The sequence below is a fragment of the Lycium barbarum genome, chromosome 1 (assembly GCF_019175385.1).
Source record: "Lycium barbarum isolate Lr01 chromosome 1, ASM1917538v2, whole genome shotgun sequence".
NCBI lineage: Eukaryota > Viridiplantae > Streptophyta > Magnoliopsida > Solanales > Solanaceae > Lycium > Lycium barbarum.
The window spans coordinates 145,625,264-145,697,352 of NC_083337.1; the positions used below are offsets into that span (position 1 = coordinate 145,625,264).

At 34.1% G+C, this 72,089-nt stretch overlaps 3 protein-coding genes, 1 long non-coding RNA gene and 1 other non-coding gene across 5 annotated transcripts; 2 read left to right on the forward strand and 3 right to left on the reverse strand.

Annotated features, from left to right (window-relative positions):
* Positions 1-4,235: 4,235 nt before the first annotated feature.
* Positions 4,236-6,961, forward strand: LOC132641919 (uncharacterized). Its single transcript, XR_009583019.1, has 2 exons — positions 4,236-4,601; positions 5,992-6,961. It is a non-coding gene; the product is annotated as an uncharacterized LOC132641919 (long non-coding RNA).
* A 13,466-nt stretch (positions 6,962-20,427) lies between these two features.
* Positions 20,428-20,524, forward strand: LOC132619311 (small nucleolar RNA Z221/R21b). Its single transcript, XR_009574673.1, has one exon. It is a non-coding gene; the product is annotated as a small nucleolar RNA Z221/R21b (small nucleolar RNA).
* Positions 20,525-29,902: 9,378 nt separating this feature from the next.
* Positions 29,903-31,203, reverse strand: LOC132612966 (ethylene-responsive transcription factor ERF017-like). Its single transcript, XM_060327050.1, has one exon. It carries the CDS (start codon positions 31,126-31,128, stop codon positions 30,391-30,393), a length of 738 nt encoding a protein of 245 aa, XP_060183033.1. The 5' UTR covers positions 31,129-31,203; the 3' UTR covers positions 29,903-30,390.
* Positions 31,204-33,752: 2,549 nt separating this feature from the next.
* LOC132613021 (uncharacterized) lies at positions 33,753-34,343 on the reverse strand. The gene is made up of 2 exons (XM_060327100.1): positions 34,221-34,343; positions 33,753-34,145 (listed from the first exon to the last, which is right to left on the reverse strand). The coding sequence occupies exons 1-2, from the start codon at positions 34,338-34,340 to the stop codon at positions 33,840-33,842; spliced, it is 426 nt and encodes a 141-aa protein (XP_060183083.1). The 5' UTR covers positions 34,341-34,343; the 3' UTR covers positions 33,753-33,839.
* Positions 34,344-59,754: 25,411 nt separating this feature from the next.
* On the reverse strand, positions 59,755-61,014 carry LOC132615726 (uncharacterized). The gene has a single exon (XM_060330338.1). The coding sequence runs from the start codon at positions 61,012-61,014 to the stop codon at positions 59,755-59,757; it is 1,260 nt and encodes a 419-aa protein (XP_060186321.1).
* Between the last annotated feature and the right edge of the window lie 11,075 nt (positions 61,015-72,089).

Sequence of the window (72,089 nt, forward strand, 5' to 3'; positions counted from 1 at the left end):
GCCTATAAGTTAACCAATCCTCACTATCAATATTATATTTGTTGTGAACTTGTTGTATGGGAATCCTATACTCATATGCTTGTTGTAGCATAATGTAAGTGTAGTTCCACCTAGTCTCAATTTCTACTTGAATTTTCCTAGGTCTAAGGTTATTTTCCACACAAGCATTCTTAAAATCTCTAATTCTTCCCCTATTAGCATTACAAAAAAGAAACGCAACAACATTTCTAACTTTTTGAACAGAATCATCAAAATGCATAAGACCATCTTTAACAATTAAATTTAAAATGTGACAACTACATCTTACATGAAAAATATTTCTTAGAGGAGGGTTTATTTCTCTTTTTAAAAGACCAATTGCCTTTGTATTATTAGAAGCATTATCTAAAGCAATACAAAGTGTTTTTCTATAAATGTTAAAAATTCTCATTATAGTAGACATTGAATCGGCTAAAAATTTTCCATCGTGACGACCTTTTCCTTCGTCGTATAAAAAAGCTATAATTCTTTTTTGCATAACCCAGTTGTCATCAACCCAATGACATGTAATAGCAAAGAAATCTAAATAGTTAATACTAAGACCCAAATCAGCGGTAAGACAAACATTACAATTTAAAGAATTAAATACATGGCGCAAATAAAATCTATATTTTTTAAACAAATCTATAACATCGGCTCTACAAGTACTTCTAGGAATACCCTCAAATAACGGGTTATAACAACGTTGAATGTAAGTAACAAACCCTAAACCCGAGGGAAAGGAAAATGGTAAACAATCATAAGCTACCATTTTAGCTACTTCTACGCGTTTTTTTTTCTTGTCATACTTAAAATTTCTACAGGTTCGTGGGTCTATCGTCATTTGAATCCCCCCCACATTTGAACCCGTTTGCTCTCCCCAAACATCCATATGTTTGGTTCTCATATGAGCATTTAGTGTACCCGTTCCACCATCCTTACCAGTTCCTTACTTAAAACTAAATACTTGTCCACATAGGGTACATGTAACTGATTGATTTTCCCTATCCTTAGTCATAAATTTCCAAACTTTAGATGTTGGGCTACGAGTTCTAGGCGGTTTGTCTTGTGTATGTGATTGTGCAGGACCTGTATCTCCTATAGAATTTTCGGGGGGTTGTGTTTCATCATCATCATCATCATCATCTAAGTCTTCATTAAAAGTGTCGGTAAAATGTTGTTGCATTGACTCATGACCTAAAAGTGAATTATTTCCACCAACATCAATACATAAATTAGGTGTTTCTTCCACAAATGTTTCCTCATTAAGCGCACCCCTAACAGTACGACTACTACTACCGGCACCACGTCTTAATCTCTTTGACATTATTAAATAGAAATAATTTAAATCACAATCAAATAAATCACAAGAAAATAAATTACAACAAATTAAATTGCGTAAATTAAATTTCAAAAAATAAATTGCTAGAATTAAATTGCGTAAATTAAATTTCGAAAAATAAATTGCTAGAATTAAATTGCAAAAATTAAAGATAGAGTTGGAACGAAGGTACCAAATTGCCGGAATAATTTCCAACAAAGCGAAGGCGGCTAGAATTGCAAATCCACCAAAGCTACTTCGGATTGTTGCAAAATCACCAACTCCACCAACAATATTATAATTGCAAAATTAATAATTGAAAGTTCAAACTATAATAAGACTTTGTGGCTAATTATTGCAAAGTAACTATAATTGAGAGATTGAGATTTGAGAGAAAGATGAAGAAGAGTGAATTGAAATGAAAATGAAGAAGGGTTTATATAGGGGTGGGGGAGGGGTTAAAGTGTTAAAAAATAAAATTGGGGGCCAAAAATTAAGAAAATGACTGTTTGGCAACGACCATTTTTGCAAATGGACCGTTGCCAACGGTCCATTACCGAGGCCCAAGTCCAACGGCTCTTTCCTTTTTTTTTTTATATTTTTTTTTAATTTTAACCGGTTTAACCGGTCCGGTTAAACCGGTTCCGGTTAAGAAAAATTTGAAACCGGACCGGTTAACTAATATCCGGTTAACCGGTTATACCGGTTCTGGTTCTGGTTCCGATTTAACCGGTCCGGTTACCGGTTAAAACCGGTTACACGTAACCGGTGGACACCTTTAGGTAGAAGTCGTAAATATTGACATTAATTCTTGAATGATGGGTCACTTAATTTTGAGGTTACAAATCTGACACAATAAAGTCCAAAATTAATTTGGGCCTCACGTCACGAGGTTGTAGGAGGAGGAAGGGGGGGGGGGGGGGTTCACAAAATTCATCACTTTTGGTTATAAAGTTCAATTCTCACGTCCGCAAGGCCCATTTTTTGTTTTACTTCATTTACTAATTCAATAACACACAATTCAATATAAGGAGAAATGAAAGACTTTTCACAATTTATGAGGGACATTTGCACTTCATATAAAAGAAAAAATAAATAAGAAAAAAAACTCACAAAAAAAGTTTGGCTTTACATTACTAACAACAAATTGACTGGAATAACAACACGTAATTCTCACTGGTGCAAGTAAATTTAATATCAAAACTCTGTTATATGTACTATGACTTTGGTCACTGTGCGTGGAAATGATTGCTAAGTACAAGAAGACATCAGTGGAAGAATGTGTTCAGATACGAGGAAGCACGCATGCTAATTAAGCTCAAAGATGCCTTGCAAATCCAGAAAACATGGCTGAAGGAAAGCTGCAAACTACTGTTCCCTCCATTTTATATGAAATCATTTGATTGAATACAATATTTGAAAAAGAAGGAAGACTTTTGAAACTTGTGATTCAAAATAAGGCTTGAAAATTTGTGTGGCTGTAAATCATTCATAAAGTGAATTTGTTTTCAAATTAAAAAAGAGGTCATTCTTTTTTACACGAAATAAAAAGAAAATAGATTCAAATAAATTAAAACAGAGAGAGTATAATTTATAAGGGGCAACATTATACTCCTCTATACCATATTAGTTATCCACATTACTATAAATATTCATCCCAAAATACTTATTTATTTATAAAATCAAGATAGAATTGATTAAGATTTTTCTACTTTGTCCTTAACTTTAATTGCTTTTTAAAATAATTAATATTAATTAGAGAGAGATAAGAGTAATATAGTAAAAATATATTTTTATTTATGAGTTCTCAAAGGACAAGTAAAATAAAAAGTGTTCAAGTAATATGAGATGGAGGGAGTAATTTACTTGATCCAAACCCAAACTGTTTCTGAGCCAAAAAGCGCCTATCCAACTTATTGCTTTTGACATTTTTGAGTCATGTGAGCTTAAAAGTATTTGGCTTAAAAATTATTATCTTGGCTCACTTACGCTTGTACTCCCCTTGTTCGTGATTTTTAGGCTTTTCATCTTATTTTAAAATAAATGGCGCTTTAGGATTTCAAGAATAAATTAATCTTATTCTTTTAAAATTATTCTTATTTATATGATCAAGAATTATTAAATTTTTTTTCTAGACATTTAATTAGAGGTAAGTTAGTAAAAACACGTCTAATATTTTAAAAGTGAGTACTTTCCTAAGGGGTGTGCATAAATTAAAAAACCGCTTATTATGAAAGGGAGGGTGTACAAAATAACTTCGCATCCCTTAAAAAATAATAAATAAAATGCATATTTTATTATAATACTAAATTAATTGGTGTATATTCTCAATGAATTTGAGAAATAATTTGGAAAATGAGTAGTTAGTTTTAAGGGTAAAACATAATATTTTTGTCTTTTTTTTATATATATTTTAAAATGGACAAGTAAATATAAAAATTTATTTTTAATATAGTGAATAAATAAAAATGAACGGAGAAAGTGGACTTGTTAATCTATACAATCACATAAATAAATTAGAAGTACTTTTAAATTGATTTGACAAGTTTCTAAGCTAATTCAAATACTCTCGTAGTGTGATATCTGATCCCTCTGTTTTAATCTATATGAACCTATTTTTTTTTTAATTTGTGTCAAAATAAATTATCTCTTTCCTAATTTGGAAACAAATTCACTTTATGAAATGATTTACAACTACACAAATATTCAAGATTTATTTTGAACCACAAGTTTCAAGTTTTCATTCTTTTTTAAATATCGTATCCAGTCAAATGAGTTCACATAAATCGAAACGGATGGAGTATGATTTCCTAAAAAGGACAAACTAGCACATAATACGATATGTTTATTGAATTTGGATTAGAAAATTATTTTCAGTTTGCTCCGTGAAGTAAAGTTGGAATGAGTTGATGCGTATAATTAGTCATATATAGAAGCCATTGGAGCTAAAAGATGGGTGGTTAAAACGTACACTTCTTCTTTTCTTATTTTGTAAACCTAACGCAACATATTAGGGTTTCACTCCAGAGCCGCTTCCTCACATCTCTTCGTAGTTTCTTGTCTCTGTATATAGTATCAGTCTATTAGAGAGTTGTGAAATTTGTAGGAAGTGGAAAGGGGATGAGTGTTTCCGGGAGCTTTTGGAGTGGGTGGCATGGCAAGATATCATATTTTATGCTGCATAAAAATTGAAATCTTGCCAATTCCCCCCATTCCGATGGCTCCCGATCAGCTCTCCCTTTCCTTTTTCTCCAGCGTAATGGTATGACATCTGAGCTCTAATTCCTGTTGAAAGTTTCTTTGTGTGCTTTTATGGAGATTTTAATTGGTGATTTGTTGATAAGAGTCTTTTTTTTATGTGTAAAGTTCTCTATTTCCAGCTTAAATAATGTAATTTTGGAAGTAAATTTGATTGGCTGTGAATATTTGCTGGATAGAGACAATGGATCTCTATGCTCAGAGATCTAGTTTTATTTCAGAATTTTCATGAACTGACCAACTAACTCTCCAACTCTATCTAACTGGACAATTATCTTCAACAAACAGAGGGAGTTGATTGTGCTTAAATTAAGAAAAGGTACCGAGATGTATATAATAAAAATTCACGTTTAGCATAATTACCTGGTACTATTCTGGTGACTACCTATGCAGTTGTGGAGATTTCATGTGTATATTTGCTGAAAAAGAGACGATGGGGTCAGCTGAGATTGTGTTGTGATCTGGTTTTGTTTGAGAATTTTGCAAACTGACCAAAAATGGTTATCTCTATCTTAATTGTTACTGTATTTTTCTGTCCATGATTTGATTGAGAATATAACATTAGCATGGGAGGAAAGATGAAAACTATTAGAAATTATAGAAGAATAGTATTTGCAGCAGCATATGTAGTAGCTGCGCAACTAACTCTCCAATTCTAAGAAACAGGACAATCATCACCTAATAGTTGGACTTGTTGTGCATAAATTAAGATCAAGGGACCTAAAAAGATGTAGTTAACTCGGAGAACAGGTAATACAATGGTTATTACATTATGTAAACTTGCCATCTTTTCGGATAAGGAATATGAACTAATAAAGACTCAATAATTGACTCTTTTCTGTGTTTGTAAGTGAAAAATTGTATTACATGTTTTAATTTGAATTTCATGTATTAGCCTATATCCAATACATAATTGAAATGTCCTCCATATCCTGGATTTAAGGATGCTTGGGCTTAGGGGGCGGAGGGAGGAAGGGCCAAGGGGGTTCATCCGATGCTTGGGCTTTGACTTCTTCGTGTGTTTACTTTTTCATATTTTGAACCCCTTTAGTGAAAGTCCTGACTCTCACACAGCTTGGGCTGTTAAAGTATATCATTTACTTTCTAAACTTTCAATCAAATGCCTCAGATAATTGGTAAACCTACAGAACCTGCAAACTAGTCTTGGTTGCTCTGTCCTATTATATGCAGAGTTAATTACCTCTCTTTTGCAGCTGAAGCCATTGATGTTGGCTAGCATTACTTAATTCCCCCCTATTTCTTGAACTTAAACTTTTTCTTGGTATTTGCTTCAGTCCTGATATGATAATAATCTATTTTGTGTTTCTGGCATACACTTACCTAGGAAGCTCAATTGCATACTGACAGTTTTATTGTTCTCGTGCTATTTGCAGTGTTTGGTCTACAACGTCAAATCTTTTCCTTTTATAGAATGCAGCATCCTTGTAGTTTATGTCAGACAGATGGTTAACCTTTTATTTTATTTTATGAAAAGGTAGAGATTCATTTAATGGTAGTACTAACCTGCTACTGTGAGATTCCATCCTTGGCTCAAACTTAAAACTGCTGTGCAGCTGTTGTTAAGAGTAAGGAGTTTATTTATGCGCTCCACTGATGTGATTCTTCATTTCACCAGGCTAATAATTATCGCTTTATATTATTTGTCAACCACGTTTACTTGTGTGTTCACAACGTTAAAACCATCACAAAAGTGAATGCTTATCACACTGTAGCTATAACATCCTCTTCTTTTGTCGTGATGCTATTTATCCATTTAGTTAAGGCATATACTCTTTGAATGTTACCCTGTTTGGACGAGCTTATTGCAAAGGTTATAGTACGGCTGAGAGATACAGAACCTTGTCTAAGCTCTTATTGGATTTTTCTGTCCTCTTGAAAACCATTAAAGATGAAGCTGCTGCACAGCTTCATATTTTTTGCTGTTTCTTATTAATTTTTGTGGCCTTTTTTATGGTCTTTTTTTTTTTTTTTAATCTCGTGAAGCCGAGGTAGTTATTTCTAATGGGCAGTCATGGTGGTGCGACGTATGTTTTTCCCGGCCATGATGCTTTACAAGCTTAAAGAAAGATATTCCAAAAATGGGGTTGTTGTATCAGATTTTGAAGGTTTTCATATCTTGAAACAAGAACAAAGATGATGTACTTGTTAGCAGCGGAAGTTTTGCACAAGATCACCACAAAAATTTCCCCAAATCTAACTTCGTCTCACTTGGAAACGGAGTATTTTTTCACGAACTAGATGTCTTTCACTTCTCTCTTTTCTTTACTGTGTGTTATTCTATTTTTGTGTATCACTGGAGAATGCTGGAGTATTTTTCATATATAGAAGAGGAGGTTATGTTTTTACGGTTGATAAAGTGAAAGAAATCAACACCAGCACATTCCCATAATCTTATCCCACTATCACGTTTCTTTTTTTTTTTTGTTGGTAACTTCTCAAGGACTTTTTACTGTGTTGGTAACTTCTCTAGGGAAGTTAATTTTCATCTTATCACTTCAGAATAAAAAACTGGGCCGGGTCAGTCCACATGGGCGACCCACGACCCATAACCAATATCCAACATCACCCACTTCGCACATGGACTGGACTCAAATCAGTACCATGTCAATAACACACATAATTCATACTAACAAATAGTTCGTGCGACCTGCGAGCTTCAAGAGCTATAGCATTCCAAACCTATTAAGGTTGTACAAGAGCTCCACATAGAAATCCAATCACATACGGAAGGGATTCACTACTAACACAAGGATCTTATTACTCGCAATACCCCAGACATCATTCGCTACTGCAGTAGCTAATTGTCTGATCCCTCGTCCTCTAAAGAGGTGAACTCGAGTTCATGTTTAACTTTATATCCACAATTACACTTGATACCGTATGGCAAGTGCAATGGCCGGCCTATGAATAGAAGTTAAATTAATAATTTTAATTGTCTTCCCTTTCTACTCGAATCTGTTTGTTTCAAATCAACTGCTTTCCTAGACATGCACTGCATTGCCAAATCACTTATGGCTATTAGTAACATGCTAAAGTAGCAACATTGATTGAAACTTCAAGAAACAGTCAAAGGTCAAAGGGTATTCCATTGAAAAGTTAATGTAACTTTTCGGGTCTCACACGATGAAGAAGCAGGGATCCATTCTCCATTAACCCATTGGTCGCTTAGCACACGTGGTATGAAACACGTGCTACGGTGTTCTCACCTTATATTGGCGCGTGTGTCTCATTACTTTACTCATTCAACATCGTACAAATCTTGATCTAGACATCTCCAAAATGTCTAACCCGAGTTTCTCTCTTCAATGATCCTCAAATCCATCTTCTTGGAGAAACTCATATCTGGCTTACAAAACAAGTCATAACATGTTGGTGGAACTTATCTCTTCACGTCACTCAAAGTAAGAGGCGATTGCTCGTGTGACAGAGCCAATCTCACGACTTGTTCGACACACTTCATCAATAAAATTACATCATCACATGCATATAAGATATGAACACAAATTCAAGAGTCAAATGTTGATGAAAATATTTTAACAACCAAGTCATTTTACAATACAAAAATATAATCATATCCTACGCAAACCTAGAGCCATAATATGTTTCTCAAATAGGTCTCTAGATATCGCCTTTGTAAAAAGATCAGCTATCATTTCTCGTGTAGGTATATATTGTAAAGTTACTTCTCCACTTGCTACTGTGTCTCTTACAAAGTTATACTTGATGTCAATGTGTTTGGTTTTGCTGTGATACTTAGGATCCTTTGTGTATGCAATAGCCGCTTGATTATCACAATGTAAAATCATTGATCCTTGAGAATTCTTTGCTACGTCCAAATGCTCAAAGAATATTTTTAACCAAATAGCTTCTTGTACTGCAGATGCACAAGCCACAAACTCAGCTTCCATAGTTGAAAGAGTCGTGCAAGTTTGTTTCTTACTTTTCCATGAAATAGCACCACCATTAAGTAAGAAAGCATAACCGGATGTCGATTTTCTATCGTTCCAGTCACCACCCCAATCAGCATCTGTGTATCCTTTCAAGTGTAAATCATTTTCACTATAACATAGTGAATAATCAACGGTTCCTTTCAGGTATCGGAAGATCCTCTTCACAGCTTTCCAATGATCTCTTCCAGGATTGGACTGATACCTGCTAACCAGACCTACGGCATAAAAAATGTTCGGACGAGTACACATCATAGCGTACATCAAGCTCCCGACAGCACTAGAATATGGAACTCGAGACATGTCTTCCTTTTCTTTTTCAGTCTCTGGACACATTTCAAGGCTTAAAGTTTTACCTCTTGCTATTGGAGTATCCATGGGTTTGCAACTATTCATTCGGAAGCGTTCCAAAATTTTCCTTATATAAGTTTCTTGAGACAGACTCAAAACCTTCTTGGAACGATCTCTTTGGATCTTAACACCCAATATATAGTCTGCTTCACCCATGTCTTTCATGTCGAATGACTTTGAAAGCCATGACTTGATAGTTTTCACATACTCCAAATTATTTCCGGCTAATAAAATATCATCCACGTAAAGGGAAAGAATTACAAACATTCCATTGGACTTCTTCACATAGATGCAATGGTCTTCATCGATCATGGTGAAATCATATGAAATCACCTCTTTGTGAAATCTCAAATACCACTGCCTTGAAGACTGCTTCAGGCCATAAATAGATCTTTTTAATTTGCAAACTTTCTTTTCTTGGCTTTAACGATGAAACCTATATGTTGTTCCATGTAGATTTCTTCGTTTAATTCTCCATTGAGAAAAGCTGTCTTCACGTCCATTTGGTGTAACTCTAGATCCAAACGTGCAACAATAGCCAAAAGTAACCGAATTGAGGTAAACTTCACAACTGGTGAAAAGGTTTCCTCATAATCTATTCCATCTTGTTGGGTAAAACCTTTTGCGACCAATCGTGCCTTGTATCTTTCTATTGATCCGTCCGCTTTACGTTTAACCTTGAGAACCCATTTGTTCTCAATGGCTCTACGCCCAGAAGGAAGGTCAACCAGATCCCAGACTTTGTTGGTTCTCATGAACTCCAATTCTTCTTTCATTGCTTTCATCCATTCATCTTTTCCAGGACTTGCCAAAGCCTCAGTCACAGAATTAGGCTCATCCAATTCTGTGGGAGACACCAGGAAAACGTAATCTTCAATCTCATAAGATCGTTTAGATACACTTTTTCTGGTACTCTTACGTTGTTGAAATTCAGATTCCTTTAAAGGATTTTGGGATTCAAAACTCCCACTTGGACCAGGAACCGATCCTTGATCTATTTGACTATTAAACATGTCCGAAGACATTGTTTGATCATCTGAATTTAACATTTCGTAAAGAGGCTCTCCTTCTTTTATTTCGCCCCTTTTTGGGAAAATCATTTTCTAAAAAAGTGATATCTCGTGATTCAATTTCAGTTATACTTCCATTTTCTAATTCACCAATGAACACATACCTTTTGGAGTGTTCTGAGTATCTTATGAAGATACATTTCTTCCCTTTTGGACTCAGTTTTCCAAACTTGCCAAAACGATTCTTTATGCAGCACAACCCCAAGATCGTAGATCATTCAAGTTCGGTTTATGACCAGTCCATAGCTCATAGGGAGTGGAAGTAACTGATTTAGAAGACACTTTATTTAGTATGTAGGCTGCAGTCAATAATGCATCTCCCTAGAAGGAGATAGGTAAATTTGCTTGCGCCATCATAGATCTTTTCATATCCAATAATGTTCTATTCCTCCTTTTGGCTACACCATTCTGTTGAGGTGTGTAAGGAGTAGTTAACTGTCTCGTAATGCCTTTTTCATTACATAATTCTTCAAACTGTTTTGATAAATATTCACGGCCTCTATCGGTTCTTAAAGTCTTTATACTTTTATCTAATTGATTCTCAACTTCATTCATATATTTTCTAAAGCATTCAAGTGCTTCAGATTTATGAGAAATCAAATAGACATAACCAAAGCACGTGAAATCATCAATAAATGTAATGAAATACAAAGCACAAGACCTTGCCCTCACATTCGTTGGACCACAGATATCAGAATGGATTAATTGCAACGGGGAATCTGCTCTCTTAGCCTTCCCAAATGGTTTACGCGTAATCTTTCCGGCAAGACAATTTTCACAAGTTGGCATTTCAATTTTGGAAAAAGGACCTAAATGCCCTTCCTTTGCCAATCTATTCATTCGGTCTTGCCCTATGTGACCTAATCTTGCATGCCATGTAATAACATCAACATCACTATTACTAGAATAACATGTCATTACACAATGGTCAACATAATAGTCATAAGTTGAAGGATTACAATCTAAAACAATAAAACCATCATAACGAAGTCCAAAACCATAAAAAACATTGTCTTGAGTGATTCTAACACCATTGCGACTAAACTTTAAATCGAAACCTAGATCTAGAAGAACAGACACAGATACCAAGTTACGTCGGATCTCTGGAGCATATAGGACATCATGCAACATCAAAGTTCGGCCACCACGCAAGTCCATTTTGCAAGTGCCTATCCCTTTGACTTCAAGCTTTGCATTATTTCCTACATATATCCACCTTGATCCAGGTGAGACTCGACGAAACTCCACAAACGCTTCTCGATCACGACTCACATGGTCGGTGGCCCCTGAGTCTACAATCCACACAGGATAAGATTCAGTTAGTAAAACAGTGCTAGAAACATATGTAGCACTTAGAGATGCGTTTTGAAATGCTACCTTTTTTGGCTCGGAACACTCACGAGCAAAATATCCTGGAACATGGCAGTTGTAGCATTTCATCTTACTCTTGTCTTTCTTCTTGAAAAACTGTTTTCCCTTCTTGGGATTTGGCTTGTTCCTTTTCTTGGATGGTCCTTCTCCGGTCTCCTTACCCTTTCCGTCATTTTTCCAATTCTTCTTGCGCTTGAAGCCAGAAGACTTTGTGCCACTTGATTCTGCCACATAGGCATTAGATACAGTTTTGGTAGCACCAAGACGCTCGTCTTCAAGCTCGACATGACGAGCAACATCAGAAAAATTTTTGATGTTATCATTATGGGTTAAGTTAACCTTCAAGTGTTCCCAACTATTGGGAAGAGACTGGATCACTGCCTGAACCTGCTTCTCATCAGAGAAAACATGACCAGCACTTTTGAGTTGAACAATCATGTTAGACATCACCCTAAGGTGTTGCTTGACATTATGATCATGACGCTTCTTGTAAGTGCCAAATTTGATAGTCAGCTGTCTAAGGCGGGTCACAGTGGTACCCCCATAAGTCTCTCGTAAGTGTGCCCACATAGCATGAGCAGTAGGGTATTCTTCACATTCGTGAATGAGATCATCAACGACAGAACTTACAATAATTCCAAGTGCAGTAGAATCTTTCTTTTTCCACGCATTGTAAGTTTCCAGATCTCTTCTGTGCTGAGCAGTGTTACCCTCTTCTGGGTGAACCAAAATATGGTTAATACCTTCTAGAGCATCTTGCTCTTCTAGTACATACCACATTTTACGACTCCATATGTCGTAATTCTCGCCATTCAGTTTTTCACCTTTGTTTAAGTCTGCAATGATACTCTTAGATGCCATATCTGTTGATTTAGACAATTAAGCAAGTTCTTATTCATCAATACTTACTTTAATAAATTTATGCATGTGATATTCACACTCAAGCAATTAATTTCCATAAATGACTTCACATTTAGTATAAAATCGAAAGGTCACAAAGTTTACAATCATCATCTACAGTCTAAATGTTTAATCAGAAATGGAAAAAAAATCTTAGCGTGAATTTTATTTAATAACTTTCAATTAAGTCTCATTCCATTTAAAAATAAATAAATAAACGGGATACATAAAAGAAAGTTAAACAACATAACCATATATTAAAAAAATTCACAATTTAAATTACAAGTTCATAATCTCCCACTCGAATTCAAGTTCTTGAACATACACCTCAAAAGGTTGACTTAGAAAGAAATCGTGATAGATATTAACTAAAATACCACTGCAAGGCTCTCGGAGGGAATCTACTAAAATTGCTAAAGCTTCCCAATCCGAGATTTCAATAAAATTAGCCAGTTCTTCTCGTTGCAACCGAAAAGTTCAATATGTTCAGGCACTGAAGTATTAGGAGACATCTTAAAAGCTTTAAACTCTTTAAATTTCTTCTCTCCTTCCCTTCGTATAGCCCTTTGATCCCTTAGTAGATTTTGGGTCGCCCTTGGAACATTATTCCTTATGACTTCACGTCCATGGAAATGTGTCCCACGACGACGTACTCTTCTACATTGTCTCCTTGCTCGATTTCGGGAACTCCCACTTGGAGTATTTCGAGCTTGTCCCTGTCCAGCCATGTCTAAAATGGAAACAATGAAACAATAAGAATGGACATAACATTCAATATGACAACACATGCCACATTACTCGTAGAAGACAAAAATACGTCAAGGATCATATACCAATAAAATGGCATGGCTATTAGGAGGTTAAAAAAAATTACTAAAACAGCAACCATTCTAGTCTTTAGCAACTTCATCGAATAAAGGAAATAATTTTATTATATTTGGGCAAGTTCTTTGCCCCTGATGTCACGTTAATGCCCGGTGATTTCTCAATCGTAGAAAAAACCTTTGCACTAATGTGTATTGAGAATATGACATGACTTTTCAAAAAAAAAAACTTGTCGTATCTTTTACACAATTAAAGAAATACATTAATCAAGTGGACCGCTAAGTCAAGAAAAGACATTACTATTAAAGTGTGTCTCTCCAAATAGTACTAGTACAATAAAGTACTTTTTTTTTTTTTCATGTCATACTCAATAGACATATAAGCCTTAGTAATTCAATGGTAACCACACGTAATTCAATGACAACTACACATTTTACTTTCTGAACACTCACCTTTTCCATAAAGTGCTGCAACTTCACTTTTTTACAAAGTAAAGACCACAATTTATTAAAGAGCAACACTTTTTTTTTCACACCCAAACAAACAAAAAAGAAACACGGGAACCAATTTTAAAGCAATTTCTCTCTCTCTCTCTTTGTTTGTAATAGATTAGCAAAAAAAAAAACAATGATTCTTTTCTTAGCAAATCTGTTGTAGCGTTCTATTATATCGAAAGAAGAAAAAAAATAACAACGCAGATATTTCAAGAGAGAAAAAAAAAACTCAGACTGTGAACAATTAACAGTGGCTCTGATGCCATTGAAGGTTTTCATATCTTGAAACAAGAACAAAGATGATGTACCTATTAGCAGCGGAAGTTTTGCACAAGATTGTCACACCCCATTTTTACCCCGGAGTTAAAATAAAAGTATGACGTATTGGAGATTCCTGTTTTTGTTTATGTTAAGGAGTCGCCACCTAATTATTTATGGTGAATTAGGACACCTAAAGTTTATTAAAGTTATGTTTAAAGTTAACTCTGTTTAAAGTCTGCGAAACTTAAGATTCTAGGTAAGGGTTCAATTAGTCTAAAGGGAAGGTATTAGGCACCCTTTAAGACCCATTAACAATGGTTAACCGACCGGACTCAAATTTAATTAGGCTAAGTGTAAGTGTAATACTATATAAAAGAAAATATTTTTATAAGTATTGCTAAAGTTACAGATAGATATATATAAGAATGCTATTTAAAATAGAACTTGTAGAAAATAACAAAAAGAACGCTTCCAACGCTATTCTAAAAATACGACTTATAAATGTTGTTAAAATGAAAGTATAATAGTTCTATCTAAACTAACGCTCGTAGAGGGGATTGAAGTTATGTTATAAAATAATGTATGATGTAAAGTTGACATAACTTAACGTTTAGAATGCACATTTGATTTTGAGGAAAGAATTTTAATTTTATGTACATATATTACCAGGATGTTTACATATGATACATTAACAAAGTTCTACAACTTATGATAGCTTAATAAAATTATATAAGTTGATAAAAAATAGTGAGAAATTTAACTGACAGTCTTTAAGCCTTCTCGTTTTTAAAATATTATGCAAGCCTTCCCTCATTCATATTTAAACCCTCAATGTAAGAAAATTGTTTTCTAACCTAAATTAAAGCTAAACAAGTTGGTTCGTTGTGTGCTAATCGTTTATTCTAGGTAGAGCAATTGTATTTATGTCTACAGGGACCATTTTGTACTTGTTTAAGCCTATATGAAATTAGACATGACGAGTGCATCTGCTAAATGTTAACCAACTCCAATATCAAAGTAAACGCGTAAACCTTCTCTAACAGCAAATATATAATTGAGAAATAAATAGTTAGTCATGCCAACGCAAGTAAGCAAAACAGGCGGAAATAAGCGGGATGGTCAACGGCCATGTTCAGCTTCGACGGGAGGACGAAATATCTTATATATCTCGTTGTTCCAGCGGTGCAAAGGCGAGGAAGAGTAAGAATATGCGGACTCTTTGCAATGGCGGCGTCGTCGAGTCTCAAAATAAAAACTCTTCAGCTCCGGTATACATGCCAAAATAAAGAAAAATAATAGCATAATTAGTACCGGAGATTAACTATCCTTATCAATGTTGAAAGGGAAAAGTAAGCAGCCATGAAAATCATAACGGTCCATGAGATGCATTAACATTTAGTCACGATCTAGATATTATAAGCATGGTTTATATACTAAACTCATGTACTTTGTTTTTTTTTTAAGAGTGTATGGTAGTGAATATACCCTGTATATTTGGTATATCACTGGACGGTCTTTAGAGAAACTCAAACAGTAAGGGCATAAACAGCCAGATGAATCATGCTAAGAAGGAGTTAACACTTGATGACCACATATAAACAGTACTAAAAACAGGGCACACCTACTGTGATGAAAACAAACAGGCTTAATTTGGGAGAGGACTGATCTTTCATGCAACATATATAGCAAACAGCCTAGACAGAAACCCATATTATTTCAAAAGTAATGGAAACTGGGTCTCGGAAACACTAATAGGATTCTGACCTCATGTGCATTAGACTTTGAGCAAGAAACTAACATCATTCTCAGAACAAAGATGACTAAATGAGACTGAGCCATACGATAACCATGCTAAGCAAATCAAGAATATCACACTAAGCAGATAATGCCATTAAACTAAACTTAAGCATGGTCACTAAACCGAACAGAATCTGGACAATAAACACATAACTGAGCTGATTTCTGAACTTTGAATAAGGAAATTATGCTACCCTTTTAAACAGATCCTGATGTTAAGCATAGCAAATAATTAGAACCAAACATTATCAAGAAGTCATCTAAACCTGAGCATATTGGTTAATAACGTGATTTTAAGACTATCATTACCAGTTGACATCTAATGCATTGAACCATACTTCAACAATAAGCGTGCCTGAAACTTTTGTTGGCGCAGTGAACGGGGCGTCGAGGTCGTCGAATCTACTTTCTCGTTATGAATCGATTCAAAACTCGACTAAAAAAAATGGTTCTCTCGTAGTTAAAGTTCTTTTGTCGAACAGCGAGGAAAGTTAATCGAGTTGTGAGACTTTAACCTTCCGTCACAAACCTCAGATTTCAACCAAAGTGTTTTTTTCGATTTGAAGGGTTTAAGACCAAATTAAAGAGAAGAGATTTTGTAAAAAAAATACTCGTGTCTTCTACATCCGTCCCTCAAATACTGAATAAAAATTCCCCCAAAATACTGAAAATCCCCTCAAATCCTCATAATCCCCTTTATACTCGACTCGAAATAAAAGAAAACAAACAGAAATAATGTTTTGGGATTTCAAACTGAGGTCAAGAAAAACGAAAAATGGTATTACCCCTTTTTCAAAACTAAAAAAAATCAGTAGAAATAGCACAAAGATAAGACTAAACCGTAGTGGAAAGGTGAAGAATCTTCCCCCCTTCGAACTATCATTCGTCCTAGATTTATAGGGCTTCGTTTGGTTTGAGAAAGAGAGGAGCGTGGACAGAGAATGGGGGACAACGACGAGGAGAAGCGGGAATGGAGGAGAAGAAGAAGGCGGAAAAGAAGGAGAAAAGGGAGAAAGAAAGATGGAGGCGGAAAGAAAGAAGAGAGAAAGAGAAGAAGGGAAAGAAGTAGGGTTAGGGAAAAAAGAATTGGGCCAGACCCGGGTCGGGTGAAAATAGAATTGGGCTAGTCCGTTTGGGCTGGCCCATTAATTTAAATGTGGGTTGAAAAATGTGGGTTGAGTATTAAGGATGTGGCCTAATTATTTGGGTATGAAAATGATATTGTATTTGTATTTTGGGGCCATTAATTTGGCTAAAAAATATTTGTCCTTCCTCCGCTATTTTAATTATCTCCGGGCTTCTAATTTAGTAACTAGTACAATATTTATTATGTGAAGATAAATAGTAATTAGTATATAGAAAGTAAGGATTTACAAAGTGTTGTCTTGTAATTAATTTAACGATTCCAAACCCGAAAGTGAAATGACGATGAACATTTAAAATTTGTGATAAATTAATACTTGTAATGTTAAAATAAAAGTAGTGAATATAAATAGCAGTGAAAATAAAGTATCTAGCTCGTCAATAAATTTAGACGTCCGAATGAATAGAATTAAATAAAGGAGGGACAAAATTGGGTGTCAACAAAGATCACCACAAAAATTGCCCCAAATCTGACTTCGTCTCACTTGGAAACAGAGTACTTTTTCACGAACTAGATGTCTTTCACTTCTCTCTTTTCTTTACTGTGTGTTATTCTATTTTTGTGTATCACTGGAGAATGTTGGAGTATTTTTCATATATAGAAGAGGAGGTTATGTTTTTATGGTTGATAAAGTGAAAGAAACCAACACCAGCACATTCCCATAATCTTATCCCACTATCACGTTTCTTTTTTTTGTTGGTAACTTCTCAAGGACTTTTTACTGTGTTGGTAACTTCTCATGGGAAGTTAATTTTCATCTTATCACTTTAGAATAAAAAACCGGACCGGGTCAGTCCACATGGGCGACCCGCGAACCATAACCAATATCCCGACAGATTATGCAGCTGTGAATACCAAAAAACACCGTTAACTAGGATTTATCTTAAAGCATTCTGAAAATGTATATTCCCCAAGTGGATGAGTATAATAGACTGCATCTTTTAAAGCTTTAGAATACATGTTTTGATCATCCGGTTGGGTTTGTCCGTATTAAGTACTTGAATCTTCATGGTATAAATAAGAGTTGGAACGAGGGTACATAACAACATAAGTGCCGAGAAGGAATCAAAATCATGATAGTTTTGTAGGCATAATTTTCTGTCCCAACATTTACATATTATTCCTGTACTTCGTTTCACTAATTATGAAAATGAAAATGCACATAATATCCATCACAACTTACAGTACGTAATTAAATCTAGAGTTATAAAGTTTGAGAAAATATCAAAATCACCTGATCAAGCCTAATACTATAAATTAAAGATGAAACACTTGAGACCCGTTTGGCCATAAGAATTATTCACTTTTTTTCCAGAATTAGCGTTTGACCATGAAAATTTCAAATACAACTTGAAGTTGTATTTGGAATTTGAAAAACAAGAAGTACATTTCAACAAAAAAATACATTTTCAAAAATTATGGTCAAATATAACTTCAACTTTAACTCCAAAATTCCAAAAAAAGTGATTTTTTTTTATTTCTATGGCCAAACGTCTACTTAATAATTCAAAATCTTTCTAAAAATATATAAGTTAACATAATTGATGATTCAAAATCATTTTAAACACTTGCAAACAAATTGGATTATAATAGACATGGACTGGCAATAATCCAAGTGTTTCAATATCTTCCGCATTTGTCCAAAGTGACGAATGGCCGTGTCTTGTCCTTTCATGCGAATGATTTCCATCCACAATTTTCTAATAAAATGCGATTCCTTCCTCTCTCTTTTTTTCAAATTAATTTTAGTTCTTTGATTTGGACTGCTTGTGCTTATCTAACTTTTTTCGTTGTGATTTCTCTTGAGCCGAGGGTTTTTCGGAAACAGCCTCCCTGTCTTCCGAGATAGGGGTATGGTCTGCGTACACTTTGCCCTCCCCAGACCTCACATTGTGGGATTTCACTGGATATATTGTTGATGTTATAATTTGGACTGACAAGTGTCTTTCCAATAACCATCAGGATTAAAAAAATTATTTTCATATTGCTTCAAAGGGTAGAGTCGGAAGTGAGTTGATTAGAAAGCATTGTTAAAAATTCTGATGAACATATAAGTAATTCAGAATTAGTTATACTTACTACAGTTTTGGATATTTTAAAAGCATATTTGCTTAATTTCGCATACTTTAGAAGTATATTTGAATTTTTTGCTCATTAATTTATTTATTAGGTTAAGTTGAAATCTCAGTTAAATTAAGGGCATATTCAGACGAACTATTGTATGGTAAGAATATAGAGATAAGGGTTAAAAACACACCCTAACTATCATTTTTTTTTAGTTTCATACCTAAAGTTGAGAAAACTATCTAAACTATCACTATCTAGTTTAAAAAACACAGCTGAGCTAAATGTGTGAACTCACTCTTCATAAGGCAAGTGAAGCCGAATTTTTCTCAAAAAATTTGTCCAATGGCATAATTAATTCTATGGTGGTACCTACATGAAAATTAAAAAAATAGTATTTTTTTTTTATAAAAAAATGTATATTTTTTTTAAAAACTGCATTATTTTTTAAAAACAAATCTGGATTTAAAAAAAAAATCTGAAAAAATTATTTTTGTAAAAAAATATCAAAAAATTTAGAAAATAAAAAAAAATGGAAAAGTTGATTTTTTTAATGTGAAAACTAAATAATCAGTTTTCTTATTTTTTTAAAAAATAACTTTTCCATTTTTTAAACTATTTTTTATTTTCTATAATTTTTGATTTTTTTTTTTACAAAAATTATTATTTTTTAATTTATTTTTTAAAACAAATACTAGTTTTTTTAAAAAAATTCCCATGTAGGTGCCATTGTGATATTATTTATCAACGTGGACAACACTTGACAACATTTTTATATAAATTAGAGAGTGCAGATCACATTTCATTCAAGAATAATTTAAGATGTGTTTTGCAAACTAAATAGTGATAATTTAGGTATGAAACTCAAAAAATAATGATAGTTGAAGTATGTTTTGACCCTTATTCTCTAAAAATATATGTGAGCTAAACTATTAACATTACAATTTCACATACTTTTAAAGCATATTTGAAACCTTTTCACTTATTAATCCATTAATTGATGGCTTCGGTAAAATTAGGGGCATATTTAAATGAATTATTGAACGTTAAGGAACATACGTGAGCTAAATTACTGGCGCATAGCCTATCTATTAAATTGCAAATACTTAAAAAGAGCATATTTGCTCATTTTTCCTGTATTTTATAATGTGACGAACGAGGGTATACTTTTTCCTAATTTTGTAATTATGGTAAAGTTAGAAGGATACGATGGTAAAACTAAACCTAATTAGGGTTTCAATCCTAGCCGCAAACTTTTCTTAAGCTCCAGTCTATATATAAACAGCATTGCCTATTTTCAGATCTACAAACATACATAAAGTCTTTTCCTCCTCTTATTCATGTAAAACCTGGAGAATTATAGGAATTGGGAAAGGGATGAAGTGTTTTGGGAAGCTGTTGGTGTGAGTGGTGTGGAAAGATATATCATATTTATGATTATTTCATGATAATAATTGAAATCTTTCCTACACCGCCCATACCCATAGCTTCCAATTATTTCTCCCTTTCCTACAATTCCTTGTTAGATATAAGGGATTCTTGTTTCTTTATTTTTTCTCTATAAGTTGTAATTCATTTTCTTTAAGAGCTGTGATGAGATCTAGAGAAAGTCATGCACCACTCTTACAAATTTTTAATTTGAGTGATGATAAATTTCTCATACCCATTTTACAACTGAGCTCTTATATGTGTATATTTTTTTTTTCTATTTTACTCTTAATTTTTTTTTAACCAATTATCTATTAAGGGAGCCGCATGATGCGATCTTTTTTTAGAAAGATCAAACCATGATGCGGACCGTACCATAGCCTAAAGCTTCTGGGGATGAACTTTTGGTTTCTGAAGGCTCCTATAATTTCATATGTTATTTTTCTTAAATTTTACTTCAATATATTTTATTTTCATTTATTTTCTAAATGTCTTTTTTTTCTTTTTATAAAAAAAAATTACTTCTTGACCTCCCACCCCCGTGGCCCAAACCCCTGAAGAGAGAATTTTGTAGGAAGTGGAAAGGGAGGAGAGGGATTTGGGGAGCTTTTGGGGTGGGTGGGGTGGAAAAATAACATAATTTATTTTTTCCCAAAAGGAAAAGATAAGAAATGGGATTTTTCCTATTCCACCCATGCCAATGGCTTCCAATCATTTACTCCTTTTCCTGATACTCCTTCACTTGCAAGATCAATGGCACAATTTTCATTGTAATGGGTGGTGATTACTGATTAGTGCCTAATTTGTATCATCAATATGAAAAACAAATGTTGGATTGATAGGGAAAAAGTGGTCCACCGACTTTATTTCTTGTTTACATGTAGTGATTAACATATTTTGATTTGGGCGACTGCTGAATACACAAATTGTTATAACAAATCTGTTGATTTAATTTGATTTTGTATGTTATAGTTTGAGTTATCAGTTTATAGACATGGAAACCATTACGGAATCGTTAAGATAATTAATTGGTTTTTGCGTTATAGGGTTTTAACCTTATCGGCGCTTTATTAATTAAATAACACAAAGTTGTAGGAGTAATTTATTTTTATCAAATGTGAAGCCCTCAGATCAGTACATATCAGTTAAACATATGTTGCAATGTTAGACTTGAAAAACAAGATCAGTTTTACATGCTCGATCTGTCACCACAAGGGCAAATTTCAATACATGAACTTCAAGAAATAAACACCAGCAAAAATCAAACAATTGGACCAGATTAAGTGAAAAGCCCATCTATATTGACGAAGACAATTGCCATTTTCATGTAGATAACAGAAAGAGTCCTCGCTGAAACCTCTGCTAAACTACAGATTAACTAGACGTCTAGGCCCAATTCCCCCAACATCACAACTTATAAACTAGAAAAATCTTAACTGTTACCAGACCAATAACCCATTAATAAAAATCTTAAATTTTAACAAAACCATCACTACCGTTCGGGCATTTAATTCATGATTTCAAATTGGCTTTTGTTTATGTAATTTCTACAAAATTTCAACTTCAACGTGATTTCAAATCACCAATTCTCTAAAAAATGTATGATTTGGATTTATGATTTCAAATTTTTTTAAATGTAAAGCTTGATTCAGAAGTTTATATATTTTGTGAAATAAATTTCATAAGTTGATAGCATATTTATAATAACATATTTTCACAAACTATTTATCAATTGCATATTTGCATGTACTTATACAACTTATGTTTATTTTTTATTTTATTGAATTAAAGTTTGATCACTTGATGTTATATTTTTCTTTGAAGATCTCTAGTAACGTATTACTTTTATTATGAATTATGATTTGCTCATTTGATAAGGTTTTATAAAAATTGAGAAAGTTTTTATGATTTTCATAACTTGTGAGATTTTTATGTGTATAAAAAAAATATAACTTAAAACATTTAAAGTGTATATCCAAACAAAACTTAAACTTCAAATCTATCGTGACTTTAAATCACTAATTTCATATCATTATTTCAAATCATTTTCAAACGGCTCCCAAAGAGATCCTTTGAAGTGTACGTTAGTTTATTTTGTAAGAATGTGACAATAACTTTGGGTGGTAAAATGCCTTTGATTGCTGCCACACGTTTTTATGCTGAATAGACCAATTTATCGAATTCCCCAAACTACCCTGTTATTAAAATTATATCCAATCCGTTCATTTAAAATAGGCTGAAGTTGCTAAAATCTCCTAAACTTGGTGTGAATTGCAATTTTAGTCCCCAAACTATGTCTAGACTTCAAGACACTCCTAAACTTGGCTAAGTAGATTTTAATACATTCCTATCTCATGACCCTTAGAGAGTGTAGTCACTCGCGGGTTCAGCTGGAATAAAATTTTGACGTAGCCTCCACGTGTATAATATTAATGCCAAATCATTGAATAGCATATATTTGTGTTCCACGATAAACATCAAATTAAGTAGCACACTAGTACATAGATAAATCTTCAATGTTCTCGACCACTTCAACTCTTGCTCATATTTGTTGTTCTTCTTCAACAAAACCCAAATAATAGTATTCGCTTGCTCTGGAAATGATGGTTCATACCACTCAAAAATTTACAAGAACATCAACCTCTCACTTATAAAAAGTGAAGGAAAATTAGTGACAAACCTAGAAAATTTAGATGCAAATCAGTGACTAAATAGAACAAATCCAGCAAAATTATACTAAAATTGAGATATTAAAAACAAAAATTACATACCTTGTAGTTTTGACAACCCCAAAATCTTCTTTCCGGTTGTCGTCGGACCATGAAATCCTCACCACCGCTAGAAATCCACATCTACAAAATCTAGTCATGAATTCAATTGAGAGAGAAACTTTAGCAATTAGAAAAGATTAGAAAAGAAGAAGAAGAAAAAGCTTGAATTTAAATTGTGGTGTATTTTAACGGAGGAAGGTTTAAATAAGGAGAAGGGGGATGATTTTAGCAGTTGGGATAGCAAAAAATAGGCAGAAAAATGTTTAAATAAAAAGGGATTTTTTACCGTTTGACTGTTGATCTGGCAGTTCTCACATGCCTGGAGGTGTTTCACAACACTTGCGGTGCCATGTGGCAGCTCGGGGGTGTATTAAAATCTACTTAGTCAAGTTTAGGGTGTCTTGAAGTCTAGCAATAGTTTAGGGTCTAAAGTTGTAATTCGCGCTAAGTTTAGGTGTGTTTTAACCATTTCAGCCTTTAAAATACGGATATAGATTGGGCAAATAGATTTGAGTTGAGTTAAATAGATTTGATGAGTTAAATAAGTTTATTATTTTAAAAAATAGAATTTTATGTGACATGACATGCCATCAGGAAAGAAGGAGATTTTTGTGTGTTTAGTATATTTTAAGAAAAATAATGATACTTGGGTGATATTTCAATCTTAAAAAGACAAAGGTAATATTTATAGACAATTCTCAATATATGGATGACTTTTTTAGGGAATTTATTCGAGAGAAAGTGAGAGAAGAGAAGAACTTCATTTCATGAAATGTGGAAAGTGAATTGGTAACCGTCCACAATGGACCAGCTGTTATATACAATTGGGCCTAACCCGGAAATAAGAATTGGGCCTCAACTAATAGAACTTACTACATGTTCTATCTATTACAATTTTGGCTACACAAAATACATATATGGATGAATACAAAATAAATACATCAAGAAAACAATGAGATGTTCATGTAGGATCCACAATAGCTGATTGTATATTTGATACTCCAACATCATCACCATTGAAAAGAGCTAGCATTTGAGCCAAATGATAGAGCCCGTGTCAGAATATGCACTAACATTAGAGCGATGGAGGTTTTGAATAGCAGTCAACAGGAAATGGGATGCTTGGCATTAAATGGTAGAAATTTCATTATAAATAGTGAAGGATTTGGTGGAAGACGGAGATGCAAAATCAATGATGAATATTAAGGGAATAAATTAAATTAAATGCAATGCAATGCTATTTTTAGGTAGATGAAAACGGATCTAGCCTCTATTTTTCTCTTTTTTTTCTTTTTTCTTTTCTTCGTTTGAGAATAAAACTCATGTAGAAAGATCATTTTGTTCAGCATTTCTTATCTTATTTCATAATAGATATTTTAAATCCTTGTCCCCAAACTCGCGATGGAAAAGCAGATATTAATAATCCTTTTCTCTGCTTTCTCGTCTTTGGTTGCTTCTTGCTTTTTCGTAAATACAGTTTTTATTCTTAACAAACCATATTAAAAGTTTTTCTATATGAAAAATAATTTTGTCCTCTAAGTTTTCTCATCAAGTTGGGACCTTGTTTAATTGCATTGACCGATAATTCTCAATGTGGTCTCAGCAGTCTCTTAATATATATATATATATATATATATATATATGTCGTACTACTTTTTCATTTTTTAAGTTGTTTGCCAATTTTTTTGTTAGTATAGACATCTTGTACTTATTTCAAGCTATAAATATAAATAATACTACTTTAAACAAATGCATATCAAGTAAGTATCAACTTTACAAGTAGCTGACACAATTAACTTTAGTTCAAAATTTTGTACACCACATAAAACTGAAATTTAATATGCTGGTTGCTCTTTCATTCCATAATATTAAACAAGCAGACATTTGGGAAAAAAAAAAAGAGAAGAAGAAGACAAAGAAACTTTGCAAATCAGAATCAGATACGACAATTAACTCAGCTTTGAATTGCTGGGTTCAGCAGAAACGGGTAGTGGGTTTATTTAAGAAAACGCCTACATGGTATGAAAATCTAAGTGGTATAATTAAATGGAATCATGTTACTTATAGATGAAAATTGATGTTCAGGCTATATTATTTTGTAACAGACAATCCAAAAGTTGGATGGTTTAATTGTTACAAAAAAAAAAAAAAAAAGAAAAAAAGCAAAAAAGCAAAAAGAAAGACATGTAAGTAATCTGGTGATCAAATGGAATGATCATAAAATTAACTCCAATATTGATTAATTCTCCTCTTCTTTAGCTAAATTTGTCCCTAATTCTACTTACTTCCTTGTAATTACTTGCTCGATTTGACTTTCTTGACAAGCTTTTTCACCTTAAACCATACAATAAGATGTAGTGACATTTTTCTCTGTCAATGTGATGGGTAACAAACTTCTTTACCTATACTCACAAACTTCTTTACCTAAACTTATCCACAGTGTAAAAACCCATACTTGCACTCCCTAAGATTCATGTGGCTATGTTTTGGTATTTATCGGGTAAAACACCACATTGTGGCCCCGAACTTCACTGATATGCAGGTGAATTCGTCAAGGATATAGTACTACTTTAGATATACCATTCTTAAGGGGATAAAACATGAGTACCCTGAGCTATATTCGAAGTTCCAAGGATACATTTTATCTTTACAGGGGTCTTATTACATTCCTAAATTATTTTAAAATGTAATAAGTAAATCCTTTGATGTTGAAGTGACATAAAGAGTGTGCTCACTCTCTAGGAGGTATGTAAGAGACGAAAAATGAGCTAAATTTCTGAATAATATGGACACATGTCATTTTTTAATTGTAGACGTTTCCAATTAATTAGTATATATAACTAGTTAACATTACAAAATGTTGATTTACAAAAACTTAAAAGAGAAGGCAATGTTCTTCATCTTTTTCATTTTTGGATCTCAAAATTCAACAAAAACCCAATCAAATCCGCACCAATCAAGTTTAAATTTTAACTACAACTTCGCAACAACATCATCACCAAACACCAGCAATCAATTTGACAAACAACCAAGAATATTGACAAACCCATTTTTTGTTCTTCAAGCTTTTTCAAGGTTCAACAATGTTGGGTTCGAAATTCTACCTCCATTTTCGAATCTCAACAGCAACTAAGGATCTTGAATCTCAACTTTAAAACTTCAACAACCTTTGAATATGTTAAGCACCTCCAATTCATTTTTAAGTTCACACTAGAACAATACAATAACAATTGTCCTTTTCATTTTCTAAATATAAAGTGGTATTTCCATTATATTTTGGAATTAAAAAGTAAACAATAAGGAAAAAAAATGAAATAGATTTTTTTTAAAAATGCGAAAATAGACTTGGCATCGTGTGTATTTCACTGCCCACCAAGAGTTTGGTTCTCTATGTCACGTCAGCACTTGGGGTTGCATTTATTACACTTTAAAATAGTTCAGGGGGTAATAGGACTCTTATAAAGATAAAATGTGTCCCTGGATTTCGGGTATAGTTCGGGGTTACTGATGTCTTATATTATATCTTCTTAAGGACTATGAATTCATTAAAATTATAACCAATCCTCTCAACTAATAGCAATCAAGCGCTAGCTTTTAGCTTCAGTATTATATATCGATGGTAATTATCCATATGAACCTCTTTCATAGAATCTCCAATCACATACTACTTGTCTAGGAGAGTGCTTTGGAGTAATTAACAATATTAATTAGCAGGTCTGATAGTTTTTAAAACCTAAAGATTAATAGGAGTAATATCATTATTAATATTAGTTGGAGCAGTGATATGAAATGAAGAATGAAGTAATTTCCGTTCAAGACTGAGGAAAATCATTTCTCCCATTTAATAAAAGAATAACGTTTCCTTGAAAGAAATAGTTTACGTCAAGCAAACATTCTAAGCTTGACAAAAATTATTTTCCCATTGTGATTCCTAATTTCCTAAAATGAAGTCATCAGTTGTATAATATGAGATGAGATGTTTAACAATCCGTACTGGGAGCAGATGTACGCATGTATAAGTCTATGTCGTGATCAGTTGACCAGCCTGGACCTGGGTTCGTGGCCAACCAGAGTTGTGCTAATTCACGTTTGTGTGTCATTCCAAGTAAGAGAAAACTTTTCTAAAGAAAAATCTATGACGAAACAATAAATTAGAATCTAGAAGTAACTTGCATGGACTTTATTCAGGTGATGAGAGTGATTACGTGGGCATAAACGCACAGTGTCTGAATACCATATTTGACTAAACACAAAGTTTAAAAATAAAAGATGAATTTTGAAATTTACAATTTACAATTTAAAATCAAATGAGTCATAGATTTTTGTGTGGCTAGAAAATCGTCTCATTAAAAATAATATGGGAAATTCAAAGTTAAATTATTAAGTACTACATATAAAAAATGTCATTTTCTTGGACTGATTAAAAAAGAAAATGTGTCATGGAGATAGTACTTTTTCCACTACAATTAAAAATACAATTTTTTATATTTAAAAATAAGTAATTTAAACTTTTTATTTATCTTTATTGATATATTTTTTTTTATAACCATACGATTGTTCTACATATTTTAGACATTTTAAAATTCTTATAGCTATATACAAATATTATTTTCACTTGTCCTTATTTAAGTGTTTCAGCCTTTAATGTCCAAAATAAGTGTCATTCTCAAAATCAAGGAAATACTATTTCTTTTTTCCCAACTTAGTCTTGCTATAATAAATTACTCCTATGTGAACAATTTTCTCAAAGATCCTTCAGCTATATTTTACATTTACAAGGAGTGTAGGAAGCTGCATATTAAAGAGGGAGCATATTGACCAAAAAAAAAAGAGGGAGCAGATTATAGGTCAGGGTTTACCTAACACCCGCCACAATGGTGGGAGTATTTTCTATTAAAAAAATGTTGTAAATATATATTTTTTTTTAATGGTTTGTATAGACACATCATAATATATGAATTGAAAGAGACAAAGTACTTACACATACGTTCTTTAGCTAGCTGACGTGTACAAGGTCCAAATTGATTGTTTGCCATTCAGTTTTTATCTGTAGTTGTTGAAGGTCAACGTTTTTCCTTTGGCCAGGCGCGGAAGAGAGTGTTTAAATTAGTGGTCAATTCTACAACATTTCAAAGTCCCTTTTGCTTATTATGGTTAAGAGGACACGTTTACTTGCTATTTATAAACATGTGTCGCTTTGGTCGGAATTCTTTGATCTAGAAAATTAGAGCTCGTGAGGGATTAATTCTGCCCGTTTGATAATTTTTTTCACAATACATTAAGTTCTACTCCCGCTCCCAATTTATGTGGCACTTTTCACTTTTCGAGGGTTAATTTGACTGAACTTTGAAGCTAAATTAGATTAGATTAACTCAATATTTTAATAATAAAATTTATATATTTGAAAACTACATGAAAAGTACTATAAATTGCAACTTTTCTAATACGAATTTGATGAAAAAATACATCTTAAAATGATGGCAAAAGTTCATACAGTTTGAATCTTTGGAAGCGAAAAGTACCACATAAATTGGGACAGAGGGAGTACTAATTTATGCTAGACCACAATTCTTATTGACTCTTTCTAAAGGTACGTTAAATTTAATCCCTTCATATGATTAGCCACGAAATTAGAATTTAAATAATGACTTTTGACTTCCGTGGTCTCAAACTAAAAGTGTGTGGGATATACCAACTATACCATTTGCATCTTGTGGTCTTAAACGTAAATGTCATTTTGTTCTTATTAAGGCTAAAACGAAGATACCGGAATTAAATTTGTAAAATATAGATATGTGACATTCTTTTCTAAATAGATTAAAAGGTAAAGTAAGATGCAAATTAAAAGCGAAGTAGATAGTTTTGAGTAACAAAAAATAATTCAAAGATAGCTAGGTGTGCAGTGAGAGATCCAGGATTTTGAGGAGTATTCAAAATATAAGGAAATAAGCAAATCAAAAAGCGAAGGGGTTCAATATCTACTATATATATATATAAACAAATAATTGTGATCTTCTATATACAATGTCTTGGCTCCGCCCCTGAGAAAGTAACCAGATGTTGTCCAAAAATTCGCCTTAGTAAATAATTTACACACCCACATAAAAAAAGAAAAAAAAAAGAATCATTTCCTAAATCTAGTTTCACAAAAACTAAATCAAAATAAGAGATGATCAAGGAGAGGTTTTTTTTTTAGTAGGGATCTAGTAGCTTAGTTGGTTGACTACCTGAACTTTCACCTTGTTGGTGAAGGTTCGAATCCTCACGTTGTAAACTCCTCTCCCATTTTCCCTTCCCCTACCCCTTATGTAATTAAAAAAAAAAAAAAAACCGAGAGGGTTTTTTGTTGCAGTTGCCTGCAAAATTCTGCTGGGTGTAGTGATCTTAGATATTCTTGGTTAAAGGAAATCCACACTTATTATCTTAGCCCTTAGGTCCAACATCTCTTTAACGCATACCACAAAAAAGATAATAATCGACGGTTGATCAATTAGTTTGTTACACAGAAACAGTTCAAATTAATTTAATCAGAAACTGTTTATATTGATAAATTAATGAAGTGTACTCTCATAGTTAATTTATTGCAGAAACTTTATTACTTACGTTAGCTCCATGTAGCGAGTAACTTGACCTAGACATAATTATAAGCAACAATTTTCTTTACTATAATTTGTCTTTTCTTGAAGCACGACGATATAAACCATCCAACAAGAATACGTACGTAGTTCCTCACATGTCGACGTGAACAATCACAAAGACATAGATTTAATAATAACTTACATGCACGTACAGGAGCAACTTGAGAAGCATCAAATTAAATTTGGAGTACCATGCAACGAAGATAATAAATTACACTCCTTGTATATATAAACAACAGAAAAATACACTAGACAAAGAGAAAAAATAACTAACATGCATTCAGTAGTTATATTTTGGCAATCAACCAGTCTGTTGAAACCTGACAGTATGCTGACACCTGCTTAAGATAAAATGGTGATTAATACCGACTCCTCACAATTTCTTTCTTATACATGTAAAATCCCTTGGAAAAACAACAATTTATTCATTATATCTAAGACAGATACTGATACATGCATGCTTATTGCTGGCAAAGGCAACGAAGCAAAATACATCGATCCCAGAATCTATAAACCGAGGCTTATATATCTTTTCCAGCAAAAAAATTACTATAAGACAACCGGAAAAGATCATTACGAATACCCCCTTAATATATATAGCCACCCATCACTTAGCATTGGATAAAAATCAGCAAGCATAACAATTACTAATATTTGCTATCTATGGTGCTGCTTAACCAATAACTAGTAGTAGGACTTGTATATTTTTAGTTAAAAGTTCCAGAGGAAGGATTGTTGAGAGTAATGTTCATCTCCACCATTGCCCGTATCATCATCATGGCCATGTTCATCATAATTAGGAGTTGTTCTTTGTGGGAAATGTGGTGGTGAGTAGAGATTACTTGACAGTCCTCCAGGATAATATCCATAATCAAAACCAGTCCCAGAATATGGACCACAAAAAAGATCATATGTAGGCCCATCAGGCCCACTAGTATGATGTGGATAATCCTCCAACATATCAAAAAAGGCCCAGTCCATATCAGCTGGATTAATAGTGGCATCCATTTGGACCACTGGCGGTACATCACAACAAGTAGTCGATGATAGTGACGTTTCATCCTTCTCCATATTAATCACGTGCGTATTAGTATTTGCCATAATATTGCCCTCATGATGCGCTGGTAGTGGTACGTCCTGTACTACTGACTGCGAGTGCACATAATTATTCGCAAACCTAGCTGCGACAGCCGGTATCTCCGAGGGCCGAAGCCTTTGCCCGCCCAATATATTCGGCGGGCTATCTGGGAAGTTAAACTTCGCGTTCGGCCCTCGGAGGCAGAACTGCGCAGCATCAAAAGCCCTTGCAGCTTTCTCAGCCGTATCGAACGAGCCTAACCATATCCTCTCACGGCTATTAGGCAATCTCACTTCAGAAACCCATTTTCCCCATTTTCTCAACCTGACTCCTTTGTATTTCTGCTCATTTTTCTGACTTGGACCTTCCATAGATGCTTACGAGGTATATTACAGTGGACCCAGATCAAGAAAGAGATTTTAGCTGGAGAGACCATTGGAGGGAAAATGATTAAAAACATTTTATATATATATGTGAAGGAATGAAAGTATTAGGGTTGACTTTTATGTCAAATTTTCAAGAATGGTCCAGAGAGAAGCGTGTGGACATTTGAAATTAAGCTTGAAGTCCAAATGAGCGTAAAGAGTGTGTGCATATGTGTTTCATGGCTCGGTGGAAGAAATTCAAATTCAAATTAAAATTAAAATGGTGAGATATTTAATGACGTCACATCCCTCAGCTTACACGGGGGTTTTGGTTTAGTCAATTAATTTTCGGATTAATTAAGCTTCTAAGGTTCTCGTGCGTATTAACTTTTTAACAAATATAAAATAGTAGACTCGATTTAGTCGAAATTATAAACTAATTAATTAACCAGGCTAACAGCACGTGGATATTATATTTATCCTCTGACCCTTTTCTAAAAGTAATTTTAAGCCAATAAGTCAAGAATTATGTTAATCCTACCCTAGCATAGATAACAAATTTAGTAGGCGTTTGGACATGCAATTTCATCTCTGATTTCATCTCATAAGATGAAATCCCAAATCATCTAAAAAGGCATGATTTGGGATTTGAAATCATGATTTCAAAAAATATAAATGTAAAATTTAACTCATATGTTTATATTTTGTAAAAAAAGACCCATAAATTGATAGATATATTTACCAATCATGTTTACCAACCGGGAAATGCATGCTCGGCGTGAAGAGATTGTTCGTACCATGTGGGAGGATTATATTAAAAAATAGTTACATTACTATTCATGTTAAATTTTTCTTTTTATTGAACTAAAGTTTGATCAATTGATGTTGTATTTTTTAGAAAGGCCTTCTAGTAGCGTATTAATTTTATTATGAACTATGATTTACTCATTTGGTAAGATTGTATAAGAATTGGAAAATTTTTGATGGTTTTCACAACTTGTGGGGTTTTTATGTTTATAAAAAAAAATTGCACCTTAAGAAATCCAAATTGCATGTCCAGACATGATTTCATCTCCAAACGGGCCTTAGGTGGCAAAAAGTTCTTGAAATTAAACATATGATAGAATATTTTATACTAGAATTTCTGCATGGTTATTTGATCGAATCGGAAGAAAAAGATTTTTCACCCCTTATAATAGTAAGCGAGATAACTGAAGATTGAAATATTTTTAAATTTCTATTACCTATATTTGGGGAGGGGAAAGAGATGTCATTACTTTACTTTACTACTATTATAGAAGAGCCAGTTGAGCTGCCTGCTCTCGATATGACTGCTTCTTTGACATTAGATCCGAATTGTGAGCAAAGGTCTTTCTAGTCTTTTGCTTATCTATTATCTCTCCCACCCAATAACTTTCCGTATGCAAGCTTGTGCTTTTTCCCGTGAACCCCAAGTTTGTGCTTTTGCCAGATGCCTTTTCCCTTTCGGAAAAGGGCCATATATACCCTCTATTATGGGATATTGTTGAAATCCACCATCCGTTATACTTTTTAGTCATTCGTGTCCCTGCCGTCTGGGTAACTTTTAAATATACCCCTTGTTTGATGGAGGGGACATGTGGAGAGCTTTGAGAGGCTGACCCATGTTATTTAATTTTATACCTGGTAAAAAGTTTTTGACCCACTACCCGAATTAACCACCACCCCTCCCCCCCCCCCCCCCCCCCAAAAAAAAAAAAATTAAAACCCCATCCACTCAGATTCAGAACCCCACCCCCGTACACTCTCTCCATAGCTCAACCTCCATAGCTGCTCCGTTGCTTCTTCTTCATCTCAAAAAACGCGAATTGTAAGCATAAAAAAGGAATTTTTTTCACTAAATTCAATTTCTTTAACTGAATTGAGCCCTCTTAAATTCTAATTTTAGGGTTAATATAAGTTTGTGAATCCATAGCTCCACCTCCATAGCTGCTCCATAGCTTCTTCTTCATCTCAAAAAAACGTGACCGGTAAGTATTAAAAAGGTAATTTTGTTCACTAAATTCAATTTCTTTGACTGAGTTAAGCCTCTTAAATTCTAATATTTAGGGTTAATATAAGTTGCGTTTTCAAGTCTGTGATGTTGAGAATCGCCTAACCTTCATTGTTCATATGAAGGAGGATATCATAGACATAAATTAGGTCTACTTGTGCCTTTTTCTATTTAAGAAATTGATGTATGGTTTGGTTTGCTTAATCTATTGAAGATGTTTTAGTAGTTAAATTGCCTTTATTTTTGATCAATTATTGTGCATTATTACTATTGTATGTATTCTGTCTTAGTATCCATTTTAGTAAAGTGTCCTAATTTCTTCTCAAAACTGTCCAGCTATAGAGTCAAATTTCTAGGCATAAAATGTCCAGTTTGCACGCAAAAAATTTGGGCAGTTTGGACTATATTTCTGAGCAGTTTGACACTAATATACTCCAACAATATGCACCAATATACTCCAAAAACTACACAACCATATACAACTACACAACCTCATATAGTTAAACGAATTGCACAACAATATAGTCCAAGTTAATATGCACGAGTAACTTGACATTAAAGATCAATGAATTTCATTCAACACTATCAAAGATGCACATTACACATTCAAAACTAAACTTCAATTTAGTCACACTAAACATTATTAATATACCTTCAAACTAAAATATAAACACAATAATGAGCTTCATTTTGTCATCACCGCAAATGCAAATCCAACAATTAACGCACATAACATTATAATACACATCTTTATCTTCAACACCTTCTCTTCCAACTTCATAGCTTTATTAACTTCAATGTTTTTCATGGCCTCCCAAGCTTCCACTTTATCCTTCAAACCATCCCTTTTGATCTTCACTTGATCCAACGTCATAAACAAAACATTGATCGATCCTTTTGCCGCTTCCAATTCTAACTGTAGTTGGTTAATTGCAATAACCGCACCATCGGGAAAATCTTCATCATCCCATTTCCAATAACCGCATGATTTCTACCAATAATAAATGAAATTAATTAATGTTTAAACATACATTTCAACATCTATCCACCGAAAAAAACAACTTACATCACGATTAGCAGACTTATTAAATTTCCTTCCGGGATTTGCAGGAGGGTTTGAAGTGAATTGTCGAGGAATCAGCCCGCAATGGCAAGTCCTCGCAGACGAAACATTAACCTTCAACATTTCCTAAACCCTTAAAATTGAAGAAAGACGTTAAAATTCACAAACTTATATTAACCCTAAATATTAGAATTTAAGAGGGCTCAACTCATTTAAAGAAATTGAATTTAGTGAACAAAATTACCTTTTTAATGCTTACCAGTCAAGTTTTTTGAGATGAAGAAGAAGATATAATGCAGCTATGGAGGTGGAGCTATGGATTCACAAACTTATATTAACCCTAAATATTAATATTTAAGAGCGCTGAAATCAGTTAAAGAAATTCAACTTAGTGAACAAAATCACCTTTTTTGTGCTTACAATTCACGTTTTTTGAGATGAAGAAGAAGCAATGGAGCAGCTATGGAGGTTGAGCTATGGAGAGTGTTTAGGGGGGTGGGGCTTTTAATCAAGTGGGTGGGTTTTAATTGGGGTAGTGGGTCAAACACGTTTTACCGAGTATAAAATTAAAGAACATGGGTTAGCCTCCCAAAGCTCTCCACGTGTCCCCTCCGTCAAACAAGGGGTATATTTAAAAGTTACCCAGACGGCAGGGGCACGAATGGCTAAAAAGTATAACGGAGGGTGGATTTCAACAATATCCCATAGCATAGGGGTATATATGGCCTTTTTCCGTTTCCCTTTTCGTAGTATTAATTTTATGAACTTAAAAATAATTTAAAATACAATTAACCAAAAATTGTGTAAATCAATTAATGTTTTCTTGTATTAGTGAATTTTTTCATTTGTCAAAAGTACCAAAAATAGCCAGATCAAAATCTCAATCATGTAAAATAAGATTTTATGATATTAAGAGTTTATTCAAGATCTTAATAATTAAAGCCTAATCAAATTAAATAAATGCTTAAATCTTATTGTAAATAAATGAACTTAATGGCCTAAGTGTAAGCCATTCAGAATAAGACTTCCATTAAGTGCAAATAAATGGGGACTAAGAAAAAATTGACAAGGATCACCTTATTCAATTTAGATGATCATTTTCTGGAGCAAATAAGAATTCGATCCACTTTTAAATGACCCGATAGAAAAAATTTCATTAACAATAAAATAGCCTACAAACTTAAAGCCTTATATACTGTACAACGTATATATCTTATCTGAAATCTAGACATACTTTTATTCGACAATTTGTGAAAAAATGTAATGAATTAGGCCCATAATACTAATATGAAATATTGAAATGGTTAGTAGCATTTTCAATATTTGGGATGAAAAAAAATACAATGTGATTCTTGTGCAAATTAATGTATTTGTTATTGGCATGGACCTTTTTTACAACGATAGGATACATATATATGAATTCTATTATGATATTTTTTTTAATTTATAATAGATAAATTCCTTAATAATATGTAAAAAAAGAGATGACTTTTTTTAAGACAGTTAAATCCTAATAATAAGTTGATAAAGTAGTAAGCTACGCTTAGTGAAACTTTACAGAAGAAAAATTAGGAGAAAATAAGGATTTAGAGTTATTAGACGAGGCTTAGAGGGAATAATTAGTGAGGCTTCTCATTCCTGCAAATACAATGTACAGCCATATATATAATACAAGTAAGAGGAGGAGTTCTAGGTGAAATCAACTCCTAGAAAGTAGTTACAAAGGAGTCCTAACTACAACAGGTTGCTGTTGATCCCTTATCATATAGGGTAGGTCCAATACCCCCCTTGGAAACCAAAGGTGGGTCTGTCACTTTGAGTTTGTCCCGTAGAAATTGGAATCTAGCAGTAGACAGCGGTTTCGTGAGTATATCAACTACCTGATCTTTAGAGGAAAGAAACTGAATCAGTAAGTCACGTCTGGCAACTTTGTTGCGGACAAAATGAAAGTCGATCTCGACATGCTTGGTGCGAGAGTGAAAAATCGGATTAATAGATAGATATGCAGCACCAATGTTATCGCACCAGAGAATAGGAGCACGAGGCAGTTGATGACCAAGCTCAAACATCAGTGATTGAGTCCATGTTAATTCAGCAGCAGCATCTGCCAATGCTTTGTACTCAGACTCTGTTGATGAACGTGCCACCGTCCGTTGTTTCCTTGAGGACCACGAGATTAAATTTGGACCGAAGTATATTGCATAGCCTCCCGTGGACTTCCGATCATCAATGCTACCAGCCCAGTCGGAGTCAGTGAAAGCCTGCAACTGAAGAGTGGAAGCTTTCGAAATAAAAAATGCCATAGACTTGGTGTGTTGAAGATACCGAAGGATTCGTTTCACTGCAACCCACTGATTTATGGAAGGATTATGCATGAACTGACACACTTTTTTCACTACAAAGGAGATGTCCGGTCTCGTAAGTGTGAGATATTGAAGAGCACCAACAATTTGTCTATAAAGACTCGGATCGTCAAAGTCGGGGCTATCACCCTTATGAATCTTCACAGTAGTTGCCATAGGAGAGCTCAGTGGTTTGCAATTAAGCATACCAGCTCTAGTGAGAATACCAAGAATATATTGTAATTGAGAGAGCCAGAGACCATGGCTGTTACGTTGCACCTGAACAGCAAGAAATATTGAAGCGGACCGAGATCTCGTATGGAAAAGGCACTGCCAAGTGATCGAGTAAACGAGTCAAGAAATGAAGTGCTATTCCCTGTGAGTACAATATCATCTACATAGACCAATAGATAAGCGATAACATTCCCATGAGAGTAGATAAATAAAGAGATATCAGTTTTAGATGTTGTAAAACCAACGGTGATGAGAAATTGATGAAGCTTGTTGTACCATGCTCTTGGGTCTTGTTTAAGACCATAAAGAGATTTGTGAAGCTTGCAAACGTGAGTAGGAAATTGAGGATGAACAAAACCTGGAGGTTGAGCCATGTAAACATCTTCTTGAAGCTCACCATGTAGGAAGGCATTTTGAACATCCAATTGGCGCAACGACCAGCCATGGGTAATCGCCAATGATAGAATGATGCGGATGGTGGTAGGTTTAACAACCGGACTGAATGTTTCATGATAATCTTGGCCCTCAACCTGATGAAATCCTTTGGCAACTAAACGAGCTTTATAGCGCTCAATGGCACCAACAGAATTCCTCTTTATGCGAAAAATCCATTTGCACCCTAATAAGTTCATGGAGGAATTAAAGGGAACCAACGACCATGTTTGATTTTTGAACAAGGCTGTCATCTCGGATGACATAGCATCACGCCATTCTTTGAACCTAGAGGCCTCTGTGAAGGTGGTAGGCTCAGTGGAAGGAGGAGAAGATGTAGTAGTGGCAGCTGTGCAAGCAAAACGAGAGGAAGGCTTGCGTTTGAACACAGGACGTAGCTGCATAGTGTGAGATCGTTGAGGTGGTTTGGCAAATTTTGGGTTACTTTTGGTCATAAGGTGCGGAGTTGTAGGGGAAGGTTGTGTGAGAGTTGTAGAGGAATCTATAAGTGCAGGACTCAAATTATCAATAGGAGAGGTGGAGGGAGAGAAAGGTGAGCTTATGGGCACTAGGGAGTTACCAGACGACAGGCGAGGAGTAGGAACCTTAGGCTGTAAACATTGTGAAGGCGGTAAAGTGACCGGAGCTGAAGCCCAGGGATGCATAGTGGTATGCGGAGGTGGTCCAAGAATAGACTTGTTGGCAAAGGGAAAGTGAGATTCGTCGAAACGAACATGTCGTGCAATATATAATCTGCCTGTGGCTATGTCAAGACATCGATAACCATGATGTGATGGACTATACCCTAAAAACACACAAGGTTGACTCCTAAAATCCATTTTGTGACAATTGTAAGGACGGAGGTATGGGAAACAAAGACATCCAAACACTTTAAGAAAATAGTAATCTGGTGGAGTGTGAAACACAACTTCAAAGGGTGATTTCCCATTATTAGTGGGCGTGGGAAGTCGATTAATCAAATAAACGGCAGTATCAAAATCAAAGTGCCAATACTTTGAGGGGGTGGAGCTATGTGCCTTGAGACTTAATCCAGTTTCAACAATGTGTCTATGTTTGCGTTCAACCTTGCCTTGTTGTTCATGAGTGTGAGGGCATGAAAGACGATGAATTATGCCTAACTTTGCACAAAGATTCGATAAAGGACGGAACTCACCACCCCAATCGGTTTGAATGGCCATAAGTTTTGTGTTAAATTGCCTTTCAACAAGAACATGAAATTGAGAGAAAATGGGCAAGACATCAGATTTTCTAAAAAGTGGATAGCACCAAGTATAACTAGAGAAATCATCAACAAATATGAGAAGAAAACGATGACCTTGAGACGATAGTGTTACACTCCATAATAATTTGTGCTACTTGTATTAAAACAAGAAAGAATGAGTTAAGAAGGTTCAAGGAAAGTTAATCGAGTTAGTAAGAATATCGTTATATATACATGGTTTCCTTAAGTATCCCAAGGCGACACGGTTACCTAAAGGGTGTAGAATCGCGCTATGAGTATGTATATGAAGTAATGTGAGTGACCTTTTAAAGTATTTGAGATTATTAGTAATGATATAGAGGGTGGACAAAAGATATGAATATACTTTTGCGATTGGAGTTTCGTCAAAGCTTTGTGAGTTCTCTAGTTATGTTTAAGGTTATTGTGAGTCTCTGGACCCTTCGAGATGTGTATATGGATTTTTATTGATGTATATAAGTGTGTATATGTATGCATAAGAGGTTACATAAGGTTGGAAGAGGATTAGAAGTTAAACGAAATGAATCGGAACAACTTCAGTAAAATTTCGGACCCGATTTTAGTCTATATTGTAGGAGGCATATCTCCTTGAATATGAGGAGTTTTAAGGTTTTTCAAAAGCCTAAAATGAAGTTCATCGAGTCTAGTTTGTAATGCAACAAACCGATCGTCAAAATGATATCGGGATAAGGAGATATGGACGATGCAAGTTGGGCTGGCAGGGCAGCAAGTTTGGACCCGACCCAAACACTCACATTTCGGCCCATGAGGCCCATTAAACTCAATAGATAAGTCACCACTTTGCCCTATATCATTTCACACGACCTAAAACAGATCCAAAACCCTTATTTTCTCTCCCAAACCCCCTTTTCTAATTGAGCCATCATATAAGCTAAATCCTAGACCCTTGACATGATATTAGTTAAAGAGAAGTTGTAGCTTAAGTTTTTTTTTGTGTTGTTAAGCAAGCAGCTGGAAAGAGGAACAAGATTCTTGAAGATTCTGATTGCAAAAGGTAATTTCAACCTCCTACTCATGTTATCAATTTGGATTAAAGGTTTAATATGGTGTATACGTGAAGGAAACGTTGATATACAAGCTAGAGAGAGAGAGAGAGCATAAGCCATGGCATTCGGCCATGGCTAGCAAAATTGGAGCTCAAATTTGTTGATCCAAAAATCAGATTTTCTAGGTATTTCAGCCCTTAGGAAGGTGATAATAACGTGGAGAATTCATTTGGAGCAACAAGAACAAGTATTAGTTCATTTCACAAATTCTAGCTAAGTGGAAAAAGCCAACTTGTTAAGGTAAGAGTTGATCATTTTTCTATGTGTTTGATGATGAAGTTGGACGTGTGGGGAATATGCAAATGTAAATTGTATGTGTGAAATTATGTATCTTGATGTTGAAGCATAGTTGTAACTTGGTAACATGAATTGCACGAATGTTGGAATGTTGTTGAAATGTTGTTGAATGCCGTAGGGGCTGTTTTTAATTGAAATTTGATGGACTAATTTGAATTAATATTTTGGTTGTTGTAATCATAGATTATGTGATGAGAATGAAGGAATTTAATGGTTAGAGTTGGAGTTAAAATTGTTGTGGGTTGTTGTAAGGATTATAGAGATAATAATGTGATTTACTTGCATATGAATAGATGATGTGGTGTCGTGTGGCTGCTGTTGTATTTCCCTGAAATTTACTGAAAAGATGGCATGAAATAAGGCGTAAGAAGTGTATATGGGCTGCTTGGTGTGTTGTAAGTGTTCGTTAGAATTTCGGGCATCGTTATGTTATAGTTTAAGGGCTGTTTTCGGCCCAATTTGGAGAAATTGTTGGATCGTTGGAAATATTATGTGAATTGTTTAGAATGTTCTTGAATGTTGTTAGTATGGGTTTGGGTTAGTATTTGAATGTATAGGCGTTGATGTTGGCTTGAAGGTAAGTCGTTGAATTGAATATTTGGAAAGTTGTCGAATGATGAAAAAGAGAGTATTAATGTAATATTGTCTTTCGGATTGGTTATTGGAGTTGCTAGGTTGGTTATTGTGGTTGTTGCTGTTGATTTTGAGCGAGTTAAATTCTCGGGTTGGCCTATTTACAGGGGAAATGCTGCCGAATTTTCTGTAGAATTTAATGTTAGTTTGGAATGAATGGCTTAAGTGCCTATGTTTAATATTGGATATTCGTTGGCATATTTGTAGACCTTGGGGAGCCCGAGGCGTAGATTGGGATTTACTTTAGATTGACTATCTTGGAGTGCGTACGAGGTATGTAAAGCGCAACCCTTCTTTCTTTTGGCATGCCTTAGTTTTCAATAGGCTACATTACGAGCCTCGAGGAAATTCTAAATTCGAAATCCGAGTACGTTATGATCCTTATATATATTCCTTGGCACTCTTATGTATGATTTGATGAAATATGAACCATTATGTCTTTGAAATAATCGCTTTCCGAACTTTGCATAAAAAAAGGTTTCACTTTAAAGAATTTCGTAATTTGTGAACGCCATATCTTTCACCGAAAGGCTCGGATTGCTTCAATATTTTTGTAGAAGTTTATATGGCATATAATGAGTATATTTTCCATAGGCGGGCCCGATTCGGGTCAATACCCATCCGTGGGTCCCGCGACTTTCCTTTATGTAATTCGGACGACTTTTGAAAGAATTTGATATGATTATCATTTCGAATTTCAAGTATGGTCATTTACTTATATTTGAGTCTATGATAATGATTTTATGCATATGGTTACTCATGACTCTGCTCGTGCGTTCTGTTATATCTTTCGCCGGTTCCCGGGCCGGTTCTGTTATCGTGCGCACTTTGATATACTCCGGTGTTATGCTGTGTTTATGGTTCTCCGAGCTACTCGCTAATGAGGGTCGGGTTCCACTTATATTTGGTGTTATGCTGTGTATGGAGTTATGCTGTGTTGTGATATGTGACGGGGATACGGAGATTTGAAACCTTCTGGTGTTATGCTGTGTTATGGCGCCATTAACGGGCGGGCGAACATATTCTTCTGTGCCTTATGCATGACTTATATTTTGAAAGTAAACATTTTGATATGTTGGGTTTTTACTTATGTCCTGTACTACTATTTCGTTTATGCCTCAGATTTGCTTTCTGTATATTCTGCTTTGCATACTCAGTACATATTTCGTACTGACCCCCTTTTCTTCGGGGGGCTGCGTTTCATGCCCGCAGGTACAGACGCACAGTTTGGTGATCTATCCATTTAGGACACCCTCTTCTGCTGTTTGGAGTGCTCTTCTCATTTCAGAGCACACATTTTGGTATATATTCGTTCGCTATGTATATATGTATTTGTTCAGGGGCACGGCGGGGCCCTGTCCCGCCATATGATTCTGTTTGTCTGTTTAGAGGTCTGTAGACATATTTGTGGGTGTGTGTGCCTACTTCCGTTCAGATGTGTTTATATGACCTTATTCGCTATGGCAGCCTTGTCGGCGTGCATTTGCATATGTTTTGGGCCGTGGTGCCATTTGATAGCCTTGTCGGCTTTTGATACATTTGATAGTCTTGTCGGCTTTTGATACATTTGATAGCCTTGTCGGCTTTTGATACATTTGATAGCCTTGCCGGCTTTTTGATATATGTATATGTGTAAGGTTGCGCTGAAATGTGTTTGAAACAGTTTGATATAATTTAAGACAGCGTACGATAATTGTGCCAGTATATGCCATTTGTATATTATTCGATTTGGATAAGTGTGTTACGATTTGATATGTTTGTCTGTCTGGGTGTCCAAGTAGGGCACCAGTCGCGGCCCACGGGCCTGGGTCGTGACAGATAGAAAAGGGGAAGGTCCCCAAACATCCGCAAAAATAAGTTGCAAAAATGAAGTACTTTTATTAATACGAGACGGAAGAGACAGTTTATGGGACTTGCCATGTTGGCAAGACGTACATAAATTACGTAATCTAAAACTAGAACTAGAAAGCTTGTGCATGGACAGCACTTGACTAAGAACTTTCTGATGCGGATGGCCCAATCGAAGATGCCAACAAGAGGATGAGACTTTTGCAGTTGTGAGAGCTTTAGGATGACTTGAGGACGGTGGCTTGATAGACATAGTGTAAAGTCCGCTATCACTCTGACCGGAAAGAAGAGGAGTCCTGGTGTCCCGATCCTTAACAAGAAAATGAGCAGGGTGAAATTCAAAGAAAGCGTTATTCTCTTTAGCAAACCTTTGAACTGAGAGAAGAGGCTTAGTTATAGAAGAAACACGAAGAATCTGATTTAAGAAAAAATTACGATTTGAAAGATTTGAAAAAGAAGCACTACCAGTACTTTGGATCGGCAAACCTTGTCCGTTACCAACATGTAGTTGATCCGGACCTTTGTATTCCTCAACATGAGTAAAGCTTGATAGATCAGGTGCAACATGATGAGTGGCGCCAGTATCGGGGAACCGGTTTTGTGTCAACGGAATTGGTGCCTGATGAGTGAGATGAGCCGAAGGATTTATAGTGTGATTGTAGCGTTGGAAACAAGTCGCAGCTTGGTGATTTGTACCATTACATATTTGACACCTGACTCGTCCATCATTGTTGGTATTCCAAGATTGACCCATGGGAGAATAGTTATTGCCATAATTAGTTCGTTGATATTGATTTCGGCCAACACGACCCCCTCGTCCCCTATGCGATCTGCCGCGACCTCTTTGAGAGTAATTATTAGTGTGTCCAGGGTGTTGTCTATCACCATTGAAGGAGCGTTGAGCAACATGGGTTGCTGGAGTATGGGATGTATCAGTAGAAGCAAGTGATAGGGAGGACATGGAGGAGCCGTGGATAAACTCATGGTTCAATAGTAGGCTATGGAGCTCGGAGTATGAAAATGGATCAGGTCGCGCAGATAATGCAGTGACAATATCCTTGAAATCAGAGTGCAACCCTTTAAACACATAAATATTGAAATCAGAAGCAGTCAACTGTCTCCCTGCGGCCGCTAACTCATCGGACAGAAGTTTTGCCTTTTGTAGAAATTGTAAGACAGTGAGGTCATCTTGTTTGAGGTTTTGCAACTGCATATGGAGGTTAAGGACTCTAGTGTTAGAAGGAGAAGACAAGGCTGCTTCTAATGCATCCCAAATATCTTTGGATGTATTCAAGCCAATGATGATGGGTATGGTTTCTTCGGAAAGAGAAGAGATGAGGAGACTCATGATTATTTGATCTTGTTGGATCCAAGTGTTATATTCTGGATTGTTTGTAACAGTGGTCGAGCCTTCAATTGTAAGAGAAGAAGGTGGGCATGGCTTGGATCCATCAATTTAGCCATGAAGGTTTTGACCTCGCAAGAACGGCAACAATTGTGTTTTCCAGAACAAGTAATTGTTGGAAGTGAGTTTAATGGAGATAAAGTGGTGTGCATGATTAAGAGGATTGGAAGAGGGAGAAGAGGACATGACAGGAACTGTTGAAGAGGGTGAAGCGCCGGAAACAGAGGACGTCGAAGAAGAGTCCAAAACGGCTTCTGATACCATATTAGACGAGGCTTAGAGGGAATAATTAGTGAGAAGCCTCACTAATTATTCCCTCTAAACCTCGTCTAATAAGAGTGAACGAAAAAAAAAACAGTAATGAAGTTATAAAAGTCAAAAGCATTAAAAGAGTTAAAACCTATAGATTTAGCTAAGAATGAAAATGCATTAATTTTAGACGCAAACTCCTCAAACAAATACTGAGGAATAACATTAAAAAGACAAAGCATATGCGCTAGGGAGTCAGACTATGCGACATTATCATTTATGTTTGCAACGATTAAGATATGTATAAGTTAGTCTATACTTGAAAAGAAATACAAGGCAACAACAAATGCTAACACATGAAAGCAATTTTCAACATCGTCAGATATAAAGAGGTGATAACATGAAATTTGATGGGAGAAAATATTTCAAATCTTTCCACCGGAGAACCAACCCATGAAAGTCATAGAAGGGAGAGGGTAAATAATATACTGATAATTTGGATTAATTGAATTATTATTATCTTTATGTAATTAAAATTTACTAAAAATATACTCAATTTTTGTTGGGTCCGTGCTAGTGTTATATCCCGTAATTTTAAACGTCGGATTATTTGTAAGCTGAGGTGGGGCCCACACGTTAAGATTTTTTTTGAACATGTGACAAGTCATATGAATCACATATGTGAAGTTAAACACAACTCAAGAAGGACCCTTGGGCCAAATCAAAGTGGAAGTCCTCCAAACGAATATTTTTAAGAAAACGTTTTCGGGTGATCTGACTTCTAGGGGCAAAAACGGTATTATAAGTTTGGAATTTGGAAAATTACCAAGAAATAGAAGTTGTAGATAATTGCATTAGCTTTCCAACCATAGGTCGTGGGTTCCAAGGTGACATCGGTACAAGGACATATGAACGTTTTAAGGTCGAAAGGTCAGTGGGCTAGGCCCAACTCGGGACCAACCGGGTTGGCCCAAAAAAATGAAGAGAAAAATCAGGCCCAACTGTGATGGGGTGGCCGGCCATGTATGTCCAAGCCCACTTGATTTAATTAATTCTCCATGTGCTAAATTAATATAAAGAGGTCATAATCCTTAGAAGGTTCAAGAAAATAAGAGAGCAAGAAAAACAAGAGAAAGAAGAGCAAAAATAAGAAGGCCATTTTCGGCCAAGCTCAAGACCAAAAAAAAAAAAAAAAAAATTTCAAAAATCATTTTCTACCAATTAAAGGGTCCTTAGCAAGGTGGAGTAGTCATTGGAGCAAGAAACCACATATTTTTGTGAGTTACAAGTCCTAGCCAAGAAGGAAGAAAAGAGAGAAAGGTAAGAATTAATTCCTTTTTATTATGTTATGAAGGTTGGTTTATGTTGTAGTATGTAGAAATGAGTAGAATTTATGGAATTATGGAAGTTTACAAAGTGGGTGTGCATATATGTAAGGGGACATATATGTATATTGTTGTATAAATAATATGAGTTGAATTTTATGTTGTATTCTAGTTGTGGTTATGGTGAAATTTATATTGGAAATAAAAGTTGAATAAATTTGGTGGAAGTTAGAAATATGGAATGTAGAAGATTATGTCACTTTGGAATGATTTTGTGATATTATGGAAATGAAGTTGTTAAGATGTGAATTATGATTATGGTTGATGAAATTGGAAGATGGAAATATGTTATGAATATGTAGATTGAAGATTAGAAGTTTTGGATGGATTATGGTTTTGGTGGAAAGTTTGTATATTTTGTATATCTTGTGAATATTTGGTAGAAATGATATGAAATGCTTCCGAATTATATTGTAATGATCTTGATTAGTAACGAATGTAAAAACATTGAGATTGGTTTGGAAATGTGAAGTTGAACTGAAAGCTATTGCATTATGTTGGAAAGAAGACTAGTTGTGTTATATTGTGTTTTGTAGTCATGGTTGTTGTCATTGTGTTGATAGTTTGGCCGGGTTGAATTCCCGGTTTGTTGTTGATTAAAAATTGGCTAAGTTGAATTTTGGGGATGGTGTATTTATAGGGGAGATGCTGCCCAAATTTTTGTAGACAAGTATGTTAAGATTGAAATCTTAAAGCCTTACAATTAACATTTGGTAATTGTGACCAAATTGTAGATTTTGGCGAACTTGAAACTTGATTTTGGAGACGTGTATGAAGCGGAAAAGGTATGTAAGGCTTCACCCTTCCTTCTATGGCATGTCTTAGACGTAATAAGTTGGGTACGAGCCTCGGGGACAATTCTATTCCCCGGAATCCGCACCTAAAGTTTTCCCTTTTTCATTCAGTAGAATTGAACTAGAAAGTGTGCGAAATGTTGGAAAAACCTCCTAAACCCCTAGAACTTGCATAAATGGGACCCGACTACCCTAAAACCCTCACAAGTAACGCTATGACATGTAACATATGCAAATCGTATACGCTACCTCATTCGGCCCGAGGTGGGCCCCGTTGCTCCCGGATTATCCTTATGGTTCCGTTTGACTTAATTTGAGGTTGAATCCAAAGGAAACCTTTGATCCTGATTCTGTTACCAAATGACAAGTACTATAACTACTCTAACGAGAATATTTCTATGACGATAATGATAACGACGATGTTAGAAAAGAGAATATGCCCATGACAAATATGACCAGAATGATTCCATGACTAAGATTTTTAAGCTAAGGATTCAATGTGAACTTGAGGGTGATAAACTAGTTCTTGAACCTTATTTCTATTTCCTAGCTGTGACACTATTTCCTAAGGATTCCAAAGCCTATGAGTTGACGTCTATGATGCCCATGATTTCATTCTATGTTTACTTCTAATGCTATTCTCCGTTGGTAGTCTCGCCTTAAAATACTTGTTCCTTCAAGGAGAGACAAAGCGATCACGATTGTTCCATAATGTAATCGGAGTTCACCGACCTTACGTCACTCCGATGGCTACATGATTTTTCTTTGGGCTCTCTTGCATACCTATATGATATGTGTATATAAGTTATGTAAATGTATATAAAATATGTATATGTATATAAGATATGTATATGAACATGGGATGGGGGGAAGGGATACATGGGGGAATGGGAAGGGAAACATGTTTCATTGCCACCTGGTCAGCTGGCTTATCATGCCCGGACGCGGGATATATGGGCGAGCCGGTATTTCGGCGCTATGTGGGCGAGCCGACATTGTTCGGTGCTATGCTATGACATGACCTGATATGCTATGACATGATACGCTATGACACGCTATGCTATGACATGATACGCTATGACATAATATACTATGATATGATATGCTACGGCATGATATGATACGACACGCTATGAGATGATAGGATATAATATGATAAAACACGACATGATATAAACCTTATTTTCTATGCCTATGAAAAAGGAACGTTTTAAAAAGGGAAAGACAAGCATGCACGGTATCCGGCCTGAAAGGGGCGTTCCTACGTACATGTCACTTTCTAGCCTCATTATATGTCCTACGACCTCATGATATTGTTAATCGTACTCTATGTTCCTGCTTGTATTATCTTTTATGCCTTACATACTCGGTACACTATTCGTACTGACGTCCCTTCTTGTGGACGCTGCGTTTCATGCCGCGCAGGTCAGCAGACAGGCGGATTTGGTTCCTAGGAGCTCTATCAGCAGTATTTGACAGCGCTCCAGTTGTTCCGGAGCCTCAGTCCCTTGGTACTATTTTTGTGTATATACTCGGGCACGGCAGTACTCGGCCCTTTCTGTGTATATGTGTACTATGTTTAGAGGCTCGTAGACAGCTATGTACAGTTAGATGTGTTGTATTTTGGAATGTTCACGTCGTCGTATAACGTGATAGAAAAGTTTACTAGTCTATGTTTACGATGATGCTACTAATGTTAATGTTCAGTAACGAAAAAAAAATATATGGCACAGTTCCTACGGCCCGCTGAGAAGTAAAGGTAAAACGATAGATAAGGGGTGCTCGGTACAAGTATCGGGTACTCGTCACGGCCCCTAATTGGGTCGTGACAGCTAGCACGGGCTTTCGTCATCTAGTGCTACTAATGAATTCGAACCCTCCACCTACAACACGATAAATATTTGTTGCATCAAAGTTAGAGGTTCAATTGAACTCCCTCTTACTATGCTAGATACGCCCCTGACCAAACTAAATAATTTAACATCAACAATTAATTAAAAGCAAAGTAAGCATCCACACCACTTAAACATGGTTAAGTAATAAATATGTGCAAGGACATATGTCTTGCACTAAACATATGGTACGGATAAGTTTTAAACGAGCTCACCAAGTGAACTAACTCTCAATTCCAAGATAAGTCATTTAATTTGGATATGAATTATTCAAGCATGATATAGCTTTTATTACATTTACTATAAAAGTATATCCATTAAATAATTTTATTATTATTTAATTCCAGTATTATAATTTTTGCTTTATAACTCGGTATAACTTGTTGACGAACCAAATAATATTAAGGTAAGAAAAATAGTCCTTGGATAGAATGTGGGGTTTTCTTAATCCCATGTTTGGTTTAATCTTTGTTTCCGGTATAAGAAACCTTGAGATTAGTTAAATGTACGATTTTGATATTATTTTGATGCCACATTCAAAGTGGAATAACAATCTGCGAATTGGATATCATTAAATAATCTCGTATGATTTACTCCTCGTGTCATAATTTCCACATTAAAATCTCAGTATAATTCCCACACATTAATACTCATGTGATAGAGAGAAAATATAAATGGCCTAAAGAGTAAAAAATTACCTAAAATTGGTGTTTAAACTTTTTGTTTGACTATCCACTGAAAACGTGCTTCGGTCGTATATCTCATGTTAATTACTATTAATATTACGAAAATTTATGTCAGAAGATAATAAATTTTACTTGCAAACATATTTTAGCTGAATTACAAGCTAAATTTATTCAGACTCGTATTCTGGTTGTTGTCTTCGATTAGATTGGATATGCTTTCAATTTACTACATTAAAAGTTGGTCAGAAGACATTCAACTGGTACTAATATTAGATATTAGAATTCCATCTGCTAATTGACAGTACTTTACTGTTTTAAGAAGGGAGAAATTGTAAGGAAAACACAGAAGGATAGATATATAGAGCAACTAGATAGTAATGATGGACCATGAACTCTTGAATGACTGACTTTAAAGGACATCCGAACCTGATGTACTTTAAAGGATATAAGGTTCGAATGAATTCGCCCTCGGTCTGTGCTAAAATTTAGGGGTGGAATTACGGGCACAAAGGGTTCATCAACTCTCTTTTCGCATATGTCATTTGATAATTACTTTTAAAGAAAGAATATTTTTAATCGTAGCGGGTAATTAGGATTCAATAGGTGAAAGGAGGGATATTTTTGGGATCCAATAAGTGAAAGGGGGAAATTTTTAAACTATTTTCAATATGCTATGGGATTTCCGTTAGTTCTTTTGGTTGAAATTGGTGATGGATGGCATTATTATAGCACCAATAGCAGAAGTACAAAGTTCTTGATTGGCCGTTGTTTTTCTAGTTAAGCTTTTCTCTCCTTCTACCCCATCCCATCCCTCTCTTATTTACTTTTTACTTTATGATAAACTGTCTTAATTCTTGCCGTTAGTTGCTTAATAGGGATTGCTACAACTTTGTTTGATTTAGGACCCGTTTGGCCATAAGAACTATTCACTCTTTTGAGAATTTTTTTTTACTTTTTTTAAAAATTAGTGTTTGATCATGAAAATTTTAAATGCAACTTGAAGTTGTATTTAGAATTTGAAAAACAAGAAAAACTTGTTTTTTAAATTTTTACTTTTTTTCACAACCAAAACAAGTACATTTCAATAAAAATTATGACCAAACACAATTTTAACTCCAAAATTTCAAAAAAAGTGAAAAAGATTTTTATTTCTATGGCCAATTACTTAATAATGCATAAGTTACCCCCACAAAATGTAAGATCGTACCTCCTACATCATGATCTCCGTCCTTGTCTGTCTCAGCTGGTATGCTTTTGTTTCTATTATATAATGCTTATTCCATACCCTTGACCTCATTGGTTATCCATTCCTGAGCTGAGAATGAGACATTCATTTCAATTAGGCAAAATATCTAAATTTAAAATCAGCGCTCTGACTCTCGTTTTTTTTTCTTTTTCCGTTTAGTCACCTTAACCGGATAAAATGAGTACTAATAAACACCTCCGACTGAGAGTATTTGTCAATCATCATGGTCATTGATGGTAAGCTCATATATAAAAAATAAAAAGTCAATCACCATAATATGAGTGACACTTCAAAACTAGGGCTCTCTATTACTGAACACGTGTAAATATCTGAATATATCACTTTTTGTAAACCTTCTTACTATCCATTTTTTCGCTCTCCAACTCATAAAGAAATTCCACCTTCACCTGAAACGACACATAAAGTCTTACCTCCGCCTTTTTTAACTACATAGAACAACCCCATTCACTTCAAGTGTATTTGGGATGAGGGTGGGGTGGGGAGACCGGGGGGGGGGGGGCGGTTTGGGGAATCGAGGGTGCCAGGGTGGGGGATGTTAGGGGTGAGGGGTTGGGGATTGCAGGGTGAGTGGGGTGCGGGGGTTGGGGATTAGGGGAGTGTTGGTAGGAGAGATACAATTAATATGAAAAGGAATTTTTTTTCGAAAGTCATTTTCGAACTTTTAAGAAATTTGTGTTTTTTTAAAATGTTATTCAAAATATTTTGAAAAATCAAACATGAAAAAATCGAGATATATTTTCTGAAAAAAATATTTTGCTCCACACCAAACATGTGTAACTCCACAATTTTCCACCTTTACACCATGGCACCACGAATCTTAATCACCATTTTCCGGCACCCTACTCCGGCCTGAGATCACCATCTTTTCCTCTTCTTCATAATATTTCTCCACCTTCATCCTTCCCTCTAATCGGTCTCCTTCCTCCAATGGGGTGGCTTTTCCTTTTTTATTTTTTTATTTTTTACTTTTTCTTGTCACTTCAATCTTTTTTTCATTTTAGTATTTTTCTAAAATCAAATATATTATCCACGCACTTTATTTACATAATTAGTAGGGGTGTACAAAGAAAACCGACAAACTGCACAAAATCGATAAACCGAGAAAAAAACCCGACTAGTGGTTTGGTTTGACTTGATTTGGTGTTGAAAAAAAAAACCGACCATAATTGGTTTGATTTGGCTTTAGGTAATAAAAATCAAACTGAACCAAACCAACCCGACATTACATGTATTCAATTTTTAAAATATCGTATACATTAAAATATTTATTTATAATGTAATTTATACATATTTCGTGATTTTTTGTCTTTTATCATATTATTTCAAGTTTGAACTTAGAATTTTGAATGTCAATAAGTTTTATATCCCATGGATGTTAATAACAGAAATAAAGTCCAAACCAGAACCAACTCAACACTAATGCTAACAAAAGAAATTCAATTCGACCACTAGGAATGACAATAATGATGGATATATGTTCTTTAGTTTTGCACAATTGGTTTAGAGAGTGAAAATACATAACTTAATTTTTTTCTTTGTCATGTAATTAATACTTATTAGCCGTACTTATTTTAGCATGACTAGTATTTTTAGATTATGGTCATTTCCTTTATGGATTATTAATTAGCAATATTTATTTTAACCAATTTTATTATCTTTTTTGTTGAATATTTTAATACAATGTCATCACTCATCTCACATTTGTGTTATTTTCTTAAGAAACGCCTTAACTATATAGTTGTATCTTACTAGGACTAAAGAAATATTTGAAGTAAAAGTTATATGTTTTGTATGAAGACTTTTCAGGAAAAAAAATCCAAAAAATCCGAGAAAACCCGAGGTTGAAAAACCTAAATTTTATTGGTTTGGTTTGGTTTATAAATTTAAAATCCCGACGCAATTGATTTGATTTGGTATTTACAAAATTTGAACCAACCCGATTCATGTACACTCCTAATAATTAGTGTGTGCTTTAGCCCCATCAATTGAGCCAATGTCACATAAGCATGGTTGTTGGATATAAAAAATATACATATATTATATACTTAAAACTATACTCTTTTAAGTAAAGAAGTTATATAATACTTCAATTTCTATGTGTTTTTTAACAATATTTTGCAGGAAATAAGAAAGTCATGAATATAGCTAAAGATGAAAAAAAAGAGGAATTTGCAACACATCTACTTCACAATGCAAGAAGTGAAGTTACATCTTCCTCAAGGATATATTTCTCTCAAAATATATCTGGTCAAGATACATCTTCCTCACACTATATTTTCTTATTTAATTAAGAAATTCACTTCTATAAATAGAAGGCAAATCTTTGTATAGAGGACATCGAGAGTAGTAGGAAAATAATCATTTTTCTCTCTAGCTTTGTTCCTGCTCTTTCTTTTTATTTTTATTTTATTTTTATTTTTATCTTTTAGTAGATCTTTGGTTTATATACTCCTTAATGAAGTAATATCTTTTATGGGAATAGTTGATGAAGCTTGGTATGTTATTATATTATTTATCTTTATTTTAATTACTCCTTGTCCTAAAGTTCTTTATCTCTATATTTACTTTGTGTCGGAGTTTTAGACATTTCCTAAATATTATCGCTACTCTATTATACTTTATGTTGTGGTTATTCTTGTGTTAATTTTATAATCTCACGAATGAAAATTAATACTTTATAATTATTACATAAAATATTAGAGTAATAATAATTTTTAGTTATATATTATTTCAAATCTTTGATCTTGCTTCTTTCAAATCTAATTCGCAAGAAGGAACTGACTCAAGAAAGTGTATAGATTTAAGGATATCTTTGTCTTATTTCTTTTAATTCTAATCCTCAAGAGGAATTGATTCAAATAAGTTTATTGATATAAAGACTAATCTCAAGAGGTCTTTACACCTTATGACACAATTTAGGCAAGGAAATTATTTCATTTTAATTTTCATTAGTTGTAACTCAATTAATATGCATAGCCTCAAGGAATGTTATTAGTGGTTATTTCCAAGTGAGAAAATGTAATTGTATTAGAAATAAGAAATTATTCTTTAGTGCAATATATTACATTAAGATTATATTATAATAATATTATCAAGTGACTTCAATTATTCCCAACTCTTTCGTGAAATTGTTTGTTTTGTTTAAGTAATTTACAAATTTAAGACACTGCCCTCTTTTCATCAATTTGATTCTCCCAAATAGTAATCGGGATAATATAAATCTGTAGCCTAGGTGGTTTCAATCTCTGTGGGACGATATCTTAAACTATACTATAATTTGATAGAGTACGAGCAGAAACATCCTATATGCCCAAAGCTCGTCAAATTTTTGGCGCTGTTGCCGGGGATTGGTAAACATCTACTTCAGATTAATTATTTTATTACTACTTTGAGATTATTTTTTTTACTATATATACAAGTATTTAATTTCCTAGTACCTGACAAGTGCTAGGGGACTAAATGTTGAAGCTATTATTATATTATTATTGTTATTTTAATATTAATATTATTATATTATTATTAGTATTATATTATATTATTATTTTTTATATTTTTATATTTTTATATTTTTACTCTATATATTATCATTATTTAACTATCTTCAATTTTTTTTTCTAACACATAACAAGTGTTAGGGAGCAAGACTTGAAAGAAAAAAAAATCTTGAAAGAGAACTCATTTTATGCACCTTCAAAATGAATCTTAATCAACCACGTAGAAATCTTGTTGAAAGTTATTGTCAAGTGATTATCACTTGTAATCTTTGTGGTGGGAACCATCAGACATTGAATTGCCCATCAATTATTTATGAATATGAAGATGATTGCGAACTCTTTGACGAGTTCTCATATGGTGATTCTGAGAAATCAAAAAACATTGAAAAATTACCAATTAGAATCAACCAGAGGTTAGCTCCCTGTAAATATTGTGGTGGAAGTCACCTCAATCATGAATGTTAATCAAGTAACACTTTCTCATTCGATAATTCTAAAAAATTGAAAGATGTTGAAGAATTAGTCAAGCAAAGGAGAATTAAAGACACTGAGGAATTAATCAACCAAAGATGTGTTACTTGTGAATATTATGGTGGAAATCACCTCTACAATGAATGTCAAGCAGGTAATCATATCTTCTTTGATTCATTTTATGAACAATCTCACGATGTTTCTAGTTTCTACAGGTATGATGATTCATGTGGGTGTGAATACAATTCAAAATGTCATCAACACCCAAAATTTTGTATGGAGTCAAAATAAGACTAGCCAACCATCACAAGAGGAGAATGTGAAACTGAAAGAGACTGTGTATAATTTCATAAAACACACAGATGAAAACTATGCACAAAATCATAAAGCCATTGCAAATCTAACAATGCAATTAAATCAATTAGTAAGTATGGTGGTGGTGAACTCTAAATGAAACTACGTCTTATAGGAAGGACCAATTGATAAAACAAATGAGTCTTATGAAAAAGAATCTACCACTCATGGTGAAAGGTTTGGTCCAGTGGAGAAGGCGGATAATAAAGGTTTGGTTGAATTTAATTCAACAAGTGATGAGTGCATACCCATTTTTCTTATCCACATAAATTGTTTAATTTAGAAGAAAAAGAGAATGAAGAGATCACAAGCACAAATGAAATATCCTTTGACCAATATTCTTCAATTTCTTTTGATCGTTATGACTTTGTGGATTTTGTTGACTTTGTTGATTTTTCGAAAAATGTGTGGAACGATCCTCGTGAAAAATGTAACATGAAATTAAGGTTCATCATGCACAATTGTTTGTATGCTCAAAACAAAGCCAAGAAAGCGCGAGATATACGAAAAGAGAAAATATTTTGTAATGTTCTTGGGCAAATGAGCTCTGAGATGAACCCCAAGGAGCGAAAAAGAAAAATTGATGCACAATGGGGGTGGAGTTCACAAGCTCACGGAGAAAAAAAAAAAAGAGGGGGGGGGGGGGGGGGAGTCCCTTTACCTCCTCTTGCTTTTAAATTATTTGTCATGGGGACATGACAATATTTAAGTGTGGGGTAAAGGAATATATATATATATATATATATATATATATATATTCATTTTGTAACATAATTTCGTTTCTACACTTTCATGGATTTTTTTGTTCAATTATTTGCCATGATTGTAATATTTTGAATTGGACACTTTTTTAGAATATATAATAATAAGTAAGTCGGCAAAAATTTGATTTTCTTAAGATGAGATTTGAAAAAACAGATTTGATTGAGTGTAATTCGTGGGTTTCCAACCTCATATTTGTTTACTGGTGATTAAAATTATAATGTTTATTGATCCCAAGTGTATTGCGTTGTGAGGTTATATTGTCCAGTTCTCCTAGTTATTCGAAAATCTAGAACTTGCCTTAAATGTGGTTTGAGACGAAATTCTAGTTAGATTTTTGAGTTAGGAAATAAAAGTAGGCCTTCCTTGTTGAATCATGACCTAAATTGACCTACCTTAATTATTTTTATCTTAGTCAACCCCCTTGAGCCTAAATGAATTATCCCTTATTTTCTTGATAAGCCAAACATCAAGCTTAGCTAATCTTCGTTATCACATCTATTTATTCGCTCTATTCCCTTTTTGCCGCTTTAAAAAATAATTATGCAAAATGCACGTGTGAAGGAGTATTTGTGAAACAAAGAAGAAAAATGATGATATTGAGCTTATTGATCTTTTAAGAATGTTGTTATTTTAAAAAAAAAAACAAAAAAAAAAAAAAACAAACAACAACAACAACTACTACTACAAGGAATTTTTTTGACAGCTACTTCTGGTTAAAAATAAAAATAAAAATAAAAACAGAGGGGTGAAAAATGAAAAATCAAAAGGAATACATGAGGTTGATTTGTTTTGGAAGAAGGAAAGCAATGGTGCTTAAATGTTAAATATTGTTGTGCTTATAAGGGACTTGAGTCATTTTTACCCGTATGTATTCTACCCATCCTAAACCCACATTGCAACCTTATAAAGTCCTACATGATCACAACTCAAGGACTCCTATATTAGTGGAGAATCACATGATAGGCAAGCTTATGGCAATTTCGAGTAGCTTGAGATACTTCTTTGTTGAGAGCGAGAGAATTTTTCTATCTGTGCCCTTCTTTGATTTATATTAATATATTGTCTGATTCATGAGCATCTCTCTTTATTTGGCGAGACACACCGGGATTAAGAAATATTGTGATTTTGATTCTCAATAGATGAATATGAGCGCGGATAAAATCATTTAAACTCATGATGTAATCTTAGTTGATTCTTGTTTGTCAAAAGTTCTCATAATTTTACTTTAAATTTTAGCCGCTATTTTACTTTGTGTCTTTTGCTCGAGCACGAGCAAGGATTCAAGTGTGGGGGTATTTGATGGATATAAAATATACATATATTATATACTTAAAACTATACTCTTTTAAGTAAAGAAGTTATATAATACTTCAATTTCTATGTGTTTTCTAACAATATTTTGCAGGAAATAAGAAAGTCATGAATATAGCTAAAGATGAAAGAAAAGAGGAGTTTGCAACACATCTACTTCACAATGCAAGAAGTGAAATTACATCTTCCTCAAGGATATATTTTTCTCAAAATATATCTTGTCAAGATACATCTTCCTCACACTGCATTTCCTTATTTAATTAAGAAATTCACTTCTATAAATAGAAGGCAACTCTTTGTATAGAGGACATCGAGAGTAGTAGGAAAATAACCATTTTTCTGTCTAGCTTTGTTCTTGCTCTTTCTTTTTATTTTTATTTTATCTTTTAGTAGATCTTTTGTTTATATACTGCTTAATGGAGTAATATCTTTTATGAGATAGTTGATGAAGCTTGGTATGTTATTATAGTATTTATCTTTATTTTAATTACTCCTTGTCCTAAAGTTCTTTATCTCTATATTTACTTTGTGTCAGAATTTTAGACTTTTCCTAAATATTATCGCTACTCTATTATACTTTATGTTGTGGTTATTCTTGTATTAATTTTGTAATTCTCTAATACTTTATAATTATTGCATAAAATATTAGAGTAGTAATAATTTTTAGTTATATATTATTTCAAATCTTTGATCTTGCTTCTTTCAAATCTAATTCGCAAGAAGGAATTGACTCAAGCAAGTGTGTAGATTTAAGGATATCATTGTCTTATTTCTTTTAATTCTAATCCTCAAGGAGGAATTGACTCAAATAAGTTTATTAATATAAAGACTAATCTCAAGAGGTCTTTACACCTTATAGTACAATTTAGGCAAGGAAATTATTTCATTTTAATTTTCATTAGTTGTAACTTAATTAATATGCATAAACTCAAGGAATGTTATTAATTGGTTATTTTGAAGTAAGAAAATGTAATTGTATTGGAAATAAGCAATTATTCTTTCGTGAAATATATTACATTAAGATTGTATTATAATAATATTATGAAGTGACTTCAATTATTCCCAATTCTTTCGTGAAATTGTTTGTTTTGTTTAAGTAATTTACAAATTTAAGACACTACCCTCTTTTCATCAATTTGATTCTCTCAAATAGTAACCGGGATAATATAACCCTAGGTGGTTCCAATCTCTGTGGGATGATATCTTAAACTATATTATAATTTGACAAAGTACGAGCAGAAAAATCCTATATGCCCAAAGCTCGTCAATGGGCCACGATTAAAGGTGTTCATTAATACTTCCTCTGTCTCAAATATTTGTTGTGGTTATTAAAAATAGTTGTCTCAAATTATTTGTTGTTTTTGGAGTTCAAGGCACAATTAATTAATTTTTTTCCATTTTACCTTTTGTAAAATTTGGTCATTAATAGAGATGACACATAAATAGAGCAAATATTTAATGGAGAAAGATTATAACTTAGAGATAAATAATGATAAAGTAAGAAAAATACCCTTCCTAATTAATATTTTTTAAAGACGTGTAAATAAAAAAACGACAAATATTTTGAGACGGAGGGAGTATTAACTTTATCAAAGAAAGTAATTAAAATGAAAGAAGCAAGAATTGAGGGATCAACTTTAAAATCTGATACAAATGCATGGGTCAATTCAAGTATTCTGCCTTACAGCCTACAGGAATAAAAGTGCCACCAGCTTTACATTTATGATGCCTGTGGAAGGAAAGAGCAAAAGAGTATTGTCTTTTTGAATCTTGATGATGCATAGAGCAAATTCATTGGAAGTCATCAATATATATATATATATGATTTGCCGTGGCGCGAAAAGTCTAAATAGGCCTTTAGATAAATCAGCGTTTGAACGTGTAATAATTTTATGAGAAAATCTCTAATCATTCAAAAAGACATTTTACCCTTTTTTTTTTTATTTGTTCTTCCATCAGTAAAATTTTCTTCCCCTCCAACACCATTGCCACTATTATTGCTTACGTTTTTTTCTTCTTAAGAATTTCAACACTAATCTTACGTGATCTTTGTGACCTACCTTTTTTACTAAAATAAATAAATTAAAAGCTGTTGCATCCCCGTGCCGGTCCGAACAATTTATTGTTTCAAATCAGAAGAAAAAGAGAATGAGAATGTTGATGAAAAGATTAAGGAAGCTTTGTCAAAGGTTCTTGTTCACTATTATCCACTGGCAGGGAGATTGACAATCAGCCTGGAAATGAAACTTATAGTGAACTGCAGTGGGGAAGGTGCAGTTTTTTTTTTTGAGGCAGAAGTAAATTGTTGTACCATAGAGGATATGGTGGCAATGGTGGTTACTACTAGATATAGAGTTTTTCCCCCCGACATTCAGTGAAAAATTTGTGCTACAAAATATAATTTTTCCATCTCATTCCCACTGGGAAAAAACATGGTGAAAACAGGTTCTCATTGAAATGCTGGAAAACTTTTTAATTTTTTGTGTGAAAATACTACTATTTAGGTTTTTCTCACCCACGTTCAGTGGGAAATAGCCATTGAATTTTCAGTGAGAAAGTAGAGATTTTTTAGTAGTGGGTGGCAGGAAAGGAAGTTTTAATAGTGGAAGAACAAATAAAGGAAAAGGGTAAAATGGGTTCGGAGTACTGAGGTGGCATGCCCACGTGGTATCCACATCATCAAATATCAGTGTCACATAGGATTAGATGTCCATCTTGGACAGCTTTAACGGAGATATTTGAAACAATAGTATTACGGCAGGGTATATTTGGACCCAAAGTATAACGAGGGGTATATTTGGCCCTTTTCCGATGGTACAGGGGTATATTTGGCCCTTCACCGGTCCAACTTACTACAACCAGAAAACAATGAAGCCAAAACTAAGGATAGTGCTATCTTCCCCAAACCACTTGCCAGAGAAGCTTTCAGTTTGGCAAGCCACTGATCTGAGCACAGTATTTGTCATCTTAAATCATCGAGTCATCGATACATAAAAAAGTAACCAAAATAGTTATGGAACAATAGTATATCAATGTCAACATCATTACAGAAATTACAGCCCACTTCATTGTTCTCGACGAGAGTCCATACTATGAAACAGACTAAATAATCATTGAAAAAATCTTCATCAATATTTTTGCGCATCTCATTTTTTTTGTTTCTCACCCAAGAGAAAGATCGTTCCACACTTGCACCGGCAACAGGAAGAATCAAAGTCAACTTCAAAAGCAAATAAACAAGTGGCCATGTTAAATCCAACTTTTTTGCAACCAACATCTTAGAAAGATCACCAAGTCCCTTCAAGTTTGAGAACCTATCATCACATTGTCGCATATAAACAATGTAATTATCAAGCTGGCAACTGAGTTCTTGAAGCTTGTTTGTCACCAAATTCACTTGGATAATAGTTAGCTAATCTCATTATCTTGTCCTTGTCATAATTAGCAAAAGAATTTACTGGGCTCAAACTAGCCATACCAAGAAGCAAGTCATGATTCACTTTATCAAAACACTTGTCAAGCTCCTTCAATTGTGAATCAATAACAGCATCAAAAACATCCACACGATAGTGATGTGAATATGTGACGGTAGATACCTTAGGCTTCCCCCTTCCAGGAAAAACATAGAGATCATGCATTTTAGGAATCAAAATATCATGTTTGACACAGAATGAAGAGACACCATCCATCAAATGTTCCCATTCACCATCTCTCATCATTTCAAATTGTCTCTTTGCCGTGCCAACGAGTTCCAAAGCATTTACAATATCTTGATCTTTTCTTTGCAAAACTACATCCAATTCCTCTGTGATCGACAGTACTTTCAACATCATGTGTAGAATAAAAACAAACTCAAATGATTGTAGGTCATCAACAAGATCATCTGCCCATATTCTCTCAGAAGTGAAACCATCACTTGCAATAACTTCTAACACATGAACAACTGATGAAAATATAGTAACGAAGCTAAGTAAAGTTTTGAAATGAGATTCCAAAGCAGCATCACCTGATCTCTCGAGCTCATACTTCTGATTAAAGTGTCGCGCAGCAAGAGCTTTAGTCAGAACTTTACCAAACTTAAGCAGTTCTTCCAAATTTCCAAATTGATTTTCTTGTGAAAAATCTTGGCTCTCAAAAGAAACTCCTATAACCTTCAACACAAAGGTGAGTATACCAAAGAATCGATCAACACCACATTCCCTTTTAGCAACAGCAGCAGCTACAAGTGTCAAATGTAGTGGTTGGGCAAAGCAATGAGTGCAATGTGAAGACTGGTTATCTTGTAAAATCAGAGTCTTAAGATCATTATTGATCTCTCTCTCCATGTTAGTATCTCCATTATAACCTTGTCCACGTATATTGGATGGACTTAGTGAGTAACTCATAAGCAAAGAATCTATTGTTTCTTTCAATGATTGTGCAGATTTATCAGTGACATTGATAATACCAATGAAACGTTCCATCACAATACCCTTTTTGGCAACATAGCGTAAAACAATTGTCATTTCTTCCTCATCACAAGCACCCTCCGACTTATCAACTAATATTCCAAAATAATCTCCGTTTAAGTCCTTAACAATGGCTTTTAATTGTTTCCTTTGCACAAGCATTCACAATATCTTTCTGGACACTCGGGGCAGTCATGGTTTGATGCATTCGAGCATTTTCTAACATAACTCTTCCCACATCAGGAACAACGTGATCCCCGTACCATTGCAAGAACGCTTCAAAATCCCAAACATTTTCTCTCCTCATCAGCTATAAATGGCAATCCTTGTTTCAAGACGAACCTCGCTACATCAATTAAAGCATTTAAGAGAATTCGATACTCACTTGTAGCTTTCTCAGAGTGTTTGTCATTTGATAGGTTCAAAAGAGAAGAATGATTGAAATTGGTGTCACTATGATCTTCTGGAATATCCATCTAGGCAGTAACTTCCTAGAATTTGGAAATTCATATTATTAAAACAACTATTAATAATTCAAAGACTTGAAACTATTCAAATTTAACAATTCAATCGTTTAAACGTGATAATTGACAAAATGAGTGTGAATCAGTAGGCAAAATAAAATAAAATTGTGCTTTCTTTCTTCTAGAGAGAAAATATAACATGTGGATTTTATTTTTTCAAAAGACATGGCATAACTGTTTCCAATACTTTATGCATTCAGAGATTTTTTTATTTTTTATTTTTTTTTAAAAAAGATAAAAGTTTCTAAGATATTATTTCAAATTAAAAGTGGGTACTAGAGTTGACTACTAGTCTCCCAAGTACCAACAAACCCACCTACTAATTAAAAGAAAAAACCCCAAAGTTAGAGAAAACATAAATAAATAAACACCTTGAAAAATAGAAATACTTTACCAAGAAACGCAATGTATAATAAAAGAGGAAGAAGAAGTAGGGTACCAAATGGAGCTGATATATATATATATATATATATATATATATATATATATATATATATATATATATATATATATATATATATATATATATATATATCTTTCTCGCTTGTTGCCGCCGTTGTGTTCTATTTTGCTTCTTTCCAAATTCACCAGGGTTTTGTTTTCTTTTTGTTTTTTCGAATTCAATCCTCTGTTTTCCCACTCTCTCTTTTTTATTTCTTATCCTTTTTTGTAAATTGTTATACAAATTTCCCCTTAAACTAAAATATTATACCAAATTGACATCTTTTAACTTTAATAATTACTCTATTTGTTTACTTTTACTTGTCCACTATATTAAAAATAAATTTTATTTTTACTTTTACTTGTGCATTTTACCATATTAAGAGAAATATAAAACAAAAATCTTGTTTTATCCTTGATATTAATTACTCATTTTACAAATCTATTGTGATTATACAACAATTACTATAGGTATTATAGTAAACTACATACTTCATTAATAAATTCTTAAGGAGCGTGCAAAGTTAACAGTAGATAAGTAAAAGTGAATGGAGGAATTCTTTATACTTAGCTCTTGTCGTTAATTGCAAAGTAAAAGGCGTGATTGGCTCTCTCCAAAAGGCGTGAATGTAAATAAAAAACATTTCCTAGATAAGCTTCACGATCGGGCGGTCTTCGTAATAGAAGAGACATTTGGTGATAAGCTTGCACTTGTTTGGAGGGATCGTCATAAATTATTAAAATGTGTTGTTCACGATACATAAAATATTCAGCCATAGCTGTTCCTATTTGATAACAGTGGTCAAAAACCAAAAATTGGATATTATTTAACGGCGATTTATACATAATTCGAGGTTATATTTTAAAGTCAGTTGGACTATTGGAGCATTGCTAGAATTTTGTATTACAGTAGTTTTAAAAAATCATTATTAAAAGTTTTAGCTAAATAAAAATATGAAACTCAAGTCTTAATAGATAGAGTGTTCCGCTACGTGTGATCAGGGAGGCAGCTGAGATACATCAATACAATACATAAGTGGTCGTTTGGTGCATGGCCAAAATTATCCCGGGACTATAATCCCGGGACTAATTTATCCCATATCTTGGGACTATTTTATACCATTTAGGAGATGGTATAAAATAGTCCCAGAATAAGTGATATAAGAAGATATATCCCAGCTTATACCATGGGATACATTTTATACTTTGTTTGGTACAAGGTATAAATTTATCCCAGGATAAATTTATACCTTCTACCAAACATGGTACAAAAATTAGTGTTGAGATATTTCAGCTTATACCTTCTACCAAACGACCCTTGATACTACATAATTTAAGTTTGGAATTTCCCCAAAAAAAAAAAAGAATTTAGACGTTCTTTGTCCATTCCGTTACAATTTTACACAATGACAACCTAGAGCAATTCCCACCACTCTGTTTCAGAATCTATATATAATATAAAGTTAGGCATAAACAATCCTATGTGACACCTCTCTATGGCCTCCATTGGCATTTATCTTTTTTCTTATAATTTTGGCATTTTCCCTATTTTTTCCATTTATGTGCTATTTAAGAAAAAATCACTCATTAAATTTTTTATGCTGTTTAAATCGAATAATTGTTCATTCCCACGTTTCCCCCTATTAAATCTCAACCCACGTCCCTTGTCATTAAATTAATTATTCTCATTAGCATTGTTTAAATTGAGTAATTGCTCATTCCCACGTTTCTTCCCTATTAAATCTCAACCCACGTCCCTTGCTCAATTTAATCTCATTAGCATTAGCATTAGCATTAGCATTAGCATCAAGTTTCACGTTAGTAATTAATTTCAGAAGTTTCACAGCCACGCGCGACAAGCCTATAAATATTAGTAGGGACCTAATTCTGAATGCACTACAGTAAAAGAGAAATTGAACACTGCTTAGATGGGTTGTTCTCCACAAAATTGGGAAGAGACCGACAATGGGAACGCTTATAGCTATCAAACAAAATAACGTATGACAGAGATCCATGGCGTGAAATAGTATTTTTTAGGTTTGTTTGTGGAGTATATTTTTCGTTGAATTAGACAAAACCACAAATGTCATGGTCATGCCAAGAAAAATTAAGATCAAGTTACATAAAAAATGCGATTTTCTTTGATGCCAACAATATAGAGCATCCAGTCAGATATTTCTAGGGCGCTAGAGGCTATAGTAAAACAAGGTTTAAGGAACTATGTGGTATATTTAAAAAATTTAAGTGAAAATCAAATTAACCAACGGAGTTCACACTTAGGTGACAGATTTAGGTTTGTTATTTTAACTTTTGAGGAATGTTCAGTACTTAAGACTTCAGTGATTACAATACTCATCGAGTCAGGAGTTTTGGATGGTTTGGTTAAGATTGGAATAATGAAAATCTACAAACGAAATGAAGAAAAGGGAAAGAAAGTATTAGAGACGAGTGTATTTGATCGCATCAATGATAGAATACATTTAATTAATCATTGATCTTTTCCTTTTTCTTGATTTCCTTTCCTTTTCTATAACATTTTTTGTTCCCTATCCTTTTTAGTTTTTTAGTCTTTATTTTATTAATATGAAATATAAGTGTCAACAATTCATACCACTAAGGAACAAAATATTAATCAAGAAAAAGGCCTTTAGAAAATGAAGAATAAAAGGTTAGTTATTAGGGAAAAGGGTCAAATATACCCCTTTACTTTGTTTTATTAGTTAAATATATCCTCCATTAGTAAAAGTTAATAAAAATATCCTTGTCATATTCAAACTTCACACTTATGCCCCTATTTGGATATTGGAAATCCCCAAATCTTGTCAAATTACTCAGTTTTAAAAAAATTATCCACTTTTTTTTATTGACCCGCCCCGCCCGACCCGCCTATCATTATCATCAAGCTCTAGCTTCATCTCCTTCCATGGAGAAAAAAAGAAAAAAGCAAAAATACACCCAAATGATAAAATCCCAAACTTACATTATATTTCATCTTTAAATCCAGCTTCAAATCTTGGTGCAGTCAGTACTTGGACTATCCAAGTATTGACCAAACGTATCATCCAAGAGGTTCATTTGAGAGCTAGTTTAACTCCAAAGCTTAGCAAGTTATATGCAGAGGCTGAACTTCTACCCTTAGAAGAAATGGACTGAGCATTGAAAGATACTTGTTTCTTGATAGTTTAGCTACGTTGTTGATAGTTTGTGCCTAGTTTGAGCACAACTGGGGTTTGTCCGGTTGGTTGCTCCTTTTTCCATTTTTGTTTGAGTTGTATATACTGCCCGTATTAATAAATACAATGTTTATTTACTCCCCCCCCCCCCCCCCCCCCAAAAAAAAAAAAAAATAGGGGCTCAATGCATATGAATGGGTTCTAGTCCCTTCTTCTACTAGCTCAAGGTTAAATCTGAACAAACCTTTTACTTTCCCAGCCACAGTAGTAGTGGGCTACTCAAATGAAAATATTCTATCAGTTTTAATCTTCTCCTACCTCGCAGACAGATAAATTTCACCATTTTGACAGACTGAACTGTTCCCCTTTTTACACGATTCGGTTTCAACTAGTCCTTGATAGACTCCAAGTATTGGTTGTACTAAGATTTAGAGTTGGATTTAAAGATGAAATTTGAGGTGAGTTTTGGGATTTTATTATTTGGGTATGTTTTTGCTTTTTTTTTTCTCCATGGAAGAAGATGAAACTAGAGCTTGATGATGATGATAGGCGGGTCGGGCGGGGCAGGTCAACAAAAAAATGGGTAATTTTTTTAAAATTGGGTAATTTGAGAGAATTTGGGGATTTCCATTTAAATAGGGGCATAAGTGTGAAGTTTGAAGACGGCAGGGGTATTTTTATTAACTTTCACTAACATAGGGTATATTTAACTAATAAAACAAAGTAGAGGGGTATATTTGACCCTTTTCCCTAGTTATTATCTCAGGGTTACATCCCCAGATTTTTATATACCATCAATTTGCTTCTTTTCATTTTTTTTTATCGGATGTCCCCGAAGGGACCCTTTTCATTACATTTTAATTTTATGCTTTTCTTATGTATTGATCTACTATTATTTTTACCCTGCATTATTTCTTGAAATATTCTCTCTATCAAAATCAATAAGACGCTAAATGAATCATGAAAAAGCTATTTGATTGTAGAATTGACTTCTTTATAAAAATTATAGTATCAATATTAAACTTTATATTGATTTATTTTATTTACAACCGCGCGAAGCACGTGCAAATACACTAGTAAGTTCAATGAGCTTATCTTTTACCATTATATAGTGTGTAAAAATAAATATAACGCACAATGAATTGGTCAAAAGATGCTAGGTAGGTGTTTCGAAATGCGGTTTGAAACCATGAGATGAAATTAGCGTTTGGACACGCATTTCATCTCATGGTTTCAAACCATGGTTTCAAACCCCAAATTATCCAAAAAGGCATGATTTGGATTTCAAGCCATGGTTTCAAAAATTTTAAATATAAAATTTGACCCATAAGTTTATATTTTGTAAAAAAAGACTCATAAGTTGGTAAATATTTTTAACAACCACTCCCACTAACCATTTGCCAACCTCATTAACTTCCACCAACCTTTATTTATGTCTACCATGTGGGAGGATTATAATTAAAGAGTAGTTACATTATTAGTCATGTTAAATTTTTATTTTTATTGAACTAAAGTTTGATCAATTGATATTGTATTTTTTAGAAAGGCCTTCTAGTAACGTATTATTTTTGTTATGAACTGTGACTTGCTCATTTGGTAAGATTGTATGAGAATTAGGAATGTTTTGATAGTTTTCACAACTTGTGGGGTTTTTATGTCTATAAGAGAAAATACAACTTAAGATATCCAAATTACATGTCCAAACATGGTTTCAAATCATGGTTTGAAACCGTGGTTTCAAATCATGGTTTGAAACCGTGGTTTCAAACCATGTCCAAACGGTTTCAAACCATGTCCAAACGGCTCCTAGAAGTAGAACCATTAGGATTTTGGTGTATGGGTTATAATTGGCCGAATACTTCCCATTTCCCAAATTCGCAAGTCTCTCAGAGTTTTAGAGAACCAGTTCCACGATTTGGGCCAAAAGGATAAGATATATTTATTTCACATTTAATAACTATGCAAGTTTTGGTTTATTTTTTCTTTTCTTCTACATCATTTTCCTGGTCTCGTATATTGGGATATACTAGCATTTTAAGGTAACACCATATGTGATACGTAAACTAGTGAGGACCTATTATATAATTTATAAGGATTCCAGTGGAACAATTTTTTAAGCACAAGAGGAAACTGTATTAGATATTACACGGAGATGTACATAATGTACAGTACATTCAATTAACTCTTTTAATTTGGAGTTTTAACTATTACAACACTATAAGATATCATAGATACCCAATTCTTCCTCAAACCAAACCAATACTTTCATGTCACAATTCAATTAACAATGCTTCATAAGAATAAAATTAATTTATGTGAAACTTGTATTAATAGTTGGATTGAAGAGGATACACGTGCTTATGTAGTATACGTATTATGAGAATGAAACCTAGTAATATGGTAGATTCTTAGCTTTCTTTAGTGTTTGAAATGGAGATTATGGAAGAGGTGGCGGAGATGGAGATGGTGGATATGGTGCTGATGGTCTATATTTCGGAGGAGCTGCTAGAGGTGGCAATGGCGAAGGAGATGGAGATCGAGGTGGTGGTAGTGAATTAAAATGGTAATGTGCAGGGCCGTCTCAACAACATTGGGGGCCTAAAGTTAAACTTCTGAGAGAGGCCCTAATTTTTTTTAAAAATAAAGACCGTCATATATATTTTTATTTAAAGTCTACTTTTCTAGCCTTTTAGAAGCGAAATACTTTTCTAGCCTTTTTAGAAGTGAATTCATTAATTACTGTTCTATAATCTATTTGTTCTAACAATTTTTTTTCAATTGATAATACATATAGCTAATACATTCAAACTTACTTGAGACATTGTTCATCTTAGATAAGATTTTATCAATTTTAATTTTGAAAACTTTGTTCGGTCGAGCCAACAATTATATATATATAAAATACATCTTTTAGAAGAAAAAAATGAAGCCCCAAAAAAGTTGGGGCCCCAAACGATTGCTTTATTGGCCATATAGTAAAGTCATCCCTGATAATGTGGAGGGGTAGATATAATGATTGTGATAGTTTGTAGTCGCACGGAGGTGGTGACAATAATGATTGTGGAGGTGGTGACAATAATGATTGTGGAGGTGATGATGATCTATATTTAGGTGGAGCTGCTGGAGATGGAGATAGATATCTAGGTGATGGTGGTGATATAGATGGTGAAGCTGAAGGTGATGAAGCCTCTAATAATTCATAATTTTTTGGTGGTAATGAAATGTCATCTTTGGAAAGTTCATATTCCACTAATACACCAGTGGCTATCAAGCTAGAAGTTAGAGCAAAAACAATGTGGAGCCATAGTCTAAACTTCCCAAGGGTTGATCTCATAGCTTTATGTGAATAATTTTGATTGTGTTTTGCAAGGTTGAAGGAGGATTTTGCCTTATACGTATTGTTAGATTTGATCTATTGGATCAAATCCATGAAGCTTAGCTTCATTGATCTCAAACTAGGGCAAGCATTGAGAGAAAATTAGAAGAAAGAAGAGAAGTTTCATTCATTGTGTTTGAATACAAATGCCAACTATGGCTTTATACATTTGGTCATACAGTGCACGTGATGTGCACATGAGCTGTAACCAGCTGTCACTAACTAACTGATTATGTCATCTAACTAACTATCTGTATCATCATTAAAGCTAATACCAGCAATTAACTCTAACTAATCCTCATACTCCAATACTCCCTCTCAAGCTGGAGTTTGTGCATACATCAAAAACCCCAAGCTTGTGCAGTAGAACGTGATGCTGAGAAGCTCCCAACCCCTTTGTAATTAAATCAGCTAGTTGCTTTTTAGTATTAAGACAATGCAATGTAATTCCCTAGTGAGCTTGGCAACTGATAGAAGATTGAACTTGTAATCAGGTATTGAACTTGAAATCAGGTAAATGTAGGACATCTTTCACTTTTATGTCACCTAACCCAAATTTCCTGTGCTTGTAATTTGAGCCTTATTTCCTGTTGGTAACTGAACTGTACTTGAGTCTTTTAATTGCTTTATTTCTTTTAGCAGATCCTTACAAGATGTTATATGGTGTGTTGCCCCTGAGTCCACTATCCAATCATCTGAGCCTGGATTATTAGACACCAAAGAAACATTACCTGCCAAGTTGGCCTTGCATTCACTTAAATCAGTGTTGTGCAGCAAATGTTTCATCTGATTATGCTCATCTTCAATAAGAAAATATCCTTGTCCTGCTACTGCTGTTGCATAATTGGCATATGGCCTGAAGTTGCTTGTTTCACCTTGATGTGCACCACCTCTTGACTTATAACCTCCTTGATGCACCTTGTTCTGATCCTGATCATAACCACTTAGACCAGTTTGATTACCAGTTTGAAGTGATTTCTTCTTACTTTTGAAGTCTGCTGGGTAACCAACCAACCTGTAGCAATCTAATGTCTTAGGACCTTTATAACCACAGACCTCACAAGCTGGGCCTCGGAATGAGTTTGTTGACCTTTTTCCTTTGTCCTCTTCCAGCTAACATAGTAAGAATTTCTCTATTTGTATCAACTACTCCTAATTGCCTTTGGTTTTCCTCTTGTACAATAGTAGAGTAAGCTTGATTCACACTAGGTACATCAGATTTAAGCAATATATCACTCCTCACACGATTAAAGGACTCATATAATCCCGTCAGAAACATCAACAACCTTTGTTGTTGTAGATGTTCTACATAGGGCTTAGCTTCCACACATCCACATGAAGGTGAAGGAATTAACACATCAAATTCATCCCATAAGTTCTTCATTTTAGTGTAATAGTCAGTTACAGAGTCTGTACCTTGCCTCAGACATGCTACCTCAGTCCATATCTGGTAGATTCTGGTTAGATTTGACTTGTTGAATTGTTCCTTGAAATCATCCCAAACATGCTTTGCATTTGGAGCATAGAATATAGTAGTAACTACATTTGGTGAAACTGTGCTGCTAATCCTCCCAGTGAGTTGCCAATTCTCCTTTGTACGAACTCTTTAAACAAGTTCCATCAACAAAACAATACTTGTTTTTCACCATTAAGGCTAGCCTCATCAATCTACTCCATATCTAGTAGTTTTCAGGACCTATAAGTTTTATATCAATCAATACAACACCAAGTGTGTCTGATTGTTGCAAATATAACGGATGACTGTGTTCGAGTGTTTCTACTGCGAGATTCGCCATTTCTAAGCTTTGATTTGAAGAAAAAACCTACAACTCTAACTTTAAAGCGAGAATTGCGAAGAACTGCAATTTCTCGAAAAAATTGTGTTTTGAAATTGATCTGTGTTTAGGAATTGATGCGGTCCAGATCTTCCCGCTGTGATACCATGTTAGATTTGATCTACTGGATCAAATCCAGTGATGCTTAGCTTCATTGATATTCATTTGGTCATACAGTGCACGTGATGTGCACATGAGCTGTAACCAGCTGCCATTAACAAACTGATTATGTAATCTAACTAACTAACTGCATCATCATTAAAGCTAATACGAGCAATTAACTCTAACTAATCCTCATACTCCAATACGTATATATGGAACAAATTATTATTACTAACAAAGACATGTACGTTTGCTTAATCTAGAGAATGAAGTTGGCTAAAACTCTATAACAATTTGTATCGAAACTAGTTCAGCTTCTTACTTATTTAATACGTTAGTTATTGTTATTATATTTTTCTGGTTACATGCATTTGATGGAATAATTTGATAATTCTTTACCTTTTTATTTATTTAAATACAATACAATTGCTTTAAAGTTTTATATAAACAGGAAAAGACATAACAATTTCTGTTTTTTTTGGTTTCCCACCCGGCGTCCGGTACCCGCATTGGAGCCTAACTATATCCGGATTCGCGCTGCGTAGGGCCCCATTCCGGGGGAAGCCCTCCCTACAGGGATTTTTTCATACCCAGGATTCGAACCCGAGATCTCTTATTAAGGGATGAGCAGCCCCATCCGCTGCACCACATCCTTTGATGGTAACAATTTCTTAGGATGTCACTAGAGAAATGAAAAAGCGGACCAATGTATATGCAAAATAAAATAAGCGATGATTATCACTCTCCGGATGCTCAATTCCTTTTTGTTTCTTTTATTATATTCAATTATGGGCCAAAAATGAAACATCTTTAACTATTAAGTTGCCGGCGTGAAATTTAGGTATGAGTATATTTTATGTGAAGAAAGAATAAAGAGGAAATTTTTCAAAATCTATTTTTTTGACTTTGAAAGGATTTGTTTGCCTATGTGCCACTCTTTCCTTTACGTATTTAAATTAGATAAAAATTTCTAGTATGTCATTTCTTCTTTTCGTTCTCAGCATACAAGATGGAATACTAGAATTAACTTTCTATAAAAAAGGGAGAAAAATCAATAATCGAGTTTTTTGCTCCTCTTCTTTTCTCTATTTGGGATTACAAATGTTGATCACACGTCCAAAATCCTATCCACACATAATCGGACGAACCATCAAACAAACAACAAAAATTTGCTTAGATAAATCTCCTTAATTGAGCAATTCAACTTTTCTAGTAGTATGATATCTTATTTCAGTGAATTAGGCATATATCTTTTTTTCAACTTAAGTCCAATATTTGTTTTCACAAATAAACTTTTGGAAATGTACTTATGCTGCAATCTTCCAATTAATCACTCTTATAGTGGATTAGACATATTTTGTTTTCTCAGTGAAAGTAGAAAAAATAAGTTTCATAAGTGGTATATTAAATTCATTTTCTCCTTTCCCACCCGTAACTCCGCTAACCCCCAACGCCTGCCACGGTGCCACCCCTTGACCACCTCACCCCACTGGCCCGCTATCTCCAGCTACAGAATGGACTACATACAAAATGGAGATATAGTGTGTGTTGGAAATCACTTTTGTAGTACTAGGTCGTGTATTTTTTAAGAAAGAAATTATAGAAGGATAATAATTACATGTATACCGATGAATAGAAATTACACAAGAAGCCAAGTTATTTTTTCGTAACTAGCATTTATACTGATAATCTATATATCTATATAAAACAAGGACGTAGGCCGCTGACGCGACACTCTAAAAAGCCAGCATTCTTATTTATCTTTTTTCTTAGAATTTAACATTTT

Excerpts from the sequence above, each read along its gene's own strand:
- LOC132612966 (XM_060327050.1), bottom strand. The coding sequence starts at position 31,128 with ATGGAAGGTCCAAGTCAGAAAAATGAGCAGAAATACAAAGGAGTCAGG.
- LOC132613021 (XM_060327100.1), bottom strand. The coding sequence starts at position 34,340 with ATGTTGAAGGTTAATGTTTCGTCTGCGAGGACTTGCCATTGCGGGCTG. Across the intron at positions 34,146-34,220 it reads ATAAGTCTGCTAATCGTGAT|AAATCATGCGGTTATTGGAA; the intron begins GTAAGTTGTTTT and ends TATTATTGGTAG.
- LOC132615726 (XM_060330338.1), bottom strand. The coding sequence starts at position 61,014 with ATGCTTGTGCAAAGGAAACAATTAAAAGCCATTGTTAAGGACTTAAAC.